At 44.3% G+C, this 72,089-nt stretch overlaps 1 protein-coding gene across 1 annotated transcript; it reads right to left on the bottom strand.

The window, feature by feature from the left end:
* Positions 1 to 45,463: 45,463 nt before the first annotated feature.
* gas1a (growth arrest-specific 1a) lies at positions 45,464 to 47,105 on the bottom strand. The gene has a single exon (XM_085985096.1). It carries the CDS (start codon positions 46,784 to 46,786, stop codon positions 45,959 to 45,961), a length of 828 nt encoding a protein of 275 aa, XP_085841222.1. The 5' UTR covers positions 46,787 to 47,105; the 3' UTR covers positions 45,464 to 45,958.
* Between the last annotated feature and the right edge of the window lie 24,984 nt (positions 47,106 to 72,089).

Raw genomic sequence — 72,089 nt, 5'->3', positions numbered from 1 at the left:
TTACATCTAGTTCCCTTGTCTAGATCATTAATATATATTGTGAATAACTGGGGTCCTAGCACCGATCCCTGCGGTACCCCACTAGTCACTGCCTGCCACTCGGAAAAAGACCCATTTATTCCAACTCTTTGCTTCCTGTCTGCCAACCAGTTCTCTATCCAAGTCAGTACCTTACCCCCAATCCCATGTGCTTTAACTTTGCACGCTAATCTCTTATGTGGGACCTTATCGAAAGCCTTCTGAAAGTCCAAATACACCACATCCACTGGTTCTCCCTTATCTATTCTACCAGTTACATCCTTAAAAAATTCCAGTAGATTAGTCAAGCATGATTTACCTTTTGTAAATCCATGTTGATTTTGTCCGATCCTGTCACTGTTTTCCAAGTGCTCTGCTGTTACATCTTTTATAATGGACTCTAGCATTTTCCCCGTTTTCTCTCTACCGCCTTTTTTAAATAGTGGGGTTACATTAGCTACCCTCCAATCCATGGGAACTGTTCCAGAGTCTATAGAATTTTGGAAGATGACCAGCAATGCATCTACTATTTCTAGGGCCACTTCCTTCAGTACCCTAGGATGGAGATTATCAGGCCCTGGGGATTTATCGGCCTTCAATCCCGTCAATTTCCCTAACACCATTTCCCTACAAATACTGATTTCATTCAGTTCCTCCCTCTCATTAGACCCTATGTTCCCCGACATCTCTGGGAGGTTATTTGTGTCCTCCTTTGTGAAGACAGAACCAAACTATATATTTAATTGGTCTGCCATTTCTTTGTTCCCCATTATAAATTCCCCTGATTCTGACTGCAAGGGACCTACGCTTGACTTCATCAATCTTTTTCTCTTCACATATCTATAGAAGTTTTTATCGTCAATTTTTATGTTCCCTGCAAGCTTACTCTCATATTCTATTTTCCCCCTCTTAATTAATCCCTTTGTCCTCCTTTGCTGAATCCTAAACTGCTCCCAATCCTCAGGTTTGCTGCTTTTCTGGCCAATTTATATGTACTCTCCTTGGATCTTATGCTATCCCTAATTTCCCTTGTTAGCCATGGTTGAGTCACCTTTTTTGTTTTACCTTTATGCCAAACAGGGATGAACAAATTCTGTAGTTCATCCATGCGATCTTTAAATGTTTGCCATTGCCTATCCACCGTCAACCCAGCAGCAGAAGGCTGCTGCCAGGCACCCGAAGGAACAGTCCCCTGCACTCAGGTAGGTGCTTGGGAGAGGGTTCAGGAGAGCCCCAGCTCCTCTTGCTGCCAAGTTGGCCTGATGGTGAAGCCACAACGGTTTCCCCGTGCAAGCCTTCGATGAAAATTGCAGTCAGGCCCCCAATGATGTCATCAGAGCTTGATCTGCATATTTAAAGAAGGACCCCGCTGGCTTGTGGTAGGTGTCCCTCTCGCCTGTTCAGGAGAGCAGGTTAAGATCGCAGCGGAAGACAGTGGGATTGCTGCGGGTAAGGCCCATGGGCCATTTTAATGTCTGCCCACTTGGCTTCCAGTGGGCAGGCAGGGTAAAAATTTGTCCAATAATTTACTTGGATTTTGCAAAGTATTTGTTTTGTGAGGTTTTAAAAAAGAATTAATGGAAATATTACTAGTGAATTGAAAACTGGATTCACAATAGGAAGCAGAACATGATGAACAAGAAAGCCATTGCCTATAGGCAATAACTAGTGAAGTTCCACAGAGACGAATCTGGTTCCTTGTTGTTTATTCATAAAAATATACAGAGCAGATATATCTAATCTATTTGCAGAAGCAACCAAGCCACGTGTCTAGTGCAAGGGCAATTGACAGCATTCAAAGGAACTGGGCAAATCAAGTGAATGTGCTAAGAAATAGATTTTAACATTGATAAATGTAAAGTTATGCACATGAAACAGGAAACATATGAAATGTGTACACAATCAATGGGTGTCCGGTTGTAAAGGTGGAAAAGGAAATGGATTTGAGTGTGATTATTAAGCATTCACTGCAAAGCATTCAGTTATTGTGAAGCTGTCATCAACAAAGGTAATCTAGCGGTGAATGTATCTCAAGGGCATTTGATTATAAGTAAAAACAGCTTATTTTAACCTTTGGTAACTCTCCTCTTTAGCTGTTACCAGATAGCAAAAATATGTGTATTGTTACCAGGCATGTAACCAATCTTTAACCAGTAGTTTGCCTGTCAATAACTTAAAATGTTACTGTGCATGGAACAAAATATTTGCTTAAGTTGTCTTGTTCAGCTGTTTGCAAAGTGGAGCCTGCTGAAAGAGACCTAATTATGAGCATTGTGTAATTTGATTCCATGCTGTGTTCTGCTGCATTTTTTTATCTAACAGAGTCCAGTACTTCATCCTCACCCTTCACTTTCCTTCCCTCTCCTCTTCTTAGTTCCCCTTTCCTCCCATCCTTTTCCCCATGTTTCTGGCAAAAAGACCTCAATAGCCTGCTTGATTAGTCAGTGGATTGACGTTTGACTGATGTGGCAAATGTCACAGCGGTGGCTTGACTGTGGCATAAAAGTTCATTGTTATGGTGACTTTTACAGCGATGGGCACGGCTGTCACTGTGCTGGGTCTTGGGTAAATTTAATCTAACCCGCCTGTTGGCACATTGACGTGATCGGATCGACCATTTCACACCCGCCTGATTTAACTTCCTGCTGACTTCAGTGGAATGTAAAATCGGGTTGGGTATAAAACGGGCAGCTGATCCGATCCTGTCAGTGTACTACCACGCGGGTTAGGTTAAAATTACCCTCCTTTTCTGCATGTTAGGCTTCAGTAGAACACAGTGACATGATGGTGCAACATGATGACTTGCCCAAGTAGCTGTGGAAAGGGTAGGTTCTGGGCTGACTGTGGGTAGGCACCAATCGCCTGGGGTTTAAGTGCACCTGGCTTTCCTCACTCTGCTGGAATTCCTCTCCCTCCCCTAAATCCAGGACAGCCACTGGCAGGCCCAACAGAAGGACCATTCTGAGCAGTGTGGTTGCCGATGAGATTGGCAGCTGGTGGCAGCGATGCTGTCGTTGAAAGGTTGCCCAGAAAGAGTCCTGTATTGCAGAAAGCCAGCAGCAAAGAGTGCACAAAAAATTCAGAACCAACACTGCAAAAAGAGTAGTGTGGCAAGTTACAACAAGCTGGGAGTGCAACTCATCCAGAATTTGTCTGTCCCAGCTTGAAGAAAGGCCCTATTCCCATGCTCATCACGGAGGCTGCCCAATTCTTATTTTAAATGGGCACATGATGAATGCTGCAACAGACCAAGGACCAATTTTATTAAATTACCTTCAATTTGCAATCTATAATTAGACCCATTGCACTCTCAGTGCAGCTTCAACATTCCCTTAAACTTCATGGCCCTGAAAATCCACGGCCATTCTCATGTACTCCTACTGTCATTCCGGCAGGAGTCTGGCAGAACGGCTGGAAACTAGGCCAGGGTGCTGGATCCCGGCCTTGTACAGAAGTATTCCCGATGGCCTACTGGAGTCAAAGATTATCCCTGCCCCAAACATGGTCATCTTTGCAAGAGGGGTCAGGGCCTTAGGTGGGGGCTCCCTATGTTGCGAGTTCCTGAATTCTGAGCCTTCAGAGGGCTGGTGGAAAAACGACCAGGTGTACCACACTGACAACTGGCGCTTGTCAGGGACACCTGGTTTTTGGAGCCTCAAAAAATTGAAAGGATACATTTTTTGGGGGGGAATTTTTATAGCTACCCCCTTAACAAGGGTTCAGAGGATGTAACCTATTTCCAGGAGGAGCCTGGGACCTGGAATTTCAGGGCTGGTTTTCCTAATCTTGGGACACTCCATCCCACAGCAATCGTGATCAGTTAGTGTCTACCTTCTAATTGCAGTTCTCAGCTGATCATGAGGATCATTGCTTCTTCCACTTCATTAAGTAGCATACATGTTTTAGTGCACTTACTGAAAGCAATAAAGTCATGTGTTAAGCAACTTTTTTGCCACCCTCAAAAATCCAATGTAATGCTCAGTTAACTCCGCAACATCGCACCAACAGCTATCTAGGCTTCTTTTTCTCTATTAACATGAACAGTTTTAAAACTATCAGCTGTTCCATAAGAAGATTTCTCACATTGTCAATTGTATTCTCATGCTAATCTTGGCACAGTGAAATCTCATGGTCATAGAGTTCTTTGAGGGATAAAACACTGGGGTAAGAATTCCTCTGCTTAGTATGTATTTCTACATTACAACAGTGGCTACACTTCAAAAAAGCATTAATTGGCTGTAAAGTGCTATGGGATGTGCTGAAGTCACGAAAGGCACTATATAAGTGCAAGTTTTTTCTAGAGAAATCATAAGTGCCTTCTAACACAATGGGAGTCATTTTCACAAAGCCATTGTAGAACCTGCCCAATGTTCATCCTATTGAAATAAATGGGATGAAAACCAGGCAGGTTCTACAATGGGTGGATGATGCACTCCACCAGATGACTGCCCCTGAGGCAGCGAAGGTGAAAATGACCCCCATTGTGTTAGAAGGCACTTATGATTTCTCTAGAAAAAGACTTGCATTTATATAGCGCATTTCACGACCTCAGCACTACCCCAACGACTTTACAATTTCACTCGATATATCCAACGGATGGAATCTTCACAAACACAATTACAATGTCATTACATATCGTGACCAGAGGAAGTCTTGTCCAATTGTTATTACTTCATCTTGTTCAATTAATAATAGGGTTGAATTTTTATTTTTTATTATCAGGATAAGTAGGTGAAACCACAGTTTAGCAATTTTACCAAAAGCAATAGGCTCGAGCAGTACAGTATTCTCCCAGTGTGTACTCCAGTGGCAGTATGAGCTCAAAGGTACAGTCTACATCAAGAGATTCTTCGCTGAAAAAGGTAGTTTGATTTGAGCTCTGTGGGGTAGATTTTGAATTTATGCGATAGTATAAAATAGGTGCGAATGAATCAGCAGCCTGTTTTACATCTCTTACATTGAAGTCAATGGAAATAAAAATCGGGAGAGATGTGAAATGGGCAGCCGATTTGCAATTGCCAATTTTACACAGTCGCACAAAGTCACAATTACCCCCATGCCAAAATATACAAAAGTCACCCATCACCCGAAGATTGTATTTGTAATATATAAGTAAGTGTTCTTTGTTGTTTAAGTTTAAACAAGATCCATGTTCCTGAACAATCACAATGTGGTGGAAGATTTTTCTGATCTTTATATGCTTCCATCAAGAAAAAAATGTAACATTATTCTAAAGAAAAATCATATATCAAGGAAACATTTGTTAATGCAGGGCTGTATCTACCAGACACTGAATCATTCTCTGAGCCATTTTGAACTGTATCTGACAGATTGTTTACCCTCTCACTCGCAACAGAGAGTCTGCAATATGGCAAAAAAAAACTACACTATGAGGCAAAAACAACTCAGCAGTTCTCAAGAGGAAAAGAAAGCTATTCAGATGTGAAGCAGGTTCTGTCTGTGTACACACAGTGATTGTCTGCCAACAGACCCAACTAGTGAACTTGAGACCAATGAACACGAGGATGCCAATTCCAATTGCTAGGTTTGAGTTACTTTCACAATTCAAGGGAAACATCTGAAAAACCTGGTACAGCTCTCACATACTCTGTATACCTTTGAGTCTGATGAAAAAATAATAAAGTTGTATAACTACCTCAATAGCAACAAGCATGGAACTGAGCCATTCTGATGAAGAAGATCCGAGTTTAATCCTCTCTCTGTGCTGAGACGGCCAATCTCAGCAGACCAACAGCAGCAGCCTCCTCTGGGCTGGGAAAGAAAAGACTTACGTTTATATGCTTCTTCTTCTTGGGCAGTCCCTTGGAACCGAGGATGACTTGCTTCCACATTAAAAATGAGTTCTCAGGTGACTGATGAGTCCAATGCAGGACCTACAGTCTCTGTCACAGGTGGGGCAGACGGTGGGTGGGGTACTTGGGTTGACATGCGCACCTTGCGCTGCTTGCGCTTGGCTTCCGCTTGCTCCCGGCGAAGAGACTCGAGGTGTTCGGCGCCTTCCCAGATGCTTCTCCTCCACTTTGTGCGGTCTTGGGCCAGGGATTCCCAGGTGTCGGTGGGAATGTTGCAATTTTTCAAGGAGGCTTTGAGGGTGTCCTTGAAGCATTTCCTCTGCCCACCTGGGGCTCTCTTGGCGTGTCGGAGCTCTGAGTGGAGCGCTTGTTTTGGGAGTCTCATATCGGGCATGCGGACGATGTGACCCATCAATCGGAGCTGATCGAGCGTGGTCAAAGCTTCGATGCTGGGGATGTTGGCCTGAGCGAGAACACTGACGTTGGTGCGCCTTTTCTGCCAATGGAATTGCAGAATCTTGTGGAGGCAGCATTGGTGGTACCTCGCCAGTGCTTTGAGGTGCCTGCTGTACATGGTCCATGTCTCTGAGGCATACAGGAGGGCGGGTATCACTGCTGCTCTGTAGACCATGAGCTTGGTGCCGGGTTTGAGGTCCTGGTCTTCAAACACTCTCTTCCTCAGGCGACTGAAGGCTGCACTGACACACTGAAGGCAGTGTTGGACTTCGTCATCGACGTCTGCCTTTGTTGACAGTAGGCTCCCGAGGTATGGAAAGTAGTCCACGTTGTCCAAGGCCTTGTCATGAATTTTGATAATTGGGGGGCAGTACTGTGGGGCGGGGGCAGGTTGGTAGAGGACCTTTGTCTTATGGATGTTTCGTGTAAGGCCCATGCTCTCGTACACTTCAGTGAAGCTGTTGACGATGGTTTGGAGTTCAACCTCTGCGTGAGCGCAGACGCAAGCGTCATCTGCGTATTGTAATTCGATGACAGAGGATGGGATGACCTTGGATCTGAACTGGAGGCGATGGAGTTTGAACAGTTTCCCGTTTATTCTATAAATTAGCTCCACTCTGGCGGGGAGCTTACTAAGGGTGAGATGGAACATTGCAGCAAGGAAGATCAAAAAGAGCGTTGGTGCAATGACACAGCCTTGCTTGACCCCGGTCCGTACGTGAATTGGTTCTGTGGTGGAACCGTTGGTCAGGATCATGGCTTGCATGTTGTCATGAAGCAGGCGGAGGATGGTGACAAACCTTTGAGGGCAGCCGAATTTGAGAATGACACTCCATAATCCCTCACGGTTGACAGTGTCGAAGGCCTTTGTGAGATCAAAGAAGGCTATGTACAGCGGTTGGTGCTGTTCTCTGCATTTCTCTTGTAATTGATGCGCGGTGAAGATCATGTCCATTGTGCCCCTTAGTGGGCGGAACTCGCATTGCGACTCTGGGAGGAGCTCTTCAGCCACTGGGAGAAGGCGATTGAAGTAAAGGGAATTAAGGGTTACAGGGAGCGGGCAGGAAATTGGACATGAGTCTAGGTTCGGAATGGTCATGGCCCTGTGGGTAGTGGAGTGGGCCCAGGGGCCGTGTAGCCTGGTTCTGCTCCTACTGTGTTCTAATTCTGTGTTAGATTTCAGGAGATGGTTTTATTCCTGTTCCTGGCTGGGGTGGAGATCGCCTTTACAGAAGGTAAGTACTGTAGAAAATATAGGGACAGAGTGATCTCCTGGAAGAATTTCGATCGCCTAGATGGGTCGGAGAGGAATTTCCCAGATTTATTTCTCCCAAATTGGCCATTGGGTCTTTATCTGGTTTTTCGCCTCTCACGGGAGATCACATGGGTTCGGGTGGATGCACAGTGATAGAAGATTTGAGGTTAGGATCAGATCAGCCATGATCTTATTGAATGGTGGAGCAGGCTCGAGGGGCTGATTGGCCTACTCCTGCTCTTATTTCTTATATTCTTATGAGGAGGATTCTTGTGATGACATTCCCTGTGGCAGACAGCAGGGAAACTCTTCTGTAATTACCGCAATTGGACTTGTCACCTTTCTTGAAGATGGTCACAATTACGGCGTCTCTGAGATCCCCTGGCATGCTTTCCTCCTTCCAGATAAGAGAAATGAGTTCATGAATTCATGCCAGTAGTGCTTCTCTGCAATGCTTTAGTGCCTTGGCAGGGATTCCATCTGCTCCTGAGGCCTTGTTGTTCTTCAGTTGTCAGATGGCCTTTACAACCTCATGCCGGGCTGGGGTTGTGCTGAGGTGGTGGCGGGTAGCATGCTGCGGGATGGAGTTGAGGACACTCGCGTTGAAGACAGAGTCTCAATTAAGGAGATCTTCGAAGTGCTCCTTCCAGCGGGCACTGACTGCCTCCCTGTACTTTATGAATACCTCTCCGTTCTTGGCCCGCAGTGGGGTAGGGCCTTGGGTGCTTGGGCCATAGGTGGTCTTGACTGCGCTAAAGAATCCATGCATAGCACATTTATAAAGCACCTTTCACGACCACTGGACGTCCCAAAGTGCTTTACAGCCAATGAAGTACGTTTGGAGTGTAGTCACTGTTGTAATGTGGGAAACGCAGCAGTCAATTTGCACACAGCAAGCTCCCACAAACAGCAATGTGATAATGACCAGATAAACTATTTGTGTTATGTTGATTGAAAGATAAATATTGGCCAGCACACCAGGGATAACTCCCCTGCACTTCTTCGAAATAGTGCCATGGGATCTTTTAAGTCCACCTGAGAGAGCAGATGGGGCCTTGGTTTAACGTCTCCTCCAAAAGACAGCAGCTTCAACAGTGCAGCACTCCCTCAGTACTGCACTGGAGTGTCAGCCTAGATTTATGTGCTCAAGTCCCTGAAGTAGGTCTATGAACCCACAACCTTCTGACTCAGAGGTGAGTGTGCTATCAACTGAGCCACAGATAATGAAGGGGGAAAAAAATCAGCCATGGTGCCAGTTCTCAGTAACTGCACCTGGAATCATACTGGAAAATGCATGTGTGAATGTCAGTCACTGTTATGGTGTACCCTGCATCAAATAGCTCAGTACTCATTATCTAGGATCATAAACGAAGGGCATCCACTTGGGACAGAAAATAAAGATCCAATTTTGTTTTTGCACTATTTTGTTATTATAAAACTGTAGCTGTGAGGTTTCTCATGGACATTCAAATGGCTTTGTTTTGAAATATTTCAGCTTTGAGAACAATGGCAGCATTGAGAAGTACTATCACTTTTGCCAATTATTTTTCCCAGGGCTGAAAAATATTTTGAAAAAAAATGTTCACTTTAGATAAACCACGTGGAAGTTGTCAAATGAGCCTTACTTTATTCTTGTGGTTAGTGTCGCTGTTTGTGAGATGTTAAGAAAGAAAGAAAGACTTGCATTTATATGGCGCCTTTCATGACCTCAGGACATCCCAAAACACTTTACAGCCAATGAAGTGAATTTTGAAGTGTAGTCACTGTATTAATGTAGAAAACACAGCAGCCAATTTGCACACAGCAAAGTCCAACATACAGTAATGTGATAATGACCAGATAATCTGTTTTTTTAGTGATGTTGGTTGAGGGATAAATATTGGCCAGGACAATGGGGAGAACTTGCCTGTGCTTCTTAGAATAGTGTCATGGGTTCCTTTACATCCACCTGAGAGGGCAGACGGGACCTTGGTTTAACATCTCATTTGAAAGATGGCTCCTCCAACAATGCAGCTCTCCCTCAGTACTGCCCTGTAATGTCAGCCTAGATTTCACATCACAGTTAAAATGTTACAGTTGTAATGACAGTGAAACTGTCAGCGTTCGTTGTCATTACTGTGTAAAACTGACAGCAACTCTCTGGAGTCCACACATGCACAGGTAAATGTGGAAATCTGGAAGTTGTTGTCAGTGATACCCTGCTCCTCCTCAATGTGCACTGTTGCAGTCCTCACAGATGGAATCAATTATAAATCACTTGATTTGACTTGAACTTCAACTTTTTACATACTAATCTTGCTGTAAAAATCCTTGAAAAAGTTAAGCCTTGTTGAATGAGGTGTAATTGAGTTTTTAATGGCATACTAAGTCATAATTACTGCTGAAAAACATCTATGGCCCTGAAAATCTAATTTTATATTGTGGAATGTCATTTTATAAAAAATCCCATAGATTTTTAAAATAATAAAAATTAATTTTATTTTACTTGTTTAAAGTTTATTTATGATATTTCAGCTTTTACCTTAATCCCATATGTATATTCCAATTTTTATTTCACTTCCTGTAAAATTGTCTGCAAAAAAATTAAATGATAAAACCTGCTTTTTGCTTCCTGGTTTGCTGTCTATGAGAATTCTTCAATGTGATTGGCTGTGATTGGCATGCTTGATGACATCACTATAGATGACGCCAGATGGAAAGTCACATCAGAAAAAGAGAAATTGATGCCACAGAGCCTGTTAAACCTTTGTGGGCAGCTTTCTTCAAGGTCAGCGGTGAGCATCGTCACTTCGCCGCAGACTGCAAATTCCGGGCCATTTTTTCCTCATAGCATGTATTGCTCTTTTTGTCATTTTTTTGTGTTCATTGGGATCACTGCTAAGGAAGCTCTTTCTGCACCCAGTCTCAGCAACAAACAATGTCAGATTAGGTATGGCATGGGGAGGATACAAAGTAATACAACTCTTTTTTTCCACAAGCATGAACCTTAATCTCAAAGCTTAGAAGAGCTCTCCTACTGGACTGCTGTGGCATTTCCATCATTTACACCAGTCATCCTTCTGAGTGCCAAAAGCAGGGGCAGTTTTGTGCTGTGACTTCATACCCACTAGGAAGTAAATGGAGACTGCCTAAACCCATGTTATCAGGCATTGCAAGACAATATTACAGCCTGCAAAGAGAGGATACATTCATTCTTAGTCTGGACTGGATTCAAATCCATGCCCTAGGGAATTTTACAGCACAGAAGGAGACCATTTTGTCCACTGCACCTGGCTCTGATTTTAAGGTTATGTCCCCTTGTCCTTATCTCCCCCACCAGCGGAAAATGTTTATCTCTATCAACCCTATCAATTCCTTTCAAAACCCTAAAAACCTCAATCAAATCACCTTTTATCCTTCTATATTCCAGGAATACAAGCCTAGTTTATGTAATGTCTTCTCATAATCTAACTCTTGGAGCCCTGGTAACATTCTGGTGAAAATGTGCTGCACTCCTTCCAAGGCCAATATATCCTTTCTAAGGTGCGGTGCCCAGTGCGATGCATTGGCCCTCCAAAAAACGATTCCATGGAGAAATAGAACATGGCTTCAGAACTTTGATGTCGACAATAGCATCTGGCTTATCAGATCATGACAGCTTGATTTAAAGATAGCAGATGTTGTTCTGTAGACTGGAATTCAACTTGCATTGCTTTGAGGAATTTAATGGTTCTGTTGTCAATGACCTACAAGAGCCTCTAGAGGCCTTTGTTATTCCTTGGGCTACCAGTGGGATATCCGAGTGATCCCATATAGGCTAATAGCCCTCTCAGGAAATAAAGTATTGTTTTACCGCTTTCCATATTCACAAGTATTCCAGACTAGAAATGCATCCAAATCATAGGGGTTGGAGTACATTGTACACAGAAACATAAGCAAGGTGGGAGGGAGTTGGCAACACATCTACTCTATCTCTATCCAATGTTTGTTTCGGGCTCCTTGCTGAAGAGCCACTAACAGGTTTTCTCAGAATGGCAGATGGGCACTAGAGTTTCCAGCAACGTGATGTTGGTAGATACCTGAGATATGCCTGTAATGGTGCGGGCACCTGCTGACCCTATGTAAATCAGGTGCCATTCGATTGACCCCGCATGCTCCATAGATTCAGTGCTGGAGAGTACTGATGAGCACCATCCTAGTATAACTGCCGGGATCATGGCCCATGGATTTTCAATCCCTTAGCTACTAAAGGCACAATTATGCCCATGGTTTCACAGAATCACAGAATCACAGAAACCCCACAGTGCAGATAGAGGCCATTTCGGCCCATCGAGCCTGCACCGACACATATCCCACCCGATCCCCGTAACCCCTACATCAACGCATATCCCACCCTATCCCCGTAACCCCACGTATTTAATCCCCCTAACACTAAGGGTCAATTTATCATAGCCAATCAACCTAACCCGCACATCTTTGGACTGTGGGAGGAAACCGGAGCACCCGGAGAAAACCCACGCAAACACGGGGAGAATGTGCAAACTCCACACAGACAGTCACCCGAGGCCATTGCTGTCACCACAATGCTTTTGAAATGTGGCAAACAACAAACATCCAGCACACTGCCCACACCAGGTACTTGCGCGCTGCATGTTCACACATTCACATAAGGTGCTGGTCCAGGCAAGTGGGTCACACATAACTTCTCTATTATTCCTCTCTCTAACATTCTTTCCTTTTTCTATCTGCTTGCATGAGAAGGCAGCACATACAAATAGGAGTGGGATAATCTAAACCTCTACCCTTGGCTGCATATGGGGGGTGGGGGCTGGAGATTTTGGGCACGGAAGCAACAGAAGGAGTGAGGAGGGGGAGATAAGAAGCCTCCTTCAAGCTCATGGCTAGCATCAACTTTTGTTTTCCATTTCTTATCACTCACTCAATCACTTCCTCATATACAGGCAAATACTGGAGCATTGCAATGTAACACATTACAATGTCTTACCATTTGAAGGTTTGTCTCAAGCAGTATCTTACTGTTAATATTCTGAAATATATTCTTCTTTTTCTCCTCTAGGTGCCCAAGAGGAGGAGGTGGCTGAGGCCAATAACTGGCCTCAACCAAACACCTTATTTTACGTGCCCACTCCTACAGTGCAAGCAGCAGAACAATGAAAACCTTTCCTCAGGATGGGTCAGTTAATGAACTGCGGGAGAGATCACTTGGTGAAGCGTGGAGCTCGAGCGAGGAGTGTGTAGTGCTGGAAGAATTAGGGGAGCCACAACTGTTGGCCAGAGAGCTGGATTGAGGACTCCTTCCATTATTGAGCCCATATATTTGGACTTCACATGGCCTGCCTACAAATGCAATTTGGTAGCACAGGATCAGCAGCTCATGCAGATGTTTGAGAATCTACCAAGCAGCCTGTATAACTTGGGCTCTCTATGGAAGAGTCCACAGCCAACATCTGTGCAGTGCTGCATGACCATCTGACTGAGCTACAGACCATTATGGTCAGCATGGCGACTCCATGACCCTCTGCAGCAGAACTCCCTTGGCTAAGGACCTAAGCTCAGGGATTGAGTCCATCACAAATGCTTTTGACTGAGGCACTCAAGACCTTGGGCATCAATATACAACATGAGGGATCAGATAACATGGGGTTTCAACGACTTCATTGCTGCCCATTGATCTCCGGTCGTACCGAAGAAATGTCCAGCAGTCGGGTAATAGCAGGGACTGGCATGGATGATGGATATGTCTCTCAGAGCAAACTCATATCTTTAGTATTCATCTATACCACTCAAACAATTACAGATATGTCATATAGCAGAAATGCCCTGAACTTTTATCGTATGGCTCGGTTCTCCAAAGGGCTGGTCCCTACTCCTAATGCCACCCCCTTTATGAGCACAAAGGGGTTCCACTGAAACTGATCCGTGACTATCGGTACAGAATAAGGCATGTGAATGTCTGCTGCCCTGGCAATTCCCATGTTTCATTCAGCCTGCACCAATTGCTTCAATGGTAGCAGCATGCTGCAGTGGATAGACTTGAGCTGCCAACAGTTTCCTGGCTCTAGAAATAATGGTGGGGCAGTAGATTGGTGTTGACTGAATCAAACATGGCAATTCCCTGTCATGAGAGTGATTTCCAGGTCTGGCTACAGGAATGTGCACAGTTTTGTGAGGACCTCCTTCAAGAATTCTCGTCTCACCATGCAGGTATCTTCAGACATGTCCAGTTACAATGATCTGACCCTGCACAAATGGATGCTGGTGCAGGCTTAGGTCCTAACTGAATGTCCAAGGTGCAAACACACCTGTCTGGTTAGCCTCCCATTATCCTCCTCCTCCTTCTCCTCCAAAGCCATGTAGGCAGCACAGAATGGTGAAACATACAAAATTAGCAAATAGAGTGCAGCTTTAAGGAGCTGACAGTAAGTTCATTTCTGGAAAAAAAAGTTAAACATCAAAGAAGCACTGAAATATGTGTAAAAATATAAACTAGGTATTCATAGCAAGTCCCAACAAATCATGCCCCTTTAAGAGCTAAGACCCAGCATAAGAGAAGAAACTTGCCTCCCTTGCAGCACCTGTTTTATACATTGCAGCACTGTTTTGGCACTCTGCCCACATTATAGGGCCTGGCCCCAATTTATAACTTTTTTGCAGCCTTAATGAGTGTAGAGCACAAGCTCTCTGCGTTAGAAGCACTTCTGGATTGCAATATGACACGAGCTGTGTATCGGGTGCTGAGTAGGCCTCAACACTACATAACAGGGGCACTGGTGCCCAATGCACCAAACCCAAAAGGTGCTGAGGATTGCATTATCAGCCCCATAATTTGCTCCATAAAAACTGGGAAGAGGGGGAAATTGTACTGGTACAAAATTTAAAATGAACAAAAATAGTAACACTTAATATCTTCAAGGCATTTCAGTATAACTGTCTCTTTTTAACAAACATACAGAGCTCCCAGATACCACAAAGATTCTTATGGACACAAGATGAAACTTTCTCTGCACACAAACAGCTATTCCTTTCTACAAGTCCAAGCCAATTGCCTCTCAGTGGGCATGAGAACTCTATAAATCTGACAGCAATGGACTACACACAATCTAGAGCGGGGAATTTTTTTCAAATGTTAAATATTAATAATTATTAAATATGAAACATGTGCCCCCAACAATCTGCTGAACAGTATGGCTACAGTCTTGCCCGTGTTAAGATGGAGAAAGCTCTAGCTTATCCATGTCCTGATATCTGACAAACAGTAGGACAGCACAGTAATAGCTGTGGATTAAAGAGTGATGGTAAAGGGATGAGACTAAGTATTGGTAGCGTCTACATAGAAACTGACACCATGCTTACAGATGATGGTGCCAAGGGATGACATGTGGATAAGTAATAGGAGCGAGCCAAGGTTGAAACCTTGAGAAATTCCAGAGTTAACTGAATGACTGTAAGAAGACAATCCATTGTCGCAGACAATGTTGGGACAAGTAAGACTGGAATCATGAGAGGGTGGTATAATGGAAATGGACCATGGGGGAAAGGCACTGGAGAAGGATGAAGTAGTCAACTGTATTGAAAGTCAGGGCGAGGTCAACGAGGACATCACATGGCAGTCACAGTGTGTCATTGGTGACTTTAACCAGGGTAAACTTTAACCTGAGCAAGACAGAAACCATACTAAAGGGACTTGAATAAGGTGCAGTGATAGAACATGAAGCTGGATGCTGATGATTCTTTTCAAATCCTTTGATAAAAAGAGAGGTTAGAGAAGGGGAAATTGTTGGAAATATGTTTAAAACTAAAAAAACAGTAATGTTTTGATATAAGACCAAACAGGAGCTGGGAGCCCTAACTTAGAAAGTCACTGGCCAATCAAAAGGAACAACACGTTCATGTAAAACTGCAAACCAAACCAAGCCTTTGGATTAAAAATGCTTTAGAGGCACTGAACATTGAAGTATTTGCCACATGATACTGTGCAAAAGCCTTTAAAATGTTTAAAGAAATGTGATACCCTTCAATAAATGACCACAATAATTAGTTTAAATTTAGGAGAAAAAGACACCTGGCATAAAACTGGTTCTGAGTGGAGATAAACAAGGTGGTGAGGTTTCTAATACCTTGATTAAAATAGTTTTTCCTTGTCCTAATTTTCCAGTTCTCTCATCAGGTGAATCTTAGGAAGCCAGTCATAGACCTGATAATTACCTCAGATTTCTTTCCTATCCTTCATCGGGGCCTATAATGAAGGACAGTGAGTGAGCCCTGATCTTGGATGCATAATGGAATCTGACTGAGGCTGAAAGCTGACACCATTGCTAAAGCAAAGCTGTGGCAAAGGATGTAACCATGACAACTGTTATTTCTCTTTCTATGTTAAAGAGCAGGGGTAAAGTGCTGTGACACTGCAGCTGTTGAAGTGTTGTATAAATTACATAATCTTGTTATTATTAAAGCATCCGTTAATTTGAGCTGATAAGTGTCTTAGAAATTACAAATATGTAGCCTGTAGGAAGCCTACTTGAATAATTATTACACAGAGGTAACCTTACACAAAGGGGCAAAGTACAAGGGAAAGGAGCAACTTCAATTCATCTGCTAATACTCATCTCCTTTCAGAAATTAAAAGAACAATTCTAGATTTTATTTGACACTGCATTCTTAGTGGGTATTCAATCAGCATTTTATGATTTAAGCATGATTTGTACATATGTTTGGTGTTATTCACCTTCTAGTGACTTGCGGGACTGAACCATGTGATTTACATCAGGCCTACTCCATAAGAAATTTTATCTATAAATATGTGGGGTACAATTAAATCCTTCTTTATTTACAATAACACAAAGAAATTTAGATAATAATGTACCTTTGCTTATTTTTTGTCAGACCTTCCATACCCTCGCTGATATTAACTTTTCAGGTCTACTTAGCAATAGGAATGTGCCAGGAGCTGAGCCAAAAACTAAGCGCAATGTTAGAAAACAACCATCAGTCTTAAATGTAATAGTCTTAATTTTTCATTCAGAGTAAAGACATTTGCAGTGCACAAGAAAGCATTGTATGTGGAGTAGTGTTGAATGTTGCTTTAGCAGTCTGGGTGGAATGATGTCACATATTGCATATTCTGTAGAAAATTACATAACTGCATTTAGCTATGCATGAGGTCCATTTCTGGCTTTGTTGTAAAAATCTTCTCTTTCCAGGTTGCACTGTAGGGAGGATTGCGTCGACTGAACATCAGCAGTACTATATGCACTTACTGAGCAAGGAAGTCAAAATGCACTGAAACCTCCTTAAAACCCATCAACTGTACTTAGCTGAGCATCCTTCCCATTCCTACTTGCACCTGACCCCCCTACCCTCCCCAATTGTGAAGGGTCTTGGGACTTTTTCTACTTGAAAAGGTATTATATAAATTGTTTTACTGTATTGGTAATGTAAGCTAATAACTTTAGTTAATAATCCAGAAGCTAAAGTATCACAGTTCACAGGTAAATTGGACGGATTTATATTTTGATATCTATTTACAAAACACTGGCTGTTTCTGCTATCTATGATTAAAGTTGACAAAGCTAGTTCCTCAATAATTCATAATTTGCTTCTTAAAATTAGGTTTTGAGTTATTTTTTGGATAACCATTGGAAGAATATGAGTTTCGAATACACTTACGTTCCAATGAACACGGTGTGGAGATGCCGGAGTTGGACTGGGGTGGACAAATGTAAGAAGCCACACAACACCAGGTTATAGTCCAACAGTTTTATTTGAAATCACAAGCTTTCGGAGCGCTGCTCCTTCGTCAGGTGAAGTGGAGAGATGCATAAAGACACAGCTTATATAGTCAGAGAATAATGTCAGATGTTTACAGGTAACCTTTCTAACTGCCATTTATCACACCTCGGCAGAGAGATAATCACAGCAATCAAAGGTGTGAATGGTGTCCAAACAGGTTAGTCAGGAAAACATTACATCAAAGAACAATGAGGTGGGGTCACAAGGGGTCAAATGTTGCAGATGCTGGGGTCTGTATGAAAAACAAAAAACAGACCGAAAAACATTTTTTTTGCTGGAAATCACAGCAAGGCTTCTTCGCTGCACAGGACCTCCAACCAACGCTATACACCAGATACATCGATGACATTTTCTTCCTATGGACCCACGGCGAAGAATCACTGAAAAGACTACACGATAACATCAACAAGTTCCATCCCACCATCAAACTCACCATGGACTACTCCTCAGAATCCGTTTCATTCTTGGACACACGAATCTCCATCAAAGACGGACACCACAGCACTTCACTCTACCGCAAGCCCACGGACAACCTCAGGATGCTCCACTTCTCCAGCTTCCACCCTAATCACGTTAAAGAAGCCATCCCCTATGGACAAGCCCTGCGAATACACAGGATCTGCTCAGACGAGGAGGAACGCGATGGACACCTACAGACGCTGAAAGACGCCCTCGTAAGAATGGGATATGACGCTCGACTCGTCGATCGACAGTTCTGACGGGCCACAGCAAAAAATCGCATAGACCTCCTCAGAAGACAAACACGAGACACAACCAACAGAGTACCCTTCGTCGTCCAGTACTTCCCCGGAGCGGAGAAACTACGCCATGTTCTTCGCAGCCTTCAACATGTCATCGATGACGACGAATACCTCACTAAGGCCATCCCCACGCCTCCACTACTCGCCTTCAAACAGCCGCCTAACCTCAAACAGACCATCGTTCGCAGCAAATTACCCAGCTTTCAGGAGAACAGCGACCATGACACCACACAACCCTGCCACGGCAACCTCTGCAAGACATGCCAGATCATCAACACAGATACCATCATCACACGTGAGGACACCACCCACCAGGTACATGGTACATACTCATGTGACTCGGCCAACGTTGTCTACCTCATATGTTGCAGGAAAGGATGCCCCGGAGCATGGTACATCGGCGAGACCATGCAGACACTGCGACAACGGATGAACGGACACCGCGCAACAATCTCCAGGCAGGAGTGTTCCCTCCCAGTTGGGGAACACTTCAGCAGTCAAGGACATTCAGCCTCCGATCTTCGGGTAAGCATTCTCCAAGGCGGCCTTCGAGACACACGACAACGCAAAATTGCCGAGCAGAAACTGATAGCCAAGTTCCACACTCATGAGGATGGCCTCAACCGCGATCTTGGGTTCATGTCACGCTACATGTAACCCCACCTGACGTAGGGTCACCCTGTGGTAGGGAAATTATTGGAAAAAATTCTGAGGGACAAAATTAGTCTCCACTTGGAGAGGCAAGGATTAATCGGGGATAGTCAGCATGGCTTTGTCAAGGGTAAATCATGTCTGACAAATCTGATTGAATTTTTCGAGGGGGTGACTAGCGGGGTGGATGAGGGAAATGCTGTGGATGTGGTTTACATGGACTTCAGTAAAGCTTTTGACAAAGTCCCGCATAGGAGACTGGTCAAGAAGGTAAGAGCCCATGGGATCCAGGGTGCCTTGGCGCATTGGATCCTAAACTGGCTGAGTGGCAGGAGGCAGAGGGTGATGGTCGAAGGTTGCTTTTGTGACTGGAAGCCTTTGTCCAGTGGGGTACCTCAGGGATCGGTGCTGGGTCCCTTGTTGTTTGTGATCTACATAAATGATTTGGATGAGAATGTAAAAGGTATGATCAGTAAGTTCGCAGATGACATGAAAATTGGTGGGGTGGTAAATTGCGAGGAGGAAAGCCTCAGGCTACAGGACGATATAAACGGGTTGGTCAGATGGGCGGAAAAGTGGCAAATGGAATTTAACCCTGAAAAGTGCGAGGTGATGCATTTTGGACGGACAAATAAGGCAAGGGAATACACAATGAGTGGTAGGACCCTAGGAAGTACAGAGGGTCAGAGGGACCTTGGTGTACATGTACATAGATCCCTGAAGGCAGCGGAACAGGTAGATAAGGTGGTTAAAAAGGCATATGGGATACTTGCCTTCATTAGCCGAGGCATAGAATATAAGAGCAGGGAGGTTATGATGGAGCTGTACAAAACGCTGGTGAGGCCACAGCTGGAGTATTGTGTGCAGTTCTGGTCACCTCACTATAGGAAGGATGTGATTGCTTTGGAGAGGGTGCAGAGAAGATTCACCAGGATGTTACCTGGGATGGAGCGCCTCAGCTATGAAGAAAGACTAAACAGGCTGGGGTTGTTTTCCTTGGAGCAAAGAAGGCTGAGGGGGGACCTGATTGAGGTGTTCAAAATGATGAGGGGCATAGATAGGGTAGACAAAGTGGAACTTTTCCCCTTAGTAGGGGGGTCAATAACAAGGGGGCATAGATTCAGGGTAAGGGGCAGGAGATTTAGAGGGGATTTGAGGAGGAACTTTTTCACCCAGAGGGTGGTTGGAATGTGGAACTCAATGCCTAAAAGGGTGGTAGAGGCAGGAACCCTCACAACATTCAAGAAGCATTTGGATGAGCACTTGAAATGCCATTGCGTACAAGGCTATGGACCAAATGCTGGAAAATGGGATTAGACTGGACAGGGATGGATGGGCGGCGCAGACACGATGGGCCGAAGGGCCTCTTTCTGTGCTGTAAAACTCTATGACTCTATGACTCTATGACTCGAGTCGTCGTTGGCTTGTTCTCTCTACACAGATGCGGCCGGACCTGCTGTGATTTCCAGCAAAAAAAATGTTTTTCGGTCTGTTTTTTGTTTTTCATACATCTGCAACATTTGACCCCTTGTGACCCCACCTCATTGTTCTTTGATGTAATGTTTTCCTGACTAACCTGTTTGGACACCATTCACACCTTTGATCGCTGTGATTATCTCTCTGTCGAGGTGCGACAAATGGCAGTTAGAAAGATTACCTGTAATCATCTGGCATTATTCTCTGACTATATAAGCTGTGTCTTTATGCATCTCTCCACTTCACCTGACGAAGGAGCAGCGCTCCGAAAGCTTGTGATTTCAAATAAAACTGTTGGACTATAACCTGGTGTTGTGTGGCTTCTTACATTTGTTCAATAAACACATTTGCTAACACCACAGTTCTTTTGGACACCATGGGGAAGACTTGCTTTGCGTACGAGATGTAACAAAATTGTAAATGCATTCTTTATAAATTAGTTTATTATTTCACTACATCTACCATACAGACTAAATTTTCCCTCATGCTTTTAGTTCTATTCTATATTTCTATTTGTGTATAGATTCATAATACCACCAGCTATAGAACTATAAAAATAGAAGAAAAATATACAATAGACAAATATTGTGAACCAGAAATTAAAGTAAAAAAGAAAGACTGAAATTTATATAGCATCTTTCACGGCCTTGGGACATCCCAAAGCGCTTTACAGCCAATTAAGTACTTTGAAGTGCAGTCACTGGTGTAATGAAGGAAACATGGCAGCCAATTTTCACACAGAAAGTTCCCAAAAACAGAAGTGATTTAAATGACCAGATCATCTGTTTTAGCTGTTGTCTGAGGGATAAATGTTGGCCAAGACTGCTCTGCAGGATGGTGCCGTGGGATCTTTTATGTCCACCTGAGAGGGTAGATGGGGTATTGGTTTAACATCTCGTCTGAAAGATGGCACCTCCAACAATGCAGCACTCCTTCAGTATTACACTGAAGCCCCAGGCTAGATTATGTGCTCAAGTCTCTGGGATGGGGCTTGAACCCACAACCTTCTGGTTTGGAGGTGAGACTGATTTAGAAGGTCTCTACTATATACTTGATGCTAATTAGTGATATCCCTCAATGATGAACTCTTGTATTTGCACCCCATACAACCCCACTGGTCTAGATTTTAGGATACTCAGTCTCTGAATCATACTGGGTATTAGACCGAGCCAATTATGGTGGAAGCTCTTCTATTGATTAGATATTCATGGAGGTGTCAAGACTAGAGGCAGCTGATTAGACAACAATAAAAGACTGAACTGATGATCCCTTTGGAGCGTCAGATCCCCCCCAAAAAATCATTTTTTTTTATTTGTTCTTAGGAAATGGGCAATGCTGGCAAGGCTAAATGTGTTGCTTCCCTGAGATACAAAGCCAGATCAGTAGCAATTGTTTGTTATTACAAATGAATGGCTTTCTAGGCCACTTCAGAGGGCACTGAGAATCAACCATGTAGAGTGGAACTGGAGTCATGTGTAGGCTAGACCAGGTAGGAGTGGCAGGATCCTCCCCTGAAGATCATTAGTGAACCAGTTGGCATTTACAACAATCCAGCAGCTTTAATAGTTTATCGAATTCAATTTGCTATGGTGGGATTTGAACTCATGACCTCTGAATTGCTAGTCAGTACCATAGCTAATACATCACCATACCCATAATTCATCACTTGAAGCTAGATTGGCCAAAATTATAAACACAGCTTTAGGATGGGAAAATTAGTAGCTAAGTTGGAGTGGATATGCTTTGGCATTCATCAATGAAAAGTTATGCTGCAGCAATTCATCACCTTATCCTACAATTATTCAAGTAGACTAGTTGATCTCCAATAGTGTCGCATATGGCAAGTCAAGACCTGTATTCAGGCTAAACAGGTTAGAAGGTGGTGGGATAACTGGACCCAGGTGAGGAAGAGGATCTAGGGAGGGGGAGCAGGGGGGGCAAGGCCAATGGGGGGGAGGGGAGGGAGAGTGGATGGGAGAGAGAAAGGAGAAGGGAGAGAGAGGAAAGGGGTGTTCATGGATAGGGGAGGGTGGGAGGAAGAGAGGATGGTGAGGAAGAGGGGAATAAACAAGAAGAGGGAGAGAAGGAGATGGAGTGATAGAGGACAATAAAGGGGTAAGAGCCAGGTCCCATTTTTTCACAGTGGGGGCAAGGTTGTCATTGAGGATAGAGCAGAAGGCCAGGTTTGTCCTCATTGGGGATGGGGGTGGGATGTTACAGGATCTTTTATCTTTAGTAGAGGGTGGGGAAGGTCAGGGGGAAGGGCTTGGCTGAATATCTGCAAAGTGAGGGGGATGGGGGTTACTAGCTGAATTTCAGTTCAGTTTGCTGGGGTGGGGGTTGCTGAAAACATTTCTGTTTATGGGGGGTGGCGGGATTTCTGTTCAGTGGGAGTGGATTATCGGACTTATTCTCAGAGAGAGGTGTTTGTGTACTGATTTCTGCTCTGTGCTGGGGTGCCCTGATTGCAGATAATTGGGGAAGGGGGAGTGTGGTTGGTCTGATTGTTTCTGCTCAGTGGATGGAGGATGATGGCTGTATTTCTGTTCAGTTGTGGAGGTGGAGTGTGGTTGATGACAAGATTTCTGCTTGATGTGGTGTGTGGAAGGCTGATTTCTGCTTGTGCATGGGCAATGGTGTAGCCTGCAGTCTGCATGTGAGGGGAATTAGTGAATGACAATTATGCGGGGGGGGGGTTTCTATAATGGGCGGGTAATCTACTCCACTAAATTACTACCCAGGCAGTGAGATGAATATTTACTCCATCATTTTTAATACATGATTGATAATACAGCTAGTCAGGCCACTCATCTGAAGCTTCAGAAACTGTTGCACAAAGAGAAAGAAAGAAAAAAAAGACTTGCATTTATATAGCACCTTTCACAACCACAGGACATCCCAAAGCGCATTACAGCCAATGAAGCACTTTTTGGAGTATAGTCACTGTTGTAATGTAGGAAACGCAGCAGCCAATTTGTGCACAGCAAGCTCCCACAAACAGCAATGTGATAATGACAAGATAATCTGTTTTTGTGATGTTGATTGAGGGATAAATGTTGGCCAGGACACCGGGGATAACTCCCCTGCACTTTTCTGAAATAGTGCCATAGGACCTTTTACATCCACCTGACGGAGTAGACAGTGCCTCGGTTCAACGTCTCATCTGAAAGACGGCACCTCTGACAGTGCAGCACTCCCTCAGCACTGCACTGGAGGGTCAGCCTAGATTTTTGTACTCAAGTCTCTGATTGGGACTTGAACCCACAACCTTCTGACTCAGAGGTGAGGATGCTACCAACTGAGCCACAGCTGATCTTAAAGAGATCATTAAGGTCAGTTCCGAAACCTTACAGGTAGTGTTTTACTGATCCGTATAGAACAGGAAGCTTCCAGGCTTGTTACCGAGTGGAGGAGGTATAATTCTTTGGTACAGATGTTAACCCTGCAGTCTTGTTGAAGCAGCAAAGGAAAAACTACTGGGAGAAGCATCCTTTGCTTTCTTTCTTCTATGCCATGGCTTCTTCGACAGCTCCTCCCAATCCCGTGACCACCACCATCTAGAAGGACAAGGAGAGTATGTGCATGAGAACACCATCATCTCCAAGTCTCCCTCCAAGTCACACACCATCTCAACTTGGAGACATATTGCCGTTCCTTCATTGTCGCTGGGTCATAATCCTGGAACTCCCTATCCAAAAGCATTGTGAGACTGCAGCAGTTCAAGAAGAAGGTGTGGAGTTTGCACATTCGCCCCGTGTTTGCGTGGGTTTCCTCCGGGTGCTCCGGTTTCCTCCCACAGTCCAAAGATGTGCGGGTTAGGTTGATTGGCTATGATAAATTGACCCTTAGTGTTAGGGGGATTAAATACGTGGGGTTACGGGGATAGGGTGGGATATGTGTTGGTGTAGGGGTTACGGGGATCGGGTGGGATATGTGTCGGTGCAGGCTCGATGGGCCGAAATGGCCTCTATCTGCACTGTGGGGTTTCTGTGTGATTCTGTGTGTGAAGGTTCACCACCACCTTCTCAAGGGCAATTAGGGATGGACCACAAATGCTGGCCTTACCAGCAAAGTTCCCTGTAAGCTGTGCTTTTTTCTGCGCAACCTGTTTCTTTTAATGCGCAGTCCCTTTAAATTTCTGCGCATGCGCGGTACTTACAATGTAGAAGCCGGTGAGCGGCCTGTACAGGACCTTACAGATTACTGCATGGCTGCACACGCACCTTAACAGGAACATTGCTTGCCAGCAACGCCCACATCCCGAGAATGCATATTAACAAAACCTATGTGATGAATTTACCTTCAGAGTGGTTGTATTCATTTAATTTGTAATTTATTTCCACGTTTACTTCCCAGTGGTTCTTGGATATGTTTGAATGTCCTGTTAACCTTATGTTGTGGACATTAAGGTTCTGTCCCCAAGATTTTTTTAAGAGTTCCTTTTATTATGACCTGCATGACTAAATCTGTAAATGTTTCCTTTGCTGCCTTGTGCTCTTTTCACTTCTCTCAAATATTTTTAAATTCCTCTTGGGCCTAATTATTAGAGGAGCCCTTTCATAGCTCCTTATTACTCATTTATATACTGTTTCCTTGAACTTGAACCAATATTCTGATTGGCCACTGCTGTTGTGTGCAGTTATACCTGTGTACTGGGGTGTAAAGTAGACACTAATGATAACACCAGGGAATAATAACATTTTCTTGCCATTTTTTCCTTTGCTTTTTTATTCAAATTTTCTCCCCTCAATCCAAAATCAAGATATTGGGTGATTAAATTGGTTCATGTTTTCTATGTTCAAACCATTTGATCTTTTAAGCACTCAGGAAATAGAACATTTTGCTCTTTCCTTTTAATCTGAAGTGCAACCCATGAAATACAACTTTCAAATACAGAGCCATTTTGGCACAGGAAAGCAACTGAAAAGAATGCAATTGAGTACAAACCACTTGTGATGAACTCAATCAATAAAACAAATCAAGTGAACCACTAAACACACACACACTCATAGACATACACAATCAGCCCAGCAAATAATCTACCTCTGGGTCATTGACAATTCTGCCCACATTCTAAGTTATTCAATATTAAAGTTTTTTTAAAATTCAGGCAATATGTTGCAGTTCACATTTTCTCTCAGTTTATATCATTTCTCTTTCACCTGCTCTCCTCTCTCCTGTCATTCTTTCTCCAATCCTCTTTTCCCCTCTTTCTGACCCTAATCCCAACCAGTGACCCTTTCCAAACTTAACACCATGACTTTTACACTTGATTTATGGTGTGTCTGTGAAGGGTCAGGCCTGGTTTTAGTGCTGAGTTATAATCACTACTAATGTCTTTATTGGGCTACTGTGCTTCTAACACAGGAAGATGACATTAAAAAGTTACTTTTTTCATTGTATTATTTGTTTATACTGTCATAAACTATTGCCAATAAATGACACAAGAAGTCTAAAACAGAGGAATGTGGTGCACTGACAAGAAATATACTTATCAGTCTCAGAATGTGGCATTTTCCCATTTATTTGGGGCGTGTATGCCTTGGGGGAGGTTTTAGGAGCTGTTCGCGCAAAGTAATCATACACAAATTCAAGAGGCAGTTATCCCATATATTATGAAGTTAAACCTTCAAAATAACGGTATTGCCATTTTACTGTTCACTATTGAAACTCCAATACCCCACCCGCACGTCGCCCCACTGGTATTTTAGTAGCCCCGGTGATCACTGCACTACTTTGAAAACGTTTCGGATTGTGTTTAAAAGTTTACTATTTTCCAGCCCACGGTGATTGTCTAATTTCAATAGTTCCATGTTGCACTCACTTCGAGATGCTAAACGTTTCTTACAAAAGAGAGAACTACTTTTCCCCCCTTCTTTGCACTCCTTGCCTTGCTCTGTTTCTTATTCATTAATTACTCCAAGGGTCTATTTATGTAGTTTACAAAGCCACTTAAACTGCGCACCAATTTAACATATTTATGACCCCGTTTTTCTTTCTTTTCTTGGAGACTGTACGCTGATTGTTCTCCGGACCCGAGGACCCCGGAGCGGCGTAAATGATGAAAGAAGACACATAAAGAAGGAAATGAATGTGTGAATGATGAATACCTTCGAGAAACAACTGGGTGCAATTTGGCCCATGGCCCTGGGGGGTCACTTTAATAGAGTCTCGCCTCAACCCATTGAGTGCATGAGAGACTATTAAATAACAAGAGATCACTAGTGTAGGTTGATCACTCTAGATCTCGTGTATTTGCATCCGCGTTCAGCCAAAATTATAACGATCAGATCTGAAAAAGGAACTAGAAGAATGTTGCTTGAGTCTGTATTATTATTTTTTTTGATGCCGGCTCATAAATCGTGGAGATTGAGTCCCTTTCAAAAGCTCTCCATGGTCTAGTTTCGCTTCTGGGTCACTAAAGGCATTGAAGTTTTAATGGTATGCCACGGCAGATTACACGATACAGCTGTCCCGGCACCGTGAAAATTAAGTTATGCCCCGTGTCAGCAAGTTTTTATTGGCAAAGCGCTGAGAAGTGCGCATCCAGGAGTGGAGTCATTGCTCTGAGTGCTTACTCACTGTCAGCAATGGAGATGATGGGGGAATCCGAGAGAAATGTGCTCTTTGTTCTGCTCTCACACAGAGGTCTCACCCCATAGACTCTCTCCTATAGACCCAGCCTCTTTATTAAAACACTTCACTCCATCTTCAAGCCACTATACACTCCAGAGAACAATTGCCCTGATTCTGGCTCTTCTTATCCAGCTGGTTTTTCAGACTTGCCTGCTGGTCATGATTTCTGCCTCAAAGCACTCCCCCTACTTAAAGTCTCCTTATTCATTACAAGTTCTCCCCCTCTATTTTTTTTGGGAGACCAGTCTTTTCAATGTATTGCTCGTGTTATGAAAACCAGCACCAGGGTCATTCTGTTAGGCCGAGGTGTGTGTGTGTCTATGAGTACATTTGAGTGTGTCGAAGATATTTGTATCATTAACTGCCCAGCCGCTCGATTTGAGGGGAAAAAACAGATTCCAGCAGAGGAACTTGACCAAGAAAAAAGATCCAAGTTTTTGAAAGTTGTTTTTGTGTGTCCTGGATGATTGCAATCCCTGCTCAGTCATCTGATTGCTTCAGTTCAATAAACCTAAACAACGCTCCACAATGGAAAATGTCAGACCACAGAAATGTCAAAATAGTAAGGCTCTGAAATCACTGTTTTGTCTATGGATGAAACAGTGCTTTATTAATCAAAGGTGTCCGAAATAATTGACAGAACACCTCGATTTCTGCGGGGCGATGTTAGATCATTACAGAACTGTTGTCATTTTCCTTCTTCTTACGCAATGTAAGAATGTATTTTCTGCACTCACGTTTTCAGCCAGTGACTCTGAACATGTAAATTTGTTCGAATGCAAATCCGGTGGCACTTGAAAAGGCCTTTGGCTTGTTCGAGTTTGTTTACGTTTTCAGCGTGCATAGCGTAAATATGTTGTTTCAAGTCCCATCCACTCTGCCAATTGTTAGCTGTCCCTGTTTGAACAGCTCAGAAACACATCCTCCCTAACGCTGTGTAAACTCGAGCAGGCCATTTCAAAACAAACTTTGCTCTGAAACCACGCTATTACGAGAGAAAATTCATTAGTGCTTCATGCTGTCAAATGACCATCATTTATCATCACTTAAAGATAAACAAACATAGAGGTACAAGGACAAGGACTCCCAGATAAATCTCTCTCCTCCTTCAACCTTGACGTCTTCTCCTCCCAGGAGAACAACTGGATCAACATATTTGGGAAAGAAACTCAATAAGAGAAAGCCTGGCCCGGAATTTATAGCACATAATACCTGTCTGCTCGCCCCCTGAACCCATTTCACAGGTCACAGAGCAGTGAAATGACCAATTTAAGAAGTGTTGGGGACCGAAATGTGCTCAATAACTTGATGCGCTGGAGACCTCTAACCTCCCGGGTCACAAAATTAAAATGTTTATCAGTGCTGTTAGAAACATGAGCGCGTTTGTTAATCTGTTTTCAGTAAAGAAAGGGGAAGAATCAACATACTGAAAACTATACCGCGAGCCGTTGACTGCATTCTGTGACACTTTTGTGTGCATGTGGAGCACATTAATTGCAACAAGAAGTGGGAATGGTAGATGCAGCCTTGTGCATGTGTTGAGAATTTTAGAAAAGAGGATTGTAATGCCATGAAAGGGGATTATGAAACAGCGACTGTTCAAAATGAGATTATTGAAATGACATGGCAATTAACCGTCCAAACTACCATCTTTGATTAAATTTATACAGCTCAGTACAGAGCGCTAGGCAATTTCAGATTATTATGACTGCGAGTAAATGTAACGAGACAATTTACTCAGCTGTCAAAATGGTTGTAAAACAGTGACGGAAATAAATTATAGAAAACACAATGAACAATAATTCAGACCTGAGCAAGTGAAAGGACTACGGAAATACATAAGGCTTCAAGGAAATGCCCGTGAACAATCTGAGGCATTAGTGTTATTTCACCTCTGCGTTTGTCTGTCAATTGACAAATACCCGAACGAACGTGCATTCATCTACACATACACCTGTTTGATAGAGTTTATCGTGAATAAATGTCCGGTGCAGTGATTCGCCTTCTGTTACTATCGGGTTCCAAATAGTTTTTAAAGTTTGAAATGAAGCGTTTCTTCAGTCAATCTATAATCCTCTCTCTCTCTCTTGCTCCAGAAAGTGGAATGCTCCCAGGACACGGGGAGCCGGACACCAGCCGTTCTAACTGGATTAAAAACCTTTTCTCATTTCAAAGGTTTGATCTCAACAAGTTTTTGATGTGATGAAATCAAAGTGGCAGCTTTGACTTAAAAAAATCTGGATTTAAGCATTTAGAGGAGGCAAGTTTCGTGCCAATAGGGCAAACGTTTGTGTTGTGTTATTTTTCTTTAAAGTAATGATGGCATGTCAGAGTCCAATATAAGTTTATTTATTTTTTTTTTTAAGTGTAACATGCAGAGAAATCTTCACTGAAAAACAGGGACGACCCTTCTTTTCAGTTCTGTGCTTGAAAACAACATACAGTGGCCCGAATTCCCAAATAACCCCAGTCACCCAATGGGCCTGTGCTTATGTTGTCTTGACCATTCCAGGGGCGTGGGCGGCTCCCGGGAAAAATGGCGACTGTACGTTATCTGAGAACAAGAACAGCTTGTTCATGAATGCAGTTCGCCAGTCGGGGGAGGAGGGGACGATGCCTGTTGTGGCCTAATCTTTCAAAATGTGAACCTTAGATTCTTTTTCAGCGACTTCGTATTTGTGCACTAATCTCAAGAGATTAATTTTGTCATAGTATTTTTGGAAAATGAATAACGTTTAACTGTATTTGTTCTAATGTGCATACATTTATCTCGTTGGTTAATTACTTGCATTTATATAGCGCCTTTAACGTTGTAAAACGTCCCAAGGCACTTAAATAGAGAGAGAGAGATGGGGGGCGGCGGGGGGGGATTAAGCAACAATGAATAATTGACATATATAAAATATAAATTCTTGTCTGTTCAAGACAGCAAAGGAAATTTGGGATCTAGCAGTACCAAGGGTAACTGATCTTTGTAATAACAGTCATAGCCGCTGAAATGTCAAAAGTTCGAATATTGTCAGTTAGCAAGCACTTAATCATTCAATGTCTCGGCCAAAACAAACTTTGTAAAGATCTCATCAAATCATTAGTCATTGCAAATCCCCGAGAATCGCTTCAGTCCCGTAATCAATAGAAGGGCTTAAAGACTGGGCAGAAGTCGCTGAATTATTATGCGCTTTCTAATGAAATTCCACTCCTGCTGAGATCTTCCCTGCCGGTTTTCCATATTTCAGCCTGGGAAACGTTTGGTTCACTCCTGCCGTTGCCAAACGTTAATTGAAAACATTTCAGGGAAAGTCAGATTGGGGGCGCGCATTGAGGTTCCAATTTAGAATAGAATCCTGTCCCGTACAAGATTCAGGGTATCACCCACACAAGAGCGTACACAGTGAGCCTTGATTTCTTAAAGGAGCAGTCTTTAACCCTGTGTGTTACTGAAAGAGGTGACAGGGTCACTTATTCAAATAGGTATTTGTGTTCACCATGTATAACGCAGCACGTAAGATGGGCTTAGATACCTTGGCGGTGGAGTTTGAGCTTTTAGCCGTTTAGCTATTTTGTATATTTTGCCAGAAACCATTACAATCCATTATTGTATTTAATTGTGCCGGTAGAATGGAGAATGGACCACAGCAGATTGCAGGGGAGGCGTCACCAGTGGCGGTGACTTCATCCTCAGCTATATTGACTTTATTTCGTTTTATTCTTAAATCACACATGTTCTCTCCCCCCAAAAAATCATTATTGACAGTTTAACATGGTTAACCAACTATGTTAGTCCAGAGATCATCTTTAGTAGAGTTATTTGTAAACTATATATATAGGGATAGGTACTCTACGTCAGTGTTGGACGACGGATCCCCACGCATAGATAACCTAATCATATACATACAATGTAGGCCAACTTTATGAATAATATGTTATTGTCCCCATAACTGTCTATAATGAACACTATGGATAAATAGTATTACAAGTGCAAATCGAAAATGCTGGAAACACTCAGCAGGTCAGGCAGCATTAATGAAACGTCACCGACCTGAAACGTTAACTCTGTTTCTCTCTCCACAGATGCTGCCTGACCTGCTGAGTGTTTCCAGCATATTCTGTTTTATTTCAGATTTCCAACATCCGTAGTATTTTGTTTTTGGATAAATAGCATTGTTTGTTTAGCATGAGTGTGGCCATTCCCATATCAACTTATTGATTGCAAGGACTCCCAGATGGTTTACATAAAGAGAATGGTGAAATGGGCAGACAAGTGGCAGATGAAATTTAATGCAGAGAAGTGTGACTTGATGCATTTTGGGAGGAAGAATGAGTAGAGGCAATATGAGCTAAATGGTACAATTAGTGCAGGAACAGAGGGGCCCGAGGGTTCATATATACAAATTTTTGAAGATGGTAGGACAAGTTGATAAAGCTGTTAATAAAACATATGGGATCCATGGCTTTATTAATAGAGGCATAGAGTACAAAAGCAAGGAAATTATGCTAAACCTTCATAAATCACTGATTAGGCTTCAGCCGAAGTATTGTGTCCAAATCTGGGCACCACACTTTAGGAAGAAAGCCTTGGAGGGGTACAGAGGATACTTACCAGAATATTACCAGGGATAAGGGACTTCTGTTATTTGGATAGATGAGAGAAGCTGGGATTGTTCTGCTTAGAGCAGAGAAGGTTAAGGGGAGATTTAATAGAGGTATTCAAAATTATGAGTTTTTTTATTCATTCCTGGGATGTGGGCATTGCTGGCAAGGCCAGTATTTATTGCCCATCCCTAATTGCCCTTGAGAAGGTGATGGTGAGCCACTTACTTGAACCGCTACAGTCCGTGTGGTGATGGTACACCCATAGTGCTGTTGTGGAGGGAGTTCCAGGATTTTGATCCAGTGACGATGAAGGAATAGTGATATATTTCCAAGTCAGGATGGTGTGTGACTTGGAGGGGAACTTTGAGATGATGGTGTTCCCATGTGCCTACTACCCTTGTCCTTCTAGGTGGTGGAGGTCATAGGTTTGGGAGGTGCTGCCGAAGAAGCCTTGGCGAGTTGTTGCAGCGCATCTTGGAGATGGTACACAGTGCAGCCACGGTGCGCCAGTGGTGGGGGGAGGAAATGTTTAAGGTTGTGGATGGGGTGCCAATCAAATGGGCTGCTTTGTCCTGGATGATGTCGAGCTTCTTGTTGGAGCTGCACTCACCCAGGCATGTGGAGAGTATTCCATCACACTCCTGACCTGTGCCTTGTAGATAGTGGAAACGCTTTGGGGAGTCAGGAGGTGAGACACTTGCCGCAGAATATCCAGCCTCTGGCCTGCTCTTGTAGCCACACTATTTAGGTGGCTAGCCCAGTTAAGTTTCTGGTCAATGGTGACATCCAGGATGTTGATGGTGGGGGATTCGGTGATGGTAATGCTGTTGAATGGTAGTGGCTAGATTCTCGCTTGTTGGAGATAGTCATTGCCTGACACTTGTGTGGTGTGAATGTTACTTGTCACTTATCAGCCCAAGCTTGAATGTCATCCAGGTCTTGCTGCATGTGGGCATGGACTGCTTCATTGTCTGAGGAGTTGCGAATGGAACTGAACACCGTGCAGTCATCAGCGAACATCCCCACTGCATTTTGATAGAGTAAATACAGAGAAACTGTTTCTACTGGCGGGTGGGTCAGTATCCAAAAGACACATTTAAGATAATTGGCAAAAGAATAAGAGGGGAGATGAGGAGAATTTTCTTTTTACACAGGGAGTTGTTATGATCTGGAAAGCGCTGCCTGAAAGGGTGGTGGATGCAGATCCAATAGCAACTTTCAAATGGGAATTGGATATATACTTGAAAAGGAAAAAAATGCAGGGTTATGGAGAAAGGGCAGGGGAGTGGGAGTAATTGGATAGCTCTATCTAAGAGCTGGCACATTAGGATGGGCCAAATGGCCTCCTTCAGTGCTGTATGATTCTATTAAAAGTAATATTCTGGAAGACTATCAGCTATCGATTCTGTAGAGGAAGCACTGCTGATTAATAGTTATGAAATATTTAAATATCCTTTTGGGTATTTAAAATATTTTTGTACAGTATTTTATCTTCGCAACAATTATTCAAAATAAATTATTAGGCTACGTAGATCTGAAAATGCAGGGAAGATTTCCTCTGTGTAATCAAATCATAAAATGTTTATAAAGTATAGGTTTAGGATTTGGTTACACATAATGCACAGCCAGGAAATCTTCCCCCGTGTGGCATTTCATTGGGAACTCAACTCGGCACCTATTAAACTTTTCCTTCCTTCTGTGTCTTCTCCCATTAGGTTGGTTAATAGGTCTACCAATGGGCAGAAGCACAAAACAAGGAACACTTTGCTCGTTAGGACTCACTGCATGTTAGGAATTACCACCTATTACATTCAAAACATATAGAATTTTGGGATTAGGAACTTGATCGACCTTAGAAACATTTCACATTCCTTCTTTCAGAAGGATAATACCAATATAAAGAAAATGCTTCCCTGCCAGTGGCTATCAAATTGCAACGTTTAAGATTTGCAGCATTTACATAACTGACTATTTACAGATTTGGAGATGGAATTCTCTTCAGAAGCAAACAAAATTCAACCCGGTGCCAAATTTGTTTGTATTTTTAACAAATCTGCTGGAGTTAGGGATTTTAAGCCATCCCTTACATTATACAGTGACAGTTTTAGTCTTTTGCACAGTTCCTGGTCCATCACATATGGTCAATTCCATTCCTTTCAGCTTGCTAGCTGCACCTGTACAATGTTATTGCTTGAATTATTAATGTCAGTTCTTATGAGATTTTTGGGATCTTGGATTTGTTGCATCACAGGTACAAGTGATTAGCCAATCAAAATGCACCTGAAATATTGACATTATTGGCACCAGTTGTTTAGTTAATGAGTCACAACTAGTATTTTTCATAAATCCAAGTGTGGAGTAAGGAAATTTGTTTGTAATGGAAAGTGAGAAACCTAAAACCAAAAGTTTGCTTCACAAGAGATGCCCTTCAAATGTTGGTGTAAAGCACGAGAGAGCAACTGGAGCATTTTTCATACTACACATCAATAAACAAAGAGTAAGTGAGGAGGTCATAGGGATTGTAAATGCAGTTGAGGCACATGCCATATTTGGATTAAAGTGAGTAATAGCTGCATGAAAAAGAGAAGTAGGAAGGAATATTCAAGTGAATATCCAGAACAGCCCAATTATGGACATAACAAACTATAGGTAACAGATAACAAGACTCAGAAAATATTTAACAAGCGAGCTAACAAATTGTTCCATGTTAAGCAAGACTATGAAGATTAATGTCCAGATAATGAAGAGCCCATATAACATGATAACATTTTCATATCATATAGATCAAAGGCAAAATAGCTTTAGGTGCTATAAGAACTGACATTAATAATTCAAGGAATAACATTGTATAGGTGCAGCTAGCAAGCTGATAGGAATGGAATTGACCATATGTGATGGATCAGGAACTGTGCAATAGATTTAAACATGTCACTGCGTAATGCATTCATAAGCAATGCATACAGTTGTTATCCTTGTATGAGAAAATCGCCTTCAATAGAAGATAAAGTTAATGCCTTGCTAAAAAGAGCTCTTAGGGTCTATGAAGAGGCAGCTGCACCATTGGTTGGGTTGTCATAGAAGATATAGGGGATGGAATAGCTGGTGGAAGGCTGGTTTGTAGCATAATGCTCAAATGGTGTAAGAATTGACAAGAACAGTTGTAATCATATGTTGAGAAACAGTGATTAAGCAACAATATGGAAGAATGCGAGCAGTGATGGTGCTGCAGCAATATTGATACTACAAACTGTATAATAATAATATTGCATCTTCTCTTCTCGCAGCACTCCCACAACATGGGGAAGAAGAAGCTAGCCCTTCACATTAAGAAACCTATCCCTTACATGAAGAAGGTCATGCAGCAGATCAGGAAAGTACACCCTCACAACCACAAATCACATCGCAATACAGTGCCCCAACACCACCACTCAAAACATGCAGAGACACACACACTGAAGCTTGAGGATAGATCACCATAGTGTGGGTGAGTGAAGACATCTGTTTTATTGAATGTTGTGAAGGCTAAGCACAAAACTCAATGTTAAAAGAAATCGTCAGTTAAAATCTTATATCTTCTGTGCTTATAGTCCTCCTCATGGCTTGTTGCTGGTCCCATGGCAATTCCATAGTATTCCATATAGCCCCTGTTCTGAGCTAGATTGTGCATGCCGCACTTAACAATAATCCCCCATTTGAGATATATTGCAAGGCCATCACTGAGCAGTTCAAACATCTAAAGCATCCTTTGAGCACCTGAAATGTCTCCTCAGTGAGTCTCTGCATCATGTACCTTGTTGTAGTTATGCTCTACTAGACTACAGAGATGGCCTACAGGTGTCATGAGTTATGGTTGTAGTCCAACAATAACAAACTGCATTTATATAGCACCTTTAACATAGTCCCAAGGCTCTTCACAGGAATATTATCAAATAAAATTTGACATTGAGCCACATAAAAATATATTGGGACAGGTGATCAAAAGCTTGGTCAAAGTGGTAGGTTTTAAGGAATGTCTTAAAGAAGGAAAGAGAGGTAAAGAAGCAGAGAGGTTTAGGGAGGGAATTCCAGAGCTTAGGGCCTAGACAGCTAAACACTAATGGTGAAGTGGTGAAAATCGGGGATGCACAAGAGACCAGAATTGGAGGAGCACAGAGATCTCAGAAGGTTGAAAGGCTGGAGGAGGTTACAGAGATAGGGAGGGGTGTGGCAATGCAGGGATTTAAGAACAAGGACGAGAATTTTAAAATCGAGGCATTGCTGGATCGGGAGCCAATGTAGGTCAGCGACTATGGGGTGATGGGTGAACGGGACTTGGTGTGAGTTTGGATCAGTGCGGCAGTGTTTTGGATGAGCTCAACTTTACGGAGGGTGTAAAGTGAGAATCCAGCCAGGAGAGCGTTGGAATAGTCGAGTCTAGAGGTAGCAAAGGCACGGGTGAGGGTTTCGGCAACAGATGAGCTGAGGCAGGGGCGGAGACGGGCGATGTTGCGGAGGTGGAAGTAGGCAGTCTTGGTTTTGGAGAGGATATAGAGAAAGTGCAGAAACATGAGCTCCCAGATCTGTTTCAAACATCTGTCCCCTTCAAAAAACTGGGGCATGCATGATTGTTTGAGAATGTATGAATTGTGAGCACGCCCTAAAAATGCATGATATTCATATGGTGGTTGTATATTATTTGCATGCTGTAGAACAACAGCCCTTACTTTTAATGTACAGTATGGAATGATATGAAGGTTGTCAGTTAGCAAATAGTGTACAGTCTATGAAGCTTTGTATCCTAGAGAAGTCATAATTATGAAAAATGCATCTGCATTTTCTGTTACTCTTTGATGCAATAATGTTTATAGGTCTTTGCATGTAAAATAGAGCATCTGCCACATTTTTTTGCAGCAGTGCACAGCAAACTAGCTGATGACAGATTTCTCCTATGGAAAGACACTGTGGCGTAGAAGCTGAAAACCTTGGTGAAATTTTTTGAAAATGGTAGTGCAGTGTAGATATTAGTTGGGACTGCAAGTCTGGACCTATCAGATGCCAGACCTTATTCACAAATTCCATGCTGCATCTGGGTTCCCTTGGGCACTGATGTTATTTAAGACCACTAGCTTGATCTTTTTCCTGTACAGACAGTGGAGTATGGGTGGGTCTTGTTGGTGTTCTTATATGTCCTCTGGGTAATTTCTGTTTATCCTAGTCATTGACCAATGTAATAATGAATCCTCCAAAAATGCTGTTGACTGCATAAAAAGAAAACCCCTTTCCATACTTGTGCAGCTGTCCTGCCCACTTTGTGAATTATACCAACTCCATAAACTGCTCCAATGTTAGACTCAAATTGTGTAAGATGAACCCACAATTTCTGGGAATTCAAAGGTTACAGGATTTGGCTCCTGGAACACTGAGTCAGCTTTTCACAATTTTTAACAAGCTAAGCAAGACATACATTGATAACTTTTATAACTTTGCTCTAAAGGAGACATTTCAGGAGAGAACTGTTACTATTTATTAGGGTGAGCCCATAAAACTACACAGCATTAACACCCATTTTATTCAGTTGATAAGCTTTGCAAATGGAGGGATATCACCCTTTCAGTATCATTTAAGACATATCTGTTTGTTAGGATGAATTTCTGAAGGGGAAAGGCTTGATATGACTGCAAGTTTGGGAATGAGGCCAGGAATTTCATTATGATACAAACTATAGACATTGTCATGTAGAAGTAATTTTATCAAATATTAAAATTTTCCAAACCCTTAATAACTTTTGTCTGTACACATTCAAAGATCCTACTTGCATAGTGTCAATCGATGTATTCTGGGAGGTGCATATATCTGCTCAGATTACACATATATCATTTTATAGACTTGCAGGACTTGGCAGGACTTATCTGGACAGATGTCCTCTTGATTAAAATCTGTGTCAAAATTAACTTCCTAATTATTACATAATATCTTAAAAATTAACTGAAACGAAGTTAATAAAACCAGTAGTTGTTTGTTTATGTTTAAAAAGTGTGGCTTTTTTCTGCTTATCTATGCTGGACAAAGGAGTATTTTCTACTTTTTGCACTCAGTGTCAGCACCACGGTGTGTTACCTCAGGTGTACACACAGAGAAAAGCTAACTCTACTCTGTTCCAATTAAGTATCTTGAACCCAAAATTCATACCTGTACAGTTGATCAAATACATAAGTCTAATATAATTGTTATTTCTGCACCGTACAAAATAAATATCGTTTCACTCTTTTAAGTGTCTATCTGAGTTGGGTTGATCTTATTAAGGCTTTGTATTACTCTTTAATTCTTGAGCAGGTTAGTATATTCGCCAAAACAGTATGCAATTACAACCCAAGTATCATCCCAGCTACTCCCCAACACCATATTTACTTCCATGTAATCAGAATGTGTTTGCCTGCAGGTACTAGAAATCTAGACTAACTCGTGCAGTTCCTGGAGCCATCAATCTAAACTCAGTTGTCACAATCACAAAGAAAATAAAAGAGAATTGGAATCTGTGTTTAAGAGCGTACCACTGCAGCAATTGTTATGAAATCATCTTTCCTCTTCATAAACACAAATTAAACATACAGAGCTTCTTGCATGCTGTTTGGATTCTATGAAGAATATCTTTCAAATCATTATCTTTCCTCTGTAATTTTTCATAAATTATGTAACTGTGTTAGAAATAGAGAAGCTTTTGACAGCTGTGTTTTTTTTTACATAGAATTAGGCCATTCTACAGAAACAGGCCATTCGGCCCAACTAGTCTGTGCTGATGTTTATACTCTACATGAGTCTCCTCTCATTCCATCTACCTCATCTCAGCCTTTCAGCATATCTTTCTATTCCCTTTTCTCTCATGTACTCGTCTAGTTTCCTTTTGAAAGCATCTAAGTTATTTGCCTCAACCGCTTCCTGTGGTAGTGAGTTCCACATTCTAACCACTCGCTGAGTAAAGAAATTTCTCCTTATTTCCCTAATGGATTTATTAGTTACTATCTTGTATTTATGCCCCCTACTTTTGGATTCTCCCACAATTCTCTCCAAATCTACCCTGTCCAACTCATTTATAATTTTAAAGACCTCTATCAGGTCTCCTCTAAGTCTTCTCTTTTCTAATGAAAATAGCCCAATCTGTTCAATCTTTCCTGATAGCTGTAATCTTATTGCCATCCTTGTGCACTCTCCAGTGCTTCCACATCATGTTTATAGTATGGAGACCAGAACTGTGCACAGTACTCTAAGTGCAGCCTGACCAGGTTCCTAAAGTTTAACATAACTTCACTACTTTTGAATTCTATTACCACTAGAAATAAATCCCAGTGCTTTGTTAGCATTTTTAATTGCTTTGCTGACCTGAGATGCAGTTTTTAATGATTTGTTCATTTGTATCCCTAGATCCCTTTGCTCTTCTACCCCATGCAGTTTTTTATTTTCTACAGTATAGGTGATGTTTCTGTTTTTCCTACCAAAGTGCATCACCTCATACTATCTATGTCAGTTAATTTGCCACTTAACTGCTCAGTCTGCAAGTTTTTAATCAGTTTCTAGATCCATACAAAGGAATCCAAACTTGGTTTAAAGAAACATTATAAACATTTTGAAAAAGAATATATCCGGTGAAATAGGTGGAAAGGTATGTTGTTTAAAATTTTGATCTTGTATTTGTTCAATTTCCAGCCTATGAAGCATAGACAAAAAGAGACTATTGAGTACATTTATACTAACATGTTCAGCTTTGCAGCAATGCACGAGTGGCAGTATTAATGCAGGGTCATTTCCCCATCCGACTCCAGAGCAGAGTGATGTGAGACCTGTTCGGGGGACTGTCTCATGTGACTTGGGTTTAACTTCACTTGTAGTATGACTCCAGTGTCTTGCCAAACAGATTTTAAGAGTGCTCAGGCAGTCTGCTGGATCAACTGGGCACTTTATAAGCTGAAGTAGAGATTTCTTTGATGGTTTAAAAGTTTGGAGGATCCCACCCATGCTCTCAAAATATTCAATATTTACTGGTGGGGAGCATGCACGCACAAAGCTCTATCCTGGTGCCCAGCATACGATTCCCAGCCAGGGGCAGCCTGCTGTTGCCAGCTGTGAATTGTACTCCGAGAGTGCATTTACTCTGCAAATCCAGAATGATGCAGAGTTTGACTCCTTCCTCCAAGGAGTTTCACTCTGTTTTACTCCAGAGTCAGATCATTGCAGCACTAATACACATGAAAGCCACATGCCTCAGACCAGAGGTACAACATAAGTGCAGGCAGAGAGAGTTGGAAAAGGCTGTGCGACCAGCTTGTGTCAAAGCATGTTCCTCAAACATAGAAACATAGAAGATAGGAGCAGGAGTAGGCCATTTGGCCCCTCGAGCCTGTTCCGCCATTTAATGAGATCATGGCTGATCATCCAAATTCAGTACCCTGCCCCTGCTTTCTCCCCATATCCCTTTAGCCTTAAGACATATATCTAACTCCTTCTTGAATATATTTAATGAATTGGCCTCAACTGCCTTCTGTGGTAGAGAATTCCACAGGTTCACCACACTCTGGGTGAAGAAATTCCTCCTCATCTCAGTGCTAAATGGCTTACCCCTTATCCTTAGACTGTGACCCCTGGTTCTGGACTCCCCTGCCATTGGGAACATCCTTCCTGCATCTAGTCTGTCCAGTCCTGTTAGAATTTTATAAGTTTCAATGAGATCCCCTCTCATTCTTCTAAACTCTAGTGAATACAAGCCCAATCGACCCAATCTCTCTTCATACATCATTCTTACCATCCCAGGTATCAGTCTGGTGAATCTTCACTGCACTCCCTCCATGGCAAGAACATCCTTCCTCGGATAAGGCAACCAAAGCTGCACACAATACTCAAGGTGTGGTCTCACCAAGGCCCTGTACAACTGCAGCAAGACATCCTTGCTCCTGTACTTGAATCCTCTCGCTATGAAGGCCAACATACTATTTGCCTTCTTAACAGCCTGCTGCACCTGCATGCTTACCTTCAGCGACTGGTGCACAAGGACACCCAGGTCTCGTTGCACTTCCCCTTTTCCCAATCTATTGCCATTCAGATAATAATCTGCCTTCCTGTTTTTACCACCAAAGTGGATAACTTCGCATTTATCCACATTATACTGCATCTGCCATGCATCTGCCCAATCACCCAACCTGTCCAAATCATACTGGAGTTTCTCTGCATCCTCCTCACAGCACACACGCCCACCCAGCTTTGTGTCGTCTGCAAACTTGGAGATATTACATCTAGTTCCCTTGTCTAGATCATTAATATATATTGTGAATAACTGGGGTCCTAGCACCGATCCCTGTGGTACCCCACTAGTCACTGCCTGCCACTCGGAAAAAGACCCGTTTATTCCAACTCTTTGCTTCCTGTCTGCCAACCAGTTCTCTATCCAAGTCAGTACCTTACAATCCCATGTGCTTTAACTTTGCATGTTAATATCTTATGCGGGACCTTATCGAAAGCCTTCTGAAAGTCCAAATACACCACATCCACTGGTTCTGCCTTATCTTTTCCACCAGTTACATCCTCAAAAAATTCCAGTAGATTAGTCAAGCACGATTTACCTTTTGTAAATCCATGTTGACTTTGTCCGATCCTGTCACTGTTTTCCAAGTGCTCTGCTATTACATCTTTTATAATCGTATAGCATTTCATGGCATTTTGTTTACATATTAAGTGCTGTTTCTTTGGAACAGGGTTATGACATTTATCTTTTTGTTCATTTATTCTCAGTACATTGGCTGAATTGTACTCATAAATGCACGTGGGTTAACATCGAAGTAACTAGTTCTACTTCCCATATAATTCCCCAGAGTTTCCTAGAGCTAGAAACGAAATTGCTTCTTACTTTTAGCACTTCATTTTGACATTGACTAACATTGTTTAGCTATAAGGACAATATGGCAACAAAAAATAGGAGATGTAGTTGGTCTAAAGTAGAACAGAACTATTCATTATAATTCATTGTTTACTTCAGCTATTCATTCATTCCTTTTTGTTTGACACCCATGTTTTTATTTTTGAGTTGTTCTGGCACATGTTGTGGAAGATAATTCACTTTCACGATTTGACTTTTGCAATGGAACTCTGCATTTTTAGGTTTTTGTCTCAATATTGAACTATAACGATATTCTCATTGGACATAACGGAGATTGGAATTTCACACAATTTATATAAGCTATATAACCCCCGCCCCCCCTCCCCCACACACACAGTGCCCGGGACCTGTCACGGTATGGGCTTTGTGATCTATTTAATTATTTCTTTATCATAAAAACAGATCTTACCACTATAGCTTGATAATTTAGTCCTGCCCATGAGCTAACACAGTGCAAATATTCCCGCATAATTCTTCTGTGTTCCAGATATGTTAATGCATTACCTTTACAATGCATGTTTTGCATATTTTAACTTTTGTCTGTGAATGTAGTTTCCACAATGATACTATCGAATCACCATCTATTTTTGGAGTCTGTCACTGTGCAGATATTTAAATAATTCTCATTAACCTCTTAATATCGCATCTCTTTCTTGTGGTACAAAATTCCTTCCACAACTAAAATTAAGTTCCCCATAAGTCTGTCAAGTGGAGAGCAAGGCCTGTCAAGGTGCCAATGTTTCCCACCTCATTTCTTGCAGTGTCCTGTCAAGTGCATTATACTTGCACTTCGTCCTTTAGTCATTTTTCTCTCACACCCGCACCTTTTGTCTCTAAATAAAACATTTCCACAATAAGCAGATCTAATTCCTACACGTTTATGATATAACAGGGACCGCGGACTGCCACTGTGCGGATAATCCCCAGGCAGTGTCACTGTATTGGTTTTGTAAAGGGTCACCTAAACATTTGGTGGCTGAAAGCATTCCTTCCACAATAACAATATCTGAAGCCCATACATTTATGATGCAGCAGAGGCTGGGGGTTGCCAGTGTGTAGATATTTCCCACATAATTCCCTGCAGTTTCCTAGACGTGTAGTATGCTAGAATGAAGTGCCTCCTCATTGTTTGACTGAACTATTATGTGCTTAACATTTACATAACAAAAGTGCCACTCGACTTCCCCGATTAATGCAGCTGAAGGGCTCTTGTGGTCCAGTAATAAACATTGTTGAAATAATTTATTTGGAGCCCTGGTTACTCGTGGGAGAGTGGCCACTGCGAGTTAGCTGATTGGACAGTCAATGTTGTTATGATGGTTTCATAACCACCAAGTACTATGTTTTTCTCTATTGTGTCTTGTATACAAAAGGTCTGTTGTCTGCCAGGCTGATCAGTGGACCAAGATACCCTCTCTCCATATACTGTATGGTCACTGTCAGTTAAATGAACTGCTCCTTGTTCTCCTGCATTGTTCAGGAGTCCCTTAAACATTTTGTCACAGAGAGCGAGAAAGAGAGCGAGGAAAAAGTCCCTGCACATTCTCAACGCTGTACCTCGGAATTCATTCTGTTCTGTGTGCCGCCGTCCACCAGTGTCGATCATTTTACCATAGCTCCCGGCAGCACTCGTTCAATTAATCGATACGTCAGCCTGTTTTTTTGGCAACCGATATCATTTAAACAGATCCCTGACCGAACAATCTCAAAATGTACTAATAATAACGGAGATTGCTTGGTACCAAAGTCGGTACAATGATAGGCTTGCTAATCTGGCAGTGTAGCGTTTGAGAAATGTGCCTGCAAGTTAAAGGGTTGCACTTTTTTGGCGCGAGCTTCGAAAATAAAAGTTTGGCAGCATTTGTGTTTCTTATTTAAATAAAGTGCCCCTGAGAGATATCACGAGAGTGTGTCTAGCAACAGACTCCATCTTAAACTATATGAAACAATAAAATTCAGAATATTAAAAACGAACTAGTTATTGCAGTCAAGTGAAACAACGTGGAATATTTTACTATACTGTGGTTTTGAATAAAGACTGACAAAATCTGATATCATGAAGATAATCGTTCCTCCACTATACCTGTCTGTCCCTGCTTCACGCTTGCTCTGCCTGTTGTCACTCTCGGTGAAGCAGTGTTATACAGCGGTAACTCCGTTGTTTGCCGTGCTGTTTGGCTGGTGATTTATTTTAGGCAGATGCTATTGACAGCCGCTTGTAAACCAGTCCCCATTTATCCTCTCGGTTAATTATCACTCCAGCTGCTAGACCCCAGGCTTTGCAGTGCTAATGTCTTCACTCCTTACTGGGGGAATCTCGGTGTGTCTCGTACAACAAAACGTCTTTTCAATGGAAATAGGGAATGTTAAATCTACTTAAACTAACGTAAACAGCCATTAGTCCAACTATGTACACAGTAGAAACTAAAAGCGTCTGGACAGTAGTTAGCAAACAACGATTTCACTTCGGGTCAACAGGTCATCTTTTAAAACATAATATATTTACAAGACCAATAAGTTTGTCAAAACCACAGATAGTTAACGATTGTAATCTACGGTTCTAATTTATAACCGTACCTTAGCCTGTATTGAGAATTACACAGTGGGAAGACTGTCAAAATCGACATTTACAATAAAACCGTTTAGTCGCGAATAAAAGTTACCAATTTAAACCTATTCATAACGTGAAAACGTGTGAGTATTTGCAAAAGATTAAAAATAAATTTACTTCGGTCTATAGGAGAACTGAGGAAAGTTGCTTCCGGGAAGACTGTACCCACTTTAAAGTACAAGTGACGAGGTGTGCAAACAGCTTACAGCGGTTACAAATGTAAGCATACAGGTTTCTCTTTATGTAAAATCCGCATAATAGGGTTGCGGTCGTTAAACAAATCCGTCAACCAAAGTAAGTTTATTTGTGGGCGCAGTTAAACTTTTGACTGGGCTTCCAACCGCAACATTGAAGAATAAAATAAACAGCAAGAGAAAAGATAAATAAACTTATTCTGCGAGCCTGATGTGGCGCGACTTACTTGAGAAGGCACGGGCAATCCCCCAGAGGACTGAGCCTGCTTTGTGTTAAATGTTTAAAGATTTCAAATGACGGAGTTTATTCCTACTGCAAACACTTCTATTTACAAGGTCAAGTATACCAGCACTCGACGGGTGCTTAAGAGTGTAATTATTTATCTAAGGGCGTTTGAGTGAGGATCAGGAGCCCTGGCAGGAGCCCAGGCTGAATGCCCTCAGTAAGCGACTCAAAGTAGAAGACATTACAATATATGCATGGGTTCTCCTACTTATTTTGCTTTTTTTTGTGATTTTACATCTTTGACCCGTTTCCCCCGCTGTCGTAGAACTATAATAAAAGAACAAACTTCTAAGATGTTTTCGGGTCAAACAACTGGACTGGCTGCATTCCATAACACAATCAATTGGCTATTTAGTTTGTGGTGATATGTGAATCCTAACAATTCTCCGAACAGTTAGGCATTACAATAAAGGATACTCGACATTGAGCATCTCATCGGGAAAGATGTAAAAAATTAACGCTGTTTTTCACAGCAACTTGCTTCTACCAAAGGATGCGTCGCCGAAACATAATAACGAGAAAATTAAGTATGATTTTTCGAAACCTTTTTGTATATTCAGTGTACAATGAGCATGCCAGTCAGTGTTGTTTGGTCAGCGAACAACAGCTGTGATGCGCCTCTCCTTGCACCACTATATTAAAAATAAAAATGACCTCTCCAATGATTAGTAATTTAGAGCTTTCTGGAGTAATTTGCTAAAAAAAATACGAAGGCCAGCAGAAACCCAAATAATCGAAAGTCAAAGTTCGACCCAGCTGTCAGCTGTGAAAACAGCAAAGAGCCCTGGAAGTTTGGGAAAGTTTGTTAGTATCTTACACACTCAAGGACACATTATCAAACATGACAAACAGCTTAGTAATATTAACAGTCAACCGCCAGTGTTTTCACTTTCACTCAACTCTTTGCATACACACGCACACACACAAAGTCTTGCGAAGTTGTTTTTAAACTAGATGACTCTTTATGGCTTCTATGAAAATACAATGTTAATGGCAGCCTTACAAAGTATTTTAAAAGAACAATTTCTATCAAAGCCAATTTTTTAATATCTCTCGCTTTCCAAAAATACATATTTAAAGATAACCTTTTCAAATCTGTATGTTGCATCTTAGATTGTTCAATTGGGATCGCCGAGTATTCATTATAAATCCATTTCCCTTTAGAATAAGTATTGAAATCCTGTACCTTCGCTGGTAAAAGTATCACTGCATTCTTTCACAGCTCGATGCAAAACCAGAGCCATGTGGTTAAGTCTATATTTCAATAAATTATTCCCCAAATGTATACATTTGTAACTTTATACACAAACAAACAACGACTGGTTAAAAAACACCAGTCATATAAGATTTATACTAGTTGCACCAGAGGTTAATTCCACACCTCTGATACAACCGAAAATACAAACAAATCTTACCAGAATTAAATTTTTATAAAAGTCTATTAAATTGTCTTTTTTATATTGAAGATGGCAGTGCAGAGCTTTTTTTTTGAAGAAGGATAAAAGTTGCATTGTTCATTTATAACCGGGCGACTGGTAGGAGTAGTAGTAAAATGGATGCCATCAAAGTCAAAACATTAGGCATTGGGACGCTGGAGGAGCCTCTGGCGCTTGAAGCGTACCTGTCTGTGTCTCTACTATCATCGTCATAACTGATAACGTTTATTCTTGGATCTTCTTCATACTCCCAGTATTCATCCGGCTCCATGTCCGAGCCGCTGCTGCCAGAGCTATGCTCGGGTCCAAAGAAGCAGAGTCTGGCCATGTTGTCCTTGATGGCTTCGCAGATGGGTCGATCGGCTCCGTCGCAGACGCACTCCTTGAGGAGCAAGGCTTTCGGGATGACCAGCATGCTCTCGATCACCTCCCGGCACTGGTCTGTGCATTTGATGCCGTTGAAAAGTTTGCCGCAGTTCTGGAGGTAGCGGCGCATGGCGTTGTTGCACTGTGGCTCCGTCTCGCACTGCAGGCGGGCTTCGGTGCAGCCCATTACCCCGTCCCGGTTGCGGGTCCTCGGCAAGCAGGGCTCGATGGCACGCTTGGTGCTTTTGCACAACTCGTCCTGGACGCAATCGCAGTTCTCCAACATGGGCCCGTTCTGCGTGTGGTTGAGATGGATGAGAGCCGAGAGGCAGTGACTGGGACAGCGCCTGGTGTCCAGATTTAAAACGGACCTGCAAGCCTCGGTATACTGCTCGTAGGCAAAGTTGCAATCGGGCTCGACCTGGCACTGCACGATGGCTTGCCAGCAGATCCGCCGGGTCAGCACGCCAGAATTGCTCAAAAGGAACAGTAAGCAGACGAGAAGGTGGCCCCCGATTCGGATCAAGCCAGCGAGACTTGCCATCGTCTTAGTGTCTGAAAGTTTTGGAGTTTGCTAAATCTTTGCATAAGGGATGGCTTGTGTCATGCATCCATTCAAAAGTCCTCTGCGATCGCAGCGAAGAGTTTCTTTCTCAATATTTTCTGCAGAGCTTGGAAGGCTGCGTGCTTCTCGCCCGCTTTTCCGTCAACACACTGCATGCAATGCTTCCGAGAGTTTGGCTACGGTTCTTTTTACAGCAAAGACTTCCCTCCTCCCCACACACAAAAAAACTCCAACGTGCTCTAATTAGCTCGGCAGCGCCTCATTATGTATTCAACAAATTGCAAACAAACAGCGGTGCAGCCCTCCACATCCTGGTCATTCGGGCTCGTTTCCCCGCCCTCTCGGCTGTTACCGGCCGACATGATTGGCTCACAGCTTCCTCGCCCGCCCATTGGGTTCCTACTGCCGGATGGGATTGGCTCACAGCTCCCTCGCCCGCCCATTGGGTTTGTACCGCCAGACACGATTGGCTCACAGCTCCCTCGCCCGCCCATTGGGTTTGTACCGCCAGAAGCGATTGGCTCACAGCTCCCTCGCCCGCCCATTGGATTTGTACCGCCGGACGGGATTGGCTCACAGCTCCCTCGCCCGCCCATTGGGTTTGTACCGCCAGAAGCGATTGGCTCACAGCTCCCTCGCCCGCCCTCTTCTGCAGAGCAAAAGAGTTGCCAGGGGGAGAATGTGACTGACGGTCATTCAGGCCAACCAGGTTCCCGGAGCCCGGACAGCTTCCGACCGTGTCTACATTCTTTTGTAAATTCCCGCCTCGTTCCCTGGATCGGGGCCGAGCCCGAGTGCGGGGCAGGAAGCCTCAGTCCTTCGCTCCCGGCCCGGGGTTTAACTCTGACGGTCTGCAGCGAATGGTGGGCTGGGCCGCCTTATCCTCTCCCTCCCTCCCTCGGCCCGTTATCTTGCCGGACTTCCGGCTGCATCTCCTCCATCAAAGTAAACAAAGACGCAAGTTCAAAAGTATGTTGATTGTTGCAAGAACGGTTCCCCAAAATCCTAAATGAGCTTCTTCGCGTTTTTAAAGAACACAAGTTAAGCGATTGCTTGCCCTTTAAAGCAAGATTCGAGCCTTTTGGTTTTGATTTGAAGTATTTGTCTCGTTATTTATTTAGAAAATGGAAAATAATTTGGATTAAAACCAGTTTTATGAGAACCTTGAGTAAACTTTATTCGTTCTTTGTTTTGCTCATGATATGCTTAAGAATTGGGGTTATTATTCCTTTCCTCGTCACTTTCCTTTTCTTTCCCACGTTCTCTCCTTTCATATCTCATTCATAAATAACCACCATCTCTCACTACGTCCAATCCTCACATCAGCATTTATTCATTCTTATTATCTTTCTGATTGACATTCAGACTTTCTCTCCCATTGGTCCCCAAGCCTCAGGTAGGTTAACGGCCATGGAAACTGACGTCACTCGTGCCTTCCAAAGGTTTCTAATTCATAAATTTGGTACAACTTGTGTGGCCTTGTTTGTACCTTGTGTTTGGGCAAGAAGGGAAATGAAAAACAAAACATGCTTAAGAAGTTGTGCAATGCGTTTGCGTTCGACCTATGTGTCCATATCAGAACGAGACTAGGTAACAGGTTATTTTCTCCAGATGAGAAATGACTTCTGCCAATGCATAAAATATCGGAAATAAATTGAAAGTAAAATAAAATGTATGTGCTACCATTGTAAAATGCACACGAGGCACGAGGTTTTGTTTTTAAAACGAATGCAGTAGCAAAATATGGTTCCTGACAATAATGAGGCGCTTTTGAAGACACTAAACAAACTACCAGTACCTGTAATAATTACAACTATTGATAACCAGAATTGCATGGTGTAGATAATTGGTGTGACTTTTTCACATTTTTTATATTTAATAATAAACATTGACAATCACAAAGCAAATCACAATCATAATAAATGACAATCCATAATTAATAGCAATCATAGTAAAACACCTGTATGTGCAAAGCATATATGTCAAAATACTGTAATATATGCTTGCATAATGAATGACTGGAGTTGATGTACTTCGTTAAGAAAAGACAACAAGCCACCGAATCATGAATTTAATTTTGAATAGTTTTTTGCTTTCGTGAAAATAATAATTACACCATGTTTCTTTATTTAAACACCACAGTTGATTAAATATGTGAAAGAAACAGAAGCGGATGAATGTAATTTGATGCCATGCATTTACTAACAGGCATAGATCCAAGGTTCTTCTCTTGCTAAATAGTTTAGAATGTACTTCCTGTGGTGATTTGGCTGAAGGGGTCGTCACATGGGATTTAGAAGTTATAAAACAAAACTGTATTTAAAAGTACACGACATTTTGAAAATAGCATGCAAACAGGAAACGATGTAGTTCTGACACCAACAAGGCTCCTAAATAATTGGTCTTTTTTTTAACAATGCTGGCTTGCACACCTCTTAGTGAAAGTAGATCAATAGTGTATGTTAGGCAGAAGGACTCGATTGTTTAACCATTCGAGGACTGCACCAGCACTTCGGCCAAGGGTTTTAAGAATATAGAGATAACATAGAAACATAGAAGATAGGAGCAGGAGTAGGCCATTCGGCCCCTCGAGCCTGCTCCGCCATTCAATGCGATCATGGCTGATCATCCAATTTCAGTACCCTGTCCCTGCTTTCTCCCCATATCCCTTGATTCCCCTTAACCTTAAGAAATATATCTAACTCCTTGAATATATTTAATGAATTGGCCTCAACTGTCTTCTGTGGCAGAGAATTCCACAGGTTCACCACTCTCTGGGTGAAGAAATTCCTCCTCATCTCAGTCCTAAATGGCTTACCCCTTATCCTTCGACTGTGACCCCTGGTTCTGGACTCCCCCGCCATCGGGAACATCCTTCCTGCATCTAGTCTGTCTAGTCCTGTTAGAATTTTATAAGTTTCAATGAGATCCCCTCTCATTCTTCTAAACTCTAGCGAATATAAGCCTAATCGACCCAATCTCTCTTCATACGTCATTCCTGCCATCCCAGGTATCAGTCTGGTGAATCTTTGCTGCACTCCATGGCAAGAAAATTATTCCAAATATAAGGCGACCAAAACTGCACACAATACTCAAGGTGTGGTCTCACCAAGGCCCTGTACAACTGCAGCAAGACATCCTTGCTCCTGTACTCGAATCCTCTCGCTATGAAGGCCAGCATACCATTTGCCTTCTTAACCGTCTGCTGCACCTGCATGCTTACTTTCAGCGACTGGTGCACAAGGACACCCAGGTCTCGTTGCACTTCCCCTTTTCCCAATCTATTGCCGTTCAGATAATAATCTGCCTTCCTGTTTTTGCCACCAAAGTGGATAACCTCGCATTTATCCACATTATACTGCATCTGCCATGCATCTGCCCAATCGCCCAATTGTACTGGAGTTTCTCTGCATCCTCCTCACAGCACACATGCCCACCCAGCTTTGTGTCATCAGCAAACTTGGAGATATTACATCTCGTTCCCTCGTCTAGATCATTAAAATATATTGTGAATAACTGGGGTCCTAGCACCGATCCCTGCGGTACCCCACTAGTCACTGCCTTCCACTTGGTAAAAGACCCGTTTATTCCAACTCTGCTTCCTGTCTGCCAACCAATTTTCTATCCAAGTCAGTACCTTACCCCCAATCCCATGTGCTTTAACTTTGCACGCTAGTCTCTTATGCAGGACCTTATCGAAAGCCGTCTGAAAGGCCAAATATACCACATCCACTGTTCTCCCTTATCTATTCTACCAGTTACATCCTCAAAAATTTCCAGTAGATTAGTCAAGCATGATTTACCTTTTGTAAATCCATGTTGACTTTGTCCGATCCTGTCACTGTTTTCCAAGTGCTCTGCTATTACATCTTTTATAATGGACTCTAGCATTTTCCCCACTACCGATGTCAGGCTTACCGGTCTATAATTCCCCATTTTTTCAATAGTGGGGTTGCATTAGCTACCCTCCAATCCATGGGAACTGTTCCAGAGTCTATAGAATTTTGGAAGATGACCAGCAATGCATCTACTATTTCTTGGGCCACTTCCTTAAGTACCCTAAGATGTAGATTATCAGGCCCTGGGGATTTATCGGCCTTCAATCCCATCAATTTCCCTAACACCATTTCCCTACAAATACTGATTTCATTCAGTTCCTCCCTCTCATTAGATCCTATGTTCCCCGACATCTCTGGGAGTTTGTGTCCTCCTTTGTGAAGACATAACCAAAGTATGTATTTAATTGTTCTGCCATGTCTTTGTTCCCCATTATAAACTCCCCTGATTCTGACTGCAAGAGACCTACGCTTGACTTTACCAATCTTTTTCTCTTCACATATCTATAGAAGCTTTTACAGTCAGTTTTTATGTTCATTGCAAGCTTACTCTCATACTCTAATTTCCCCCTCTTAACTAATCCCTTTGTCCTCCTTTGCTGAATCCTAAACTGCTCCCAATCCTCAGGTTTGCTGCTTTTTCTGGCCAATTTATATGTCCTCTCCTTGGATCTTATGCTATCCCTAATTTCCCTTGTTAGCCAATGTTGAGTCACCTTTTTTGTTTTATTTTTATGCCAAACAGTGATGAACAAATTCTGTAGTTCATCCATGTGATCTTTAAATGTTTGCCATTGCCTATTCACTGTCAACCCTTTAAGTAACATTCCACAATCCATCCTAGCCAACTTGCGCCTCATACCATCGTAGTTTCCTTTATTTAAATTCAGTACCCAAGTCTCTGAATCAACTACTTCACTCTCCATCTTAATGAAGAATTCTATCATATTATGATCGCTCCTCCCCAAGGGGCCTCGCACAACAAGATTGCTAATTAATCCTTTCTCATTACATAATACCCAGTCTAAGATGGCCTGATCTCTAGTTGATTCCTCGACATATTGGTCCAGGAAACCATCCCGTATACACTCTAGGAATTCCTCTTCCACAGTATTGTTACTAATTTGGTTAGACCAATCTATATGTAGATTAAAGTCACCCATGATAACTGTTGAGCCCTTATTGCACGCATCTCTAATTTCCTGTTTAATGCCAACCCCAACCTCAGCATTACTGTTTGGGTGTCTGTATACAACTCCCACTAATGTTTTCTGCCCCTTGGTATTTCTCAGCTCTACCCATACAGATTCCACATCATCAGAGCTAATCTCCTTCCTTACTATTGTGTTAATCTCCTCTTTAACCAGCAATGCTACCCCACCGCCTTTTCCTTTTTGCCTGTCCTTCCTGAATATTGAATACCCCTGGATGTTGAATTCCCAGCCTTGGTCACCCTGGAGCCATGTCTCCATAATCCCAATTGTATCATACCTGTTTACATCTATTTGCACAGCTAATTCATCCACCTTATTACGAATGCTCCTTGCATTAAGACACAAAGGCCTAGAAATTCAGTATTGCCACGTTTGGGGCGCTACAGCCGGGCGTTTGCTAAATTTAGCGCCCGGTGCAACTTAGTGCCACCTTCGCCGAAATTGAGTTGCATCGCCCCAAGAGGTTGCTGCTGCGCTAAAGCAGGCGATGCACGACTATCATAAGACGCTAAGCCGGCGAGCCGAGGCGCTAACACCGAGGGCGGGCGCAGCACAGGTGTGGCGAGTTGCTGATTGAAGGCAGACACACTGGCGCCGTTCAGCTCTTAAGGGGGGAGGGTGGACTTGTTTGGCTGCCACGCCCTGCACACTGCAGCCCTGAAGCAAGGCCTGACCCTTGCTGGATCATCATTTCTATGCCCAGGACCATTCAGAAGGCTAGGGAGTGAGCGGAGCGCTTCAGCGAGGGTGCCCTGAGGCTACTGGTTGGCGCAGTAGAGCGCAGGCGACCTGTCCTCTTCCCTGGCAGTGGGAGGAGGCCGCTTCCCAGCGAATACCGAAAAGCCTGGAGGGAGGTGGCAAACAGGGTGACCACCAACAGCATGGTTGCCAGGACTCCACTTCAATGCAGGAAAAAGTTCAACGACCTCACTCGGGTTGTCAGGGTGAGTACCCTTTCCACTATCCTGTTCATCCCTGCATGTGCACCTCAGTTTCTGGCCAAAGGGACCTGAAAGCCCCAATGCCCAGCCCTCATCCAAGAGCTATGGGGCTCTCATGAAAACCACTTGCACTTTCAGCACTTTACACACTGTCAGGGCTATTCCACCATGGGAGGCAGTGCAGGCAAGATCAGGGCTTGACACTGTACTTAGAGGCCGTCCTTTCTCTTGCAGGGCAAGCTGGCCCACAATCGCAGGCAGCAGTGACAGACCGGGGGAAGGCCGTCCTGACCTCAAAGATCTCAGCGACCTGGAGCAGCGTGTGGAGCGCATTATGGCAGGCCGGCTGATTGGCCCCGTCGCCAGTGGAGATGCCGACCCTGTTCTGGACAGCAATGGTAAGGTCATCACCTTTTTGACCTCTCTCTTTCCACTTGTGCCTCACACCAGCATCCTTTGCCACTATCGAACCAATGCAGTGCATAGCAGCACTCATGCCTCCCTCGCTGCCGTCCTGTCCTCACTCTAAAGCAACTCTTGTGCCTCCCTGCTTTCAGATGCTGATTCGCCAGGTGAGGAGGCGAGCCCTTAAGCTGCCACTGTCAGTGATTCTGAATTCGAGGAGGAGGAAGAGGAAGCCGGCCCATCAGTGCCACCCTCAGTCGAGGCAGCCCATGGCCATGATGGGGACACGTCTTCCCTGGAGGGGAGCAGGGGGGAAGGGTCTGAGGAGAGTGAAGCTCCGGGGCCCAGCAGGCTGCAGCAACGTGGGAGGGGTGGGGAAGCTCGGCGGCCTTCTCCCCGGAGGGTGAGTGCGGCCTCCAGTCCTGCTACGGTGAGCGCAGATGAGGTGCAGCTCCTTGGTGAAATGGGCGCCCAGGCTGAGCGCAGGCACATTGAGCTCATGGCTGCAGTGGCAAGGATGCCTGACTCCATAGAGTCACTGGCAAGGAGTGCTCAGGAATTCGGGGCAGCACAGGCCAGGAGTCTGCAAGAATTCAGTGCAGCACAGGCAAGGAGTCTGCAGGACTATGTGGCAGCACAGGTGGCTTCCAGCCAAGTGCTCAGTCGTGCCGTGCATTCACTGGCTGGTCTGATGCAGACACAGATCAGGGCCACACGGGCACTAACTGCTGCCACCCTCGCTGGATCAGCCAGGCATCGCCGGGGTCCTCGCCGTGCCGCAGCAGCCCAGCAGTCTGTGCTTCAGCAGATTGCTGTGCATGCTGCAGTGCTGGCCCGTGTGAATGCCAGTGTATCAGCTGACCAGGGAGTGCCTGTGCTCTGTCAGGTTGGCAGCATTCCTGCAGCCAACACTGTCACTCCTCCACTGCAGCTGCCACCACCCGTAGGACAGACTGCTGCCGCCCAAGCAGATTTGGAGCAGTCAGCAGCCGGGCCCTCCAGGCCCAGAGCTGGTCCAGGCTGTCCCCCAAGGGCATCTGGCGTCTCACCATCTGACCCTCAGCAGCCTTCCCCCAGCCTTGCTGCAGCCACTGGGATCCCATTGAGGAGGAGCTGCAGGGCGGGAAGGGGCCATTCGCGGAAGCGAGGTGGATCACCCTCACAGTGGAAAAAGTAGAAGGTGTGGCCAAATGTAGTGTTTATATATGAAGGCTGAGAATGTTTTTTTTATATATGAAGGCCGAGAATGTTTTTTATATGAAGGCCGAGGATCATGGTCATTTTTGTTTAACTGTTTTTTTCATTTTCTGAAGGTTGTGAGAGCCAGTTATGTCTCTGACTGTTTTTTGGGGGGTTTATCTGAATTAGTTTGTCATGCGGGAAGGGCACAGAGTTTGCACAGTAAAAATTTTTCTTTAATCACATTGTCCATGTTTGCACTTCGAACTATTTGTTGCCTTGACCGGCTGAGGGCTTGCGGAGCGGCTCCATTCATGTTCTTTCATTGGCACAAGCCATTCCCTGAGAGGGGGCCTAGAACCGAGTTGCAATAAGCCGCCGACGGACGGCCCTTGCACTTTGTGCCTCCCTCCCGTCTTGGTGCTCCTCCTCCTCCTCCTCCTCCTCCTCTGGTGGTCCTCCAATGTCTCTGCTGGCAGTGGCTGAGTCCTGAGGATAGCCAGGTTGTGCAGCATGCAGCACACTACAACGAAATGGGAGACTCGCTCAGGTGAGTACGGTAGGGCTCCTCCGGAACAGTCCAGACAGCGGAACCGTTGCTTGAGCACGCCGATTGTGTGCTCAATGATGTTTCTGGTAGCTTGATGGCTGTCATTGTATCGCTCTTTAGCAGGGGTGCTGGGTGCACGGAGTGGGGTCATCAGCCAGGTGCACAAAGGATAGCCTTTGTCCCTGAGAAGCCATCCTCGTGGGTGAGCCTGGGCTTCGAAAATGTTTGCCACAGAAGTCTGGCGCAGGATGAAGGCATCGTGGCTGCTGCCTGGAAAGCGGGTATTGACAGCTAGTATGAGCTGCCTGTGGTCACACACCAACTGGACGTTGAGCGAATGGTAGCCCTTCCGGTTGCGGTAATCCTCGGCATTCTCTAGAGGTGCCCGCAAAGCCACATGCGTGCAGTCAATGGCGTCCTGGACCATGGGGAAGCCCGCTATTCCTCCAAATCCCATTGCACGCTCTTGCTGCTTGTCCAGGGTCATGGGGAAGGAGATGTACTGACATCTCCTTCTGAAAAGGGCATTGGTCACCTGGCAGATGCAGCAATGTACCGCGAACTGGGAGATGTTGGCAATGTTCCCAGTAGCGGATTGGAAGGAGCCGGTGGCATAGAAGTTGAGAGCCACCATCACCTTCACTGCCACCGACAGAGACGTCCTGCTCCTCAGCTGTGGCTGCAGATCTCTGTGAAGCAGGTGGCAGATCTCAGTGACCACCTCCCTTCTGAATCGCAGCCTCCGAACACACTGCTTCTCAGACATGTTCAGATATGAGAACTGCTGGCGGTATACCCTGGGTGGGTAAGGCCTCCTGTGCCGACGCCTGTTGGCCCTTCTCCGTCTGGCCATGACTGGCACTCTCTCACGGCGTCTCTGAGCCCTTTGAATGCAATGCAGTAAGCCAACGTTTCCACCCATTGCAGCCCCTATTATATGTGGCAACTCAAGGCTATGGCACTGAAAGTTAAATCCAAGTGCAAAGCTCTGGCCTGAAGCCAGAAGTACCTGTGTGAGCGCTGAGTCAAAGCAGAAAGCTCTCTCCCTTTGTCTCTCTCCAAATATCCATCTCTCACACAGAAGGATTGCCACAAAATGGCTGCCACTTATAATGCAGGAGGAGTCCCCTTTAAAAAGCGTCCCCCGCACCCCGCAACGACTGGGAACTGTTCCCCTCTACCAGTCGCTGGGGGTGTCAGGCGCACAGAAGGGCGGCGCCACTGAAGTTCCGGTTCGGGTCGCACCAAGGGCGTTGCACCATGAAATGACATCAGGATCTGCGCGTGCAGCTGAGTGGGCGCTGCGGTTTGGTGCCGCCGCTAAATCTTGAGTGAAGCTTGCGAGAGGCGCAGATTGCGCCGCGCCCGGGCACTAGCCGCTTAGCGCCCGGGCACTAGCCGCTTAGCGCCCCACTTCTCCTCCTCCTAAGGCGCTAGCGGCTGGTGCTAACAACTGAATTTCTAGGCCAAAGCCTTCAGGCTTGTTTTTCTAACACACTTAGACCTTTTAGAATTATTGCTAACTGTGGCCATGTTTGATTTACACCCTTGATTTCTCTGACTTCCACTTTTGCTTTTCTCCTTCCTGTCTTTTGTTTCTATCCTTGCTTCCCTTTCCTCTGTCTCCTTGCACAGGTTCCCAACCCCCTGCCATTTCAGTTTAAACCCTCCCCAACAGCACGAGCAAACACTCCCCCTAGGACATTGGTTCTGGTCCCAACCAGGTGCAAACCGTCCAGTTTGTACTGGTCCCACCTCCCCCAGAACCGGTTCCAATGTCCCAGGAATTTGAATCCCTCCCCCTTGCACCATTCTTCTAGCCACGTATTCATCTGAAATATCCTTCTATTTCTACTCTGACTAGCACGTGGCACTGATAGCAATCCTGAGATTACTATCTTTGAGGTCCTATTTTTTAATTTACCTCCTAACTCCCTATATTCAGCTTTTAGGACATCATCCTGTTTTTTACCTATATCGTTGGTATTTATATGCACCATGACAACTGGCAGTTCACCCTCCCCCTCCAGAATGCCCTGCAGCCACTCCAAGACATCCTTGACCCTCGCACCAGGGAGGCAACATACCATCCTGGAGTCTCGTTTGCAGCCGCAGAAACGCCATCTATTCCCCTTACAATAGAATCCCCTATCACTATAGCACTCCCGCTCTTTTTCCTCCTGTCCCGTGCAGCTGAACCACCCATGGTGCCAGGAAGTTGGTTGCTGCTGCCTTCCCCCGATAAACCATCCTCCCCAACAATATCCAAAGCGGTATATCTGTTTGAGAGGGGGATGGCCACAGGGGACCCCTGCACTACTTGCCTGCGCCTACTACTCTGCCTGGTGGTCACCCATTCACTTCCTGCCTGTGCAGCCTTTACCTGCGGTGTGACCAACTGATTAAACGTGATATCCATGACGTCCTCAGCATCGCGAATGCTCCAGTATGTATCCATTCGCAGCTCCAGCGCCACAATGCTGTCTGTCAGTAGCTGCAGCTGGATACACTTCCCGCACACATGGTCGTCAGGGACACAGGACGTGTCCCTGATTTCCCACATAGTGCAGGAGGAGCATGCCATGGGGCTGAGCTTTGCTGCCATGACTTACCCTTTAATTAATTTAAATTAAATCAATACCACCAATTATACTACAATTAAATGATATACTCAAGGGCCCTTGTTTCCTAGCACTCCCCGCTACACAACAGAGACCTTAGAAACTATAACCACAAAATTAAGACCTTCTAAACTTTATGAACTATGAACCTTAACTGTCAAACTATAGAGTAGTATAAGTACTCACCCAATCAGTTGCTTCCTCCTGCCCGCGTCACGTTTTGAATCGTGACGTTGCTCTGGAATGCCGCCGTCGATCTGCGTGATTGGAAAGCCTCTGTAAAAAAGCCCGTGAAAGTGAGTTTAAATACTCACTGAACCTTTGCTCTCACCACTCCCGACAATGGCCTCTGTAAAAAAGCCCGCGAAACTGAGTTTAAATACTCACTGAACCTCCGCTCTCACCGCTCCCGACAATGGCCTGTGGAAAAAAGCCCGCGAAAGTGAGTTTAAATACTCACTGAACCTCCGCTCTCACCGCTCCTGACATTGGCCTGTGGAAAAAAGCCCGCGAAAGCGAGTTTAAATACTCACTGAACCTCCGCTCGCACCGCTCCCGACAATGGCCCCTGTAAAAAAAGCCCGCGAAAGTGAGTTTAAATACTCACTGAACCTCCGCTCTCACCGCTCCCGACAATGGCCTGTGGAAAAAAGCCCGCGAAAATGAGTTTAAATACTCACTGAACCTCCACTCCCGACAATGGTCTCTGTAAAAAAGCCCGCGAAAGTGAGTTTAAATACTCACTGAATCTCCGCTTGCACCGCTCCCGACAATGGTCTCTGTAAAAAAGCCCGCGAAAGCGAGTTTAAATACTCACTGAATCTCCGCTTGCACCGCTCCCGACAATGGTCTCTGTAAAAAAGCCCGCGAAAGTGAGTTTAAATACTCACTGAATCTCCGCTTGCACCGCTCCCGACAATGGTCTCTGTAAAAAAGCCCGCGAAAGTGAGTTTAAATACTCACTGAACCTCCGCTCTCACCGCTCCCGACGTTGGCCTGTGGAAAAAAGCCCGCGAAAGCGAGTTTAAATACTCACTGAACCTCCGCTCGCACCGCTCCCGACAATGGCCCCTGTAAAAAAGCCCGCGAAAGTGAATTTAAATACTCACTGAACCTCCGCTCTCACCGCTCCCGACAATGGCCTGTGGAAAAAAGCCCGCGAAAGTGAGTTTAAATACTCACTGAACCTCCGCTCTCACCGCTCCCGACATTGGCCTGTGGAAAAAAGCCCGCGAAAGCGAGTTTAAATACTCACTGAACCTCCGCTCGCACCGCTCCCGACAATGGCCTGTGGAAAAAAGCCTGCGAAAGTGAGTTTAAATACTCACTGAACCTCCGCTTGCACCGCTCCCGACATTGGCCTGTGGAAAAAAGCCCGCGAAAGCGAGTTTAAATACTCACTGAACCTCCGCTCGCACCGCTCCCGACAATGGCCCCTGTAAAAAAGCCTGCGAAAGTGAGTTTAAATACTCACTGAACCTCCGCTTGCACCGCTCCCGACATTGGCCTGTGGAAAAAAGCCCGCGAAAATGAGTTTAAATACTCACTGAACCTCCGCTCCCGACAATGGTCTCTGTAAAAAAGCCCGCGAAAGTGAGTTTAAATACTCACTGAATCGCCGCTTGCACCGCTCCCGACAATGGTCTCTGTAAAAAAGCCCGCGAAAGCGAGTTTAAATACTCACTGAATCTCCGCTTGCACCGCTCCCGACAATGGTCTCTGTAAAAAAGCCCGCGAAAGTGAGTTTAAATACTCACTGAATCTCCGCTTGCACCGCTCCCGACAATGGTCTCTGTAAAAAAGCCCGCGAAAGTGAGTTTAAATACTCACTGAATCTCCGCTTGCACCGCTCCCGACAATGGTCTCTGTAAAAAAGCCCGCGAAAGTGAGTTTAAATACTCACTGAAACTCCGCTCTCACCGCTCCCGACACTGGCCTGTCGTGTTATATGGTTTTATACAGAATAATCCGAATTTAAAAATGTATACAATTATCACTACATCTGTCTTCTGACAGAAGAGCTGAAAATATGTTTAGTGCTCAGAGGGTTAATGACACGAGTGTGCGTGATTGGTATTGAAACAACAGCTCACCTGAACCGAATACCACATCAGACAGTAAATCCTGGAAACGGGAGGACAGTTTATGGGGAGAAGAGACAAGTTAACGTTTTGGGTGCAATCCTCTTATCAGTTTCCTCCACAGATGCTGACTGACCTGCTGTTTGTTTCCAGCCATTTGTTTTTTTTTCAGATTTCCAGCATCCTTTCTTTGTTGCATTTTAAAATTACAAATAGTTTGTATTGACGGTCATGGCAGGTTGCGGGAGAATTAACCAGTTACTATTATGTTTCCACTAAAAGAACGCGTTCTCAATTTGCAAGGCCAACTGTCAATTTGCAAGGCCAACTGTCATATTTATGTACATATATGATGTACTAATATATACATATCCAACCCTTTCTCAAAGCCCCAATTAGAGTAGTTACATAAATGTAGCCTACTGCTAGAAATAAAGGAAAATGTTTTTAAAAAGCTGCAATTTACAACTGAAAATAAGGTTTTTTTGGTTACAAACCGTAGGCAGAGTTAAGATTACAATCTCGCTTTGAATCAAACATAAAGTATTTGACGATACAATGGAAAAGAATAAAGACGATACAACTAGTTACACTCATGATCATTGTGAAAGGGGAGGGATCACAGATTTCTAGCAAAACAAATCAGCAGCTGCACGATATAAAGTGTCCACAAACCCAAAGTTGCAGTATACTACTAATTTCATATGAGGGGAAAAGCTTATGTCTAGTTTAGCTATCCATTCGATGGCTTCCTGAGTTTCCCAGGGAGAAATGAGGTGCCTCCTGTAACAGATCTTAGTGGGCAGGTTGATGTGATGTGTTCCATAGTCTGGGACTCATGGCCACAGTCGCACCTCCGGTCGTCCCTCATCTTCCATTTGTGGATCAGGTGGCTGCATCATCCATGCCCTGTGCGGATTCATTTGAGCGCTGTCCACTGTCTTCGAGGGAGGTTGAAGCCAGGGACCTTTGCTGTTGGATCAGTGATGAGGTGTTGGTTCTTTATGTTGTATGTGTCCCATAATTCCGTCTGTCTGGATAGTGGGTTGATACCTGCTGCATAAATATTGACTGCTGTTTCCCAGAATGGCCAGTGCGATTTTAAGCACTTTCGTGGTGGGTTTTTCAAATCTTCGTGAATGGGGCAGTCGTTGTTGCTCATGATTTTTTCCGTCTCACGGAGCACAGTGGCATCGCGGTGAACGGCAGGCGGGGTAATGTGGCCCAGCACTGGGAGCCACTCAGTTGGAGTGGATTTGAGCATCCCTGACATCGTCCTCATGGTGGCATTTAGCTGCATGTCCACGATCTTTGTGTGGCAGCTGCAGGGCATTGAGACAGAGCAGTATTCTGCAGCAGAGTAGACTAGGGCCACTGTTATGGTGCAAAGTGTTCTGGCTGTGCTCCCCCATGACGTTCCAGCGAGTTTCCGGACCAGGTTTACCCTGGTTTTTACTTTTTGGCCGGTGTTGGTGAGATGAGGCCGATAGGTGAGAGATGCGGCCGATAGGTGAGAGTTGTGTCCAGGGTGACACCCAGGTATTTTGGGTGGGGTTCATGAGTAAGTTGCCTTCTGCAGAAGGAAATGTTGAGTTATTTCCCGGCGGCATTGTTATTCAGATGGAACGCCGACACAACTGTCTTCTCTGGATTGGGGCGGAGGTGCTAGGTCCAGAAGTAGCATTCCGGTAGGTCCAGGCCACTTGTGAGTGTCCTGCGTGTTTCCTCTAGCGTTGATGCTTGCGTCAGCAGTGCTATATCATCGGCATAGGCGATCTTCCAGGATTTGGTGCAGGGCATCTCTGCCGTGTAGATGTTGAAAGAGGCTGTTGTTGAGCATCCGTGTTCGGCTGGTCTTGTCATCAAGATAGACGCAGAATTAAAGGTTGCTCATTAGGGTGTTGATAAGCCTGAGAGTCTTGCGGCATTGGATGATTACTGAAAGCTTCAGTAGCAGACTTTCATGCCAGACGGTGCCGTATGCCAATGACAAGTCTAAGAAGGCAGCTCCAGTCTTCAGTTGCTTCTGGAACCCTGCCTCAATGTTGGTAGTGAGTGCACAGCCCTGGTCAGTACAGCTTCTTCACTCTCTGAAGCCTGTCTGCTTGTTTGGGAGGGTGGCTTCTTAAGCTGGTTTTATCTGATAAGCCGTTCGACCACCTTGTAGGCCGTAGACAGAAGGGCGATGGGGCGGTAGCTTTTAGGATCGTTGGCTGGATTTCCTGGCTTTAGGATGGCAACGATTTTGGAATTGCGCCAGACTTCCAGAATTATCCCAGTGTTAAGGGTGTTGGAGGCGAGTTTGGCAAGCCACATCCATCCATTTGGGCCAGAAAAGTACCTCTGTAGGAATCAATCTATCCCTAACTGAAGCACTGAAGTCGAGTCAGTTCAATAATTCAACTGAATTTAATCAAACAAGTGAACAAAACAAAAACATGCAGGAGCAACAGCAAACAGGTCTTTTCAGCAGCTTGTTACACGAGGTCTAGGCTTAGAACCTCCCACTCTCTGACGTCATGACGTCATCACATTTCCCGCCATTCGGGGCATCACGTGACCAACGTGATGATGTCATCACGTGACCAACGTGATGACGTCATCACGTTGTTTCAGGGCTTTTGCAGAAAGCTTATTTACACTCAGCCAACAAACACAGATGCTGTAGCATTGGGTTAAAGACAGTTATGCATTTGTACAGAAGATCATTGGTGGTTTTGCCACATGCGCCCCCCCAGAAGTGTCTTTAATCGCAAAGGTCAATCGCAGAGGAGGTCGGACAATCCTGTTGGAGCGACTCCGATATTCCCGGAGAGGAATGGATGGTGCAGGAGATGAGCTGGGTTGCAGGGCCAACGGGCCAGGCGCGGCGCTCGCGGGCGGTCGGCCACGACGTGGCGGCTGCGCTGCCTCGACTGGCTGCTCGAGATCCAGGTGTGCAGCCTTGAGGCGGTCCACGGAAATGTGGTCGGGTTTACCTCCAATGTCCACTAGAAAACTCTTGGCGCCCGTCTGCAGTACTCGGAAAGGGCCTGCGTATGGAGGCATGAGAGGACTACGGTGGGCATCCTGTCGGACGAAAACAAATTTAGCCCTCATAAGCTCCAGTGGAACATGTGACGTGGGCAGTCCGTGCTGTGAAGCCAGAATGGGCCGGAAAGAGTGCGCTGCGGCCCGGTGAGCCTCCAGTTGTTCAGCTGCTGACCACGGACACGTCGGTGATGGAAGAAAGTCGCCGGGCACCCTGAGTGGCTGGCCATAAACTAGTTCAGTGGCCAATGCCTGCAGGTCCTCTTTAGGTGCTGTGCGCAACCCGAGCATCACCCATGGCAGCTTATCCACCCATGCGGTCCCTTGAACTAGTGGGGGGGAGGTTCCAAGAGAGCAAATAATAAAAATGACAACAGAGAAGGTCATAGACTTAGGTAACAGTGGGGAAATTAAAAACCAGAGCATGTCAGGAAGGGGCAGAAGGTATGGAGTAAAAGGTAAAGTAATAAAAAGGGCAAAAGCAGGAACTAAGTGTCACAAAACATATTTGAAAGTTCTCTATCTGAATGCACGTAGCATTCGTAACAAAATAGACGAGTTAATGGCACAAATAACTACATATGGGTATGATCTTGTGGCCATTACAGAAACATGGCTGCAGGGTGACAATGCCTGGGAATTAAACATACCAGGTTATTTAACGATCAGGAAGGACAGGCAGGAAGGAAGGGGAGGTGGGGTGGCTATTGTTAAGTCTGTGTGTTATATTGAGAATTACTACACAGACCACAAGAGTAAACTTTAACAGGTCTTTACTAGTTGAAGGTCAGGGCGGAACTGCCCAATAAATCATTACACAGCACTTATATACCGGTGTGGTCACCACCGGTATTACAGTATACAGCAGCCAAGATAAAGTAGTGCAACCCTTAAAATAGTTCTCTTAAAGGTGGAACGGTTACATACACTACAATCCTCCCTTTTTAGGTTAACAGTATATATTCCCATTAAACATAACATCATAACATATATATACAACTTCATGTAAAAACAGTTTACAGATTCAGTCTCTCTGGAGGCTTCCTGACTCGGTCCGGATAACGCCTCGGTGGTGTAGTAGTTTTCGGTGGTGTAGTAGGTTCTTTTGGCAAGGTCGATTCGGCTTGAATGTCAGTGTCGGGTTCATCTGGTTCCAGTACCACTGGATCGGAGGTAGATACTATGGGTATCTCTGCTTCATGATTAGGCGTATAGAGTTGTGGTGTAGATTGTCCCTTTTCGGATGACGCTATGATCTGGTCAGCATGGCGCCTTATTATGCTTTCACCAATGTCCACGGTATACATCAGCAGTCCTAGTCGTGTGCAAATAGTTCCAGGCTGCCATTTCTCGGTACGGTAGTCCCGGGCCAAAACTTGTTGACCTATCTGGAAAGTTCTAGTTGGCCTTTCATTCATGCCTTGAAATTGCCGGTTCTCTACGTCCCTTCTGATGTTTGGCTTGATCAAATCCAGCCGGCATCTTAGTCTTCTATTGAAAAACATCATGGCGGGAGTTTGGTTTGTGACCGCATGTGTTGCATTCCTGTACGCCAACAAGAAGTTATCTACCTTATGTTGTAGATTTATGTCTTCATTACCCATGGCCTTTATGGCCTTCTTGAAGGTCTGGACAAACCTTTCAGCTAATCCATTGGTGGTGGGATGGTATGGGGCGGACGTGTAGTGCTTAACCCCATTGTTTTTTAAGAACTTCCTGAATTCTTCGGACACAAATTGCGGTCCATTATCAGAACAGATCTGTTCCAGCAGCCCATTCCTGGCAAATATGGTCCTTAATACTGTGATGGTTTTTTCCGTGGTGGTGGAGGACATCTTTATTACCTCCGGCCACTTGGAGTGTGCATCCACCGCGATTAAGAACATTGAGTCCATAAATGGACCAGCAAAGTCGATATGTACCCTTTGCCATGGAGATGAGGGCCACTCCCATGGATGCAGAGGAGCTTGTGGTGGGGCGTTTTGGACCTTCTGGCATCCTAGACAGCTCTTGGTCATTTCTTCGATGTCTCCATCGATACCTGGCCACCACACGAACGCTCTGGCTAGGTTCTTCATTTTCACTCCACCCAGATGCCCCTCGTGAAGCTCCTTTAGCACTTTATGCTGGAGTTTGGGTGGAATCACCACTCTGGATCCACACATCAAAGTTCCTCGGCACACTGACAGCTGTTCTCTTCTTTGCGAAAATGCTGGCAACAGTGGTTCGCCATGTGCTGGCCATCCCTTCACCGTTAAATCGTAGACTCGTGAGAGAGTCGGGTCATTTCTTGTTTCCTTTTCGATCGTAGAATTTGTTACTGGTAGACATTCCACTATGGTTGAGTGGAACATCTCCACTGGGTCCACTGTAGGCGCCTCTTCTACCGTTGGCAACGGTAGGCGTGATAACCCGTCAGCATTCCCATGCTGTTTTGATCCTTTGTATTCTATGTCATATTGGTGTGCCCCTAGGAAAAGGGACCACCTCTGTAGCCTTTGCGCTGTCATAATGGAAACGCCCTTTTTAGGGTTGAATATGGATACCAACGGCTGGTGGTCTGTCAGCAGTGTAAACTTCTGGCCCTGCAGGTAATGATTAAACTTCTTTACTCCCCACACCAGGCTGAGAGCCTCCCTATCTATCTGAGCATAGTTGCGCTCAGCGGAGGTCAATGATCTGGATGCAAATGCGACTGGCCTTTCCGAGCCATTTGGCAACTTGTGTGAGAGTACTGCTCCAATACCATAAGGGGAAGCATCACAAGCTAAACGAATAGGTAGCGTTGGGTTGAAGTGAGCCAACACTTCCTCTGAGGTGATCAATGTCTTGCTTTTGTGAAAGGCCTTCTTACAGTCCTTGCTCCACTTCCATGGTACTTCTTTCTGCAAAAGAGCATTCAGCGGGTGCAGCACCGTGGATAGATTTGGCAGAAACTTATGGTAATAGTTAATCAACCCTAGGAACGATCTCAACTGGGATACATTTTCCGGAGCGAGAGCCTTCACAACAGCTTCGATCTTGTCAGGTGACTTGTGCAGCCCCTCCTGGTCAATGACATGACCACAGTACGAGATCCGTTTCTGAAAAAACTCACATTTCTGGCGATTAACTCGAAGGCCATATTCCTTCAACCTGGTGAGCACCAGTTTCAAATTTGCAAGGTGTTCCTCATCGTCATCTCCTGTAATCAGGATATCGTCCAAGTAACATTGAGTGCTTGGAATTCCCTGTAATACCTGCTCCATGGCCCTCTGCCAAATTGCTGGAGCCGAAGCCACTCCAAAAACCAGTCTATTATATCGATACAAGCCTCTGTGCGTGTTGATTGTGAGATACTGGCGCGACTCTTCCTCAACTTCCATCTGTAAGTACGCTTGCGCCAGGTCTATCTTGGTGAAGCGTTTCCCGCCAGACAATGAAGCAAAGATATCCTCAATCCGCGGAAGCGGATATTGCACCGTGTGAAGCACCGGATTAACCGTGATCTTGAAGTCTCCACAGATGCGGACCTTCCCCGGTTCCCCTGGCTTGTTACTCGATGAACGCTTCATGACGGGAACAATGGGCGTGGCCCACTCACTCCAGTCCACCTTAGACAGTAATCCTGAACGTTCTAGCCCTTCCAGCTCAGCTTCCACAGCAGGTCGTATCGCATAAGGTACCGGTCTGGCTTTGAAAAATTTTGGGGTTGCCTGTTCTGCAATCTTGATTTTTGCCTTAATTCCTCTCAGTGTTCCCAGTCCCTGTTGGAACACCTCTTTAGCCTCATCCAATATTCTGGACAATCGTTCAGGTTTGACATCTTTTTTCTCGGAATCTACCGTTATTGCGTTTAGGGAGTGCCAGTCCATTTTTATTTTCCTGATCCACTCCCGTCCCAGAAGTGGTGGACCTCCCTCAGGTAGTACATATAAGTCCATTCCTTGGTGTTCTTTGCCCTTGTGTACCACCTTGACTTTTATCTTCCCGATGGGGTATACTCTTTGCCCCGTGTATGTCTGCAATACTATCTTCGTCTCCCGTAGGGGAATATGTTTGAATAACCTTTTGTAATCTTGCTTATTCATGACCATCAATGCCGATCCGGTGTCCAATTCCATCTTCATTTGGACTCCTGCTATCTGCAGTGTGACCCAGATAGTTTGTCGGTCAGCTTTCTTACTCACATTGTGAATTCTCAGACTACCCAGTTCCTTGCTGTTGGAGTCTGAATCCGAATTCTGTTCATCCGAACTCTTCTCAGCCACCTTATGTACCTTTCTGCACTTTCCCTGCGGTGACTTTTTGTTGCTGGTCTTCTTTCCTGACCGGCATACTTTAGCTATGTGACCAAGCTTGCCACATTTTCTACATTCCTTGTTTTTAAACCAGCATTGATTCTGATCGTGTGTTGTCTGCCCACAACGATAACATTTCGTTGTATCTGAAGCCATTTGATCTACGCTGAGTACCGCTGCCTTCAGCTGCATTTCCACAGTGCCTCTCGCTGCGGCTTCGTGCGATGCTGCAATAGAGACAGCCTTATCAAGTGTAAGATCATTCTCTTCAAGCAGCCGCTTTTGTGTTCCTTCTTTCGACAATCCACACACGAATTTGTCTCTCAGTGCCTCTGTCAGGCTTTCCCCAAACTGGCAGTATTTCGGTAGCTTACGCAGTTCAATTAAATACTCCGCGTTGCTTTCCTCTTTCAGTTGCGTTCTCGCATAAAATATAAATCGTTCCGCTAACATCAGCGGTGTGGGGTTCAAATGATTTTTCAGAACAGCAACAATTTTAGCGAAAGTCTGATCCGCCGGTTTAGCTGGTGATAGAAGATGCTTCAATAGCCCGTATGTCTTCGCACCCATTGAGTTTAGTAAGGTTAGTGCTTTATCTTCATCTGATATTTTATTTGCCTTACAATATATTTCTATGCGTTCTACATACGTGGCCCAATCTTCAACATCGGGATTGAAATTGTTGATGTTACCACGCTTAGGCATCTTCGCAACTTTCTTGAGAAACAAAAGAATTATTATTATTTTTTTTTTTCTTTTACAAAATGGCGGTTTCCCGCGCTTGTCTTCTTCCCCCGCCTCTGAAAATGGCGGCTTCCCGCGTTTGCCTTTCTCCCCCGCTGACTGTAATGGCGATTGCCGTATTGCTGCGTTCGCCCTCCCCCAGCGGTTTGCAAATCGCGCCTCCCAGCCCCTCTTGCAGTCCGGTCCTTTCCCCGCGGCTGAGTTCTCCGCGGTTTTAAAAAAAAATTTCCCGCACCTTACGCTGACCCGGTCGCTGCGCCTCGCGGCCTCGGTAGCAGCCCGGCCTTTTTCACCGGTCGCGGTCGAGCTCTCTCTCGACGCTGTTGCATCTCCCAGCCCGCTTGCAGCCCGGTCTTTCGCACCGGCTGCGTTTGCAATCACCGCGGCTTCCGTGCCTTACACTGCCCCAGTCTCAGCGCCTCTGGCCCAGACTTCTGTCCGGCTCTTTTCCCCAGCCGTGGTCGAGTTCTCCGCCCTTATATCCTCCGTTTTTTAAATTTTCTCCCCTACTCACAGTCAACGTGGCCGACTTGCTGCTCGTCGCTGATCGGCTTACCCACCACCGTGATAGAAGGGATGATCACTGCCTGTTGCTGATGGAAGGCTTCGTGTCAGAATTCTTCCTTTTCTCTGCAGACCCGAGTCTTCTCTCAGCAGAATGATGAGGGCGGATGCCTCCTCTCGACGCCCGTTAAACTGCCTTGGATGTATCTCTGCCACAGGGTAAGATCGTACTCGTCGCCACTGTTAAGTCTGTGTGTTATATTGAGAATTACTACACAGACCACAAGAGTAAACTTTAACAGGTCTTTACTAGTTGAAGGTCAGGGCGGAACTGCCCAATAAATCATTACACAGCACTTATATACCGGTGTGGTCACCACCGGTATTACAGTATACAGCAGCCAAGATAAAGTAGTGCAACCCTTAAAATAGTTCTCTTAAAGGTGGAACGGTTACATACACTACAGCTATGTTAATAAAGGAAGGAATCACTGTAATACAGAGAAATGATATTGGGTCAAAAGATCAGGATAATGAAACAGTTTGGGTGGAGATAAGGAATAATAAGGGGAAAAAAACACTAGTGGGCGTAGTCTATAGGCCTCCGAACAGTTGCAACTCTGTTGGACGGAGTATCAATCAGGGAATAGTTGAGGCTTGTAATAAGGGAACATCTATAATTATGGGGGATTTTAACTATCATATTAATTGGACAAATCAAATTGGGCAGGGCTGCCTTGAGAATGAGTTCATTGAGTGTATTAGGGATGGGTTTCTTGAGCAGTATGTAACTGAACCGACCAGGGGGCAAGCAACCTTAGATCTGGTCCTGTGTAACGAGACAGGATTAATTAAAAATGTCCTAGTAAAGGATTCCCTTGGAATGAGTGACCATAACATGGTTGAATTCCATATTCAATTAGAGGGTGAGAAGGTTGGATCTCAAACAAGCGTGCTAAGCTTGAATAAAGGAGACTATGAAGGTATGAGAGCAGAATTGAGTAGAGTGGATTGGAAAAATAGATTAAAGGGTAAGACGATACATGATCAGTGGTGTACATTTAAGGAGTTATTTTACAACTTCCAAAAAAAATATTCCACTGAGAAGAAAAGGGTGTAAAAGAAAAGACAGCCATCCGTGGCTAAGTAAAGAAATTAAGGATAGTATTTGACTAAAAACAAGGGCATATAAGGTAGCCAAATCTAGTGGGAGGATAGAGGATTGGGAAAACTTTAAAAGACAGCAAAAAATAACAAAAAGATTGATTAAGAAAGGGAAGATAGATTATGAAAGTAAATTAGCAAAAAATATAAAAACAGATAGCAAGAGTTTTTATAGTTATATAAAAAGAAAAAGGGTGGCTAAAGTAAATGTTGGTCCCTTAGAGGATGAGACCGAGAAATTAATGGTGGGAAATATGGAGAGGGCAAAAACACTGAATGAATATTTTGTATCAGTCTTTACAGTAGAGGACACTAAGAATATCCCAACACTGGACAAACAGGGGGCTATAGGGGGGGAGGAGCTAAACACGATCAAAATCACTAAGGAAGTGGTACTCGGTAAAATAATGGGACTCAAGGCGGATAAATCACCTGGACCTGATGGCTTACATCCTAGGGTCTTGAGGGAAGTGGCAGTAGGGATTGTGGATGCATTGGTAATAATTTTCCAAAACTCCCTGGACTCAGCAAAGGTCCTGGCAGACTGGAAAACTGCTAATGTAACACCCTTATTTAAAAAGGGCAGTAGACAGAAGGCTGGAAACTATAGGCCTAACATCTGTGGTAGGTAAAATTTTGGAGTCCATTATTAAGGAGACAGTAACAGGACATTTGGATAAACATAATTTAATAGGACAAAGTCAGCATGGATTTATGAAGGGGAAGTAATGTTTGACAAATTTGCTGGAGTTCTTTGAGGAAGTAACATATAGGGTGGATAAAGGGGAACCAGTGGACGTAGTGTATTTAGACTTCCAAAAGGCATTTAACAAGGTGCCACGCAAAAGATTATTGCTTAAGATAAAACATCACGGGATTGGGGGTAATATTCTGGCATGGATAGAGGATTGGCTATCTAACAGAAGGCAGAGAGTTGGGATAAATGGTTTGTTCTCAGACTGGCAATCAGTAACTAGTGGTGTTCCGCAGGGGTCAGTGCTGGGTCCCCAACTCTTTACAATCTATATTAACGATTTGGAGGAGGGGACCGAGTGTAACATATCAAAGTTTGCAGATGATACTAAGATGGGAGGGAAAGTAGTGAGTGAGGAGGACATATACAACCTGCAAGGGGACATAGACAGGCTAAGTAAGTGGGCAGAGATTTGGCAGATGGAATACAATACTGGAAAGTGTGAGGTTATGCACTTTGGCACGAAAAATCATAGAGCAAGTTATTATCTTAATGGCAAGAAACTGGAAAGTACTGAAGTACAAAGGGATCTGGGGGTCCTGGTGCACGAAACTCAAAAGGTTAGTATGCAGGTGCAGCAAGTGATTAAGAAGGCCAATGGAATGTTGGCTTTCATTGCTAGGGGGATAGAATATAAAAATAGGGAGGTATTGCTTCAGTTGTACAAGGTATTGGTGAGACCGCACCTGGAATACTGCATACAGTTTTGGTGTCCATACTTAAGAAAAGACATACTTGCTCTCAAGTCAGTACAAAGAAGGTTCACTCGGTTAATCCCGGGGATGAGGGGATGGACATATGAGGAGAGGTTGAGTAGATTGGGACTCTACTCATTGGAGTTCAGAAGAATGAGAGGCGATCTTATTGAAACATGTAAGATTGTGAAGGGGTTGGATCGGGTGGATGCGGGGAGGATGTTCCCGATGATGGGTGAAACTAGAACTAGGGGGCATAGTCTTAGAATAAGGGGCTGCTCTTTCAAAACTGAGATGAGGAGGAACTACTTCACTCAGAGGGTGGTAGGTCCATGGAATATGCTGCCCCAAAAAGCTGTAGAAGCTACATCATTACATAAATTTAAAACAGAAATAGACAGTTTCCTAGAAGTAAAGGGAATTAAGGGTTACGGGGAGCAGGCAGGAATTTGGACATGAGTCTAGGTTCGGATCGGTCATGGCCCTGTGGGTAGCGGAGCAGGCCCAGGGGCCGTGTAGCCTGATCCTGCTCCTATTTCGTCTGTCTAATTCTGTTAGATTCAGGAGATGGTTCTGTGATAGTAGATTGGCGGTTAGGATCAGATCAGCCATGATCTTATTGAATGGCGGAGCAGGCTCGAGGGGCCGATTGGCCTACTCCTGCTCCTATTTCTTATGTTCTTATGGAGGGTGGCCCGCAGCGACGCCCTCGAAGAGCGGTGAAAGCGTTCGCATAACCCGTTGACCTGCGGATGGTAAGCCGTGGTCCGATGGAGCTTGGTGCCCAAACCTGAAGCCACGGCGTTCCACAAAGCAGACGAAAACTACGGCCCGCGGTCCGACGAAATGTCTGATGGAATGCCGAAACGAGCAACCCAGGATGAAAGAAAAGCTCGGGCGACACCCGTGGAGGTGGTGGACATTAAAGGAATGGCCTCCGGCCACCTGGTGGTACGGTCGATGATTGTCAGAAGATGCGCAAACCCTTGTGACGGCGGTAGTGGGCCCACGAGGTCGACATGGACGTGATCGAATTGCCGCTCCGGTACCTCGAAAACGGCAACAGGAGCTTTGACGTGGCGCTGTACCATCGCCCTCTGGCACACAACGCAGGTCTTGGCCCAGTCACGCACATCTTTTCTCATTCCCCGCCAGACGAATTTGGACGTTAACAATTTCTGTGAAGCCCGCACGCCCGGGTGTGCAAGTCCGTGAACGACATCGAATAATTTCCTGCGCTAGGACAACAGAACGATCGGGCGTGGGTCTCCCAGGGAGACGTCG

This window comes from Somniosus microcephalus, chromosome 1, assembly GCF_052327205.1.
Source record: "Somniosus microcephalus isolate GS21.2 chromosome 1, FLI_Smic_1.0, whole genome shotgun sequence".
Taxonomy (NCBI): Eukaryota; Metazoa; Chordata; class Chondrichthyes; order Squaliformes; family Somniosidae; genus Somniosus; species Somniosus microcephalus.
This window is presented reverse-complemented; position numbering and strand designations above follow the sequence as displayed.

Excerpts from the sequence above, each read along its gene's own strand:
- gas1a (XM_085985096.1), bottom strand. The coding sequence starts at position 46,786 with ATGGCAAGTCTCGCTGGCTTGATCCGAATCGGGGGCCACCTTCTCGTC.